General features: G+C 41.1%; 3 protein-coding genes across 5 annotated transcripts; 2 read left to right on the top strand and 1 right to left on the bottom strand.

The window, feature by feature from the left end:
- The first annotated feature begins 17,895 nt into the window (after positions 1-17,895).
- LOC142380395 (uncharacterized) lies at positions 17,896-26,603 on the top strand. 2 transcript variants are annotated; one of them, XM_075466224.1, is made up of 12 exons: positions 17,896-18,499; positions 19,257-19,399; positions 19,495-19,664; positions 19,930-20,090; positions 20,276-20,416; positions 20,556-20,677; positions 20,988-21,156; positions 22,645-22,790; positions 22,893-23,017; positions 23,106-23,232; positions 23,954-24,087; positions 26,369-26,603. In XM_075466224.1, the coding sequence occupies exons 1-12, from the start codon at positions 18,075-18,077 to the stop codon at positions 26,492-26,494; spliced, it is 1,989 nt and encodes a 662-aa protein (XP_075322339.1). In that variant the 5' UTR covers positions 17,896-18,074; the 3' UTR covers positions 26,495-26,603. The 2 variants fall into 2 exon arrangements, with proteins under 2 accessions (XP_075322339.1, XP_075322337.1); XM_075466222.1 differs by having other exon boundaries at positions 22,878-23,017.
- Positions 26,604-28,797: 2,194 nt separating this feature from the next.
- Positions 28,798-53,558, bottom strand: col28a1b (collagen, type XXVIII, alpha 1b). Its single transcript, XM_075466818.1, has 35 exons — positions 53,473-53,558; positions 52,884-53,059; positions 48,647-49,227; positions 46,450-46,470; positions 46,301-46,360; positions 46,159-46,212; positions 46,036-46,080; positions 45,923-45,949; positions 45,788-45,832; positions 45,662-45,706; positions 44,666-44,719; positions 42,872-42,940; positions 42,600-42,668; positions 42,218-42,286; positions 41,407-41,475; positions 41,181-41,249; positions 39,978-40,046; positions 39,029-39,097; positions 38,286-38,357; positions 38,108-38,176; positions 37,918-37,989; positions 36,627-36,695; positions 36,480-36,548; positions 36,336-36,404; positions 36,169-36,237; positions 35,783-35,851; positions 35,605-35,673; positions 35,412-35,480; positions 35,004-35,084; positions 34,830-34,865; positions 34,577-34,613; positions 33,927-34,481; positions 31,929-32,113; positions 30,367-30,637; positions 28,798-29,388 (listed from the first exon to the last, which is right to left on the bottom strand). The coding sequence occupies exons 1-35, from the start codon at positions 53,475-53,477 to the stop codon at positions 29,219-29,221; spliced, it is 3,627 nt and encodes a 1,208-aa protein (XP_075322933.1). The 5' UTR covers positions 53,478-53,558; the 3' UTR covers positions 28,798-29,218.
- A 2,481-nt stretch (positions 53,559-56,039) lies between these two features.
- On the top strand, positions 56,040-70,639 carry mios (missing oocyte, meiosis regulator, homolog (Drosophila)). 2 transcript variants are annotated; one of them, XM_075466218.1, is made up of 12 exons: positions 56,040-56,130; positions 57,819-58,685; positions 58,783-59,272; positions 60,317-60,415; positions 60,527-60,781; positions 63,801-63,970; positions 64,523-64,588; positions 64,690-64,848; positions 66,411-66,563; positions 67,250-67,454; positions 67,678-67,807; positions 69,116-70,639. In XM_075466218.1, the coding sequence occupies exons 2-12, from the start codon at positions 57,867-57,869 to the stop codon at positions 69,204-69,206; spliced, it is 2,637 nt and encodes an 878-aa protein (XP_075322333.1). In that variant the 5' UTR covers positions 56,040-56,130; positions 57,819-57,866; the 3' UTR covers positions 69,207-70,639. The 2 variants fall into 2 exon arrangements, with proteins under 2 accessions (XP_075322333.1, XP_075322332.1); XM_075466217.1 differs by having other exon boundaries at positions 63,801-63,985.
- The last annotated feature ends 418 nt before the right edge of the window (positions 70,640-71,057 follow it).

Genomic DNA, 71,057 nt, shown 5'->3' with positions numbered 1-71,057 from the left:
AAACCCCACACCAATCCCACCCCATTCAGCACCATTAGAAACAAGGTGCACCCCGTACCCTACCAAAACAAATCCGCACATTCAGTGCTTGTGTGGAGGAACACTCGAACCAACCGCCCGGGCCCCCGTCGAACCACTGATATGAAAAGTAAACTCAAAAAGCGCTTTTTATCATAAAACAACTAAAAGCAGCACATGACCCAGTAATGCAGAACAGGATAATAAACAAAAATATCAATTTAAAAAAAGATCAATAAATAAATAACCTGCTGCGTATGAAGTAGGGCCTAGGAAACTCCCACCTAGGAGCCCCAAAAGAAAGTAACGAAACCATAACGTTCAGGCAAATACTGAACAACTTAAGTGAAGCCGGAGTCCATACCAGGGCTTTATAACTGTATAAACAAAAACAGTTGCTGCATATCTGTGCATTCCCATATTCAAATAAATTGAAATAAAATCAAGGTCTGGAAAACTTGTCTCATCAGTCCGTATATATATATATACATATATATATATATACAAGGAAAATAAAACAAATAAAACATCCATGCTGATCATCTCACTTTCAAAAGTTCGTTCAAGTAAATATTGTCCCGTAAACGTCCAGACACGTTTAGCCGTGGCAATATTACTCACTCAGCCCTCGGATACTGCGATGACATTCTTCTTGATGTAGCTCATGGCTTTACCAGCATCCCTGAACTCCTTTTCCTCTCCGTTAAACGTGATGCGGAGACGGGCTGGAAACAGGATACCATACCGGACCCCCTGCCGGTTACGAGGAAGCTTCCTGACCTCATTGAACGCCGCCCTGGCCTTAGCGACACTTGTAGTATAATCAGGAAAAATAGCAATTGTTTCACCATTGAACCGGAGCGGGGCTCGTGAACGCGCCCGGCTCAATACTTCCACGCAGTCCTGGTAGTAGTGGAGCTTGGCTATGATGGCGTGTGGTTTCCCATCATTTCTAACAGGACCCAGACTTCTGTGAGAGCGGTCCACAAGCACATCTCTATCCATCTGCAGCGCATCTCTCAGTAGATTTGAGACCGATGTTGTCGAGCTTGATCCATTTGTCTCTGCCACTCCCAGGATCCTGATGTTACATCTCCTCAGTCTTCCCTCCATGTCCTCACACTTATTTTTGAGTCCAGCCACCTCCGCTGCCAGGTCACCCACCGTAGTCTGCAAGACTGCCACCTCGTCTGACCATGTCATCAGCCCACCTTCCACTTCTTTAATTGTAGCTTTCATCTGGTCGATTTCAGAGCGAATTGCAGCCGTGTTGTTCTTTATTTCTGCTTTCACCGCTTGCAACTCATTCTTAAGATAGTCAAAATCCTCAGCGAGTGCACTTTTCAGTTCGCTTTTTATCACTGCTGCAATATCCGACCTTAATGAGCGCAGGATATCTGTCTTCAGGGTTTCAGCATCTATCTCTCGGCTAGTTAGCTCAGGTGGGGAGACGGCAGAACTCGTGGACGAGGCGGTGTTGGGCCTAGATTTGGTTGAGTCGGTAAATTTATATTTACGCAGATTCGCCGCCATCTGCACGCATACACATAAACACACAACTTGAGGAGTGTGTTAGAAGCAGGTTTGTCCGTATTTCTTTATATAAAACGCTTATTAACTTAAAATAAAACAGAAGTTCAACGAGAGCCCAAACAAACACGACCTACTCCATTGTCCGCTCGACAGCGCCCCCTCTTAATTAATTTCTTTCATTTGTTTGTGTTTTTATCTGTGTAATTTGTAACTGTGTTTTGTATTTGCTGCCGCCTATCTTGGCCAGGTCTCCCTTGAAAAAGAGTTTCTTAATCTCAATGGGATCTTCCTTTGTTCCAGTGCTGTATGCACTGTGTGAACTCTGAAGGTAACAAAGAATTGTGAGTGAAGGCTTTGACTGCTCTGTCTGGGTGACATATATAAATAAATATGTTGGCAGCAGATCAAAGATGGATCTGTCAATGCAAAAGTCGGCCCATGGATAATGATGACCAGTCAACTAGAGCGTACAAAGTGCGATGGTGATAAAATGTTAAAGGAACACAAGCACTTTGTTTGATCGTTCACAAGCTCTTCAAGATGCAAGATGCAGAGTTTTGAAATAAGTTATTTTGTAGAGTTGGATCACCAAAATATGGAAAGATAAAACAATATATGTGACTGGTTCAGCTAAAATATCTACAGCCAGGCATAGAAAGTAAGGTGGGAAGTTGTCTGGGCAAACAGATTATTATTATTTTTTTATTAGAATAAAAGGTGTGGGAACTGGAGACATTTCCCGTCAAACTGCCTAACGGAAAGCTGGAGGCAACAGAATGCCTGTTCAGACAGTTAAGCAATTCAGTTTCTGTGGAACACAGATGGAGTTGACATTTAACGGCTGAGAGTGGGAGTTTCCTGAAATTGGATGCTTTTGGTTTGCCAAAAGCTTCTAGTGTCATTTAAACATTGCATGGTATGAGATAAACAATATACAAGTTTGGATCTTTCTAAATGGAGGCAGACATTTAATCTGAGCTGCAGGAAGTAACATCATCTATAAACAAAATAAAAGCCCAGTTAAAATGATAAAGATAGGCAAACTGGATACCAGATAGCTGTAAAAGCATGCAATCAAGCATTTCCATTAATTCTTTTTAACAAAAAGGTAACTGTGAGTGTTTGTATTGTAGTAAAGGGTCCCAGTAGATGCTGTCTGAGTAGAGTTTTGTTGTCCCGGAGCCCTACAGCTGAATGTAAAGCATCAGTTTGATTAATATAATAATTCTCAAGAATAGCAGCTCATCAGTTTCGTGTCCGAACGATAAAAGGTCCATCCATCCATTTTCTATACTCGCTTAATCCAACTGTCGGTCTGCGGGGGGGCTGGAGCCTATCCCAGCGGTGAGAGGCGGGGTACATCTGGACAGGTCGCCAGTCCATCTCAGGGCCACACAGAGACAAACAAAGACACACACTCACACTCTTTCCTAAGGACAATTTCTTTAGAGACACCAATTAAAGCAATACTATGTAACATTTCTACCTTAAAATAACAGCTTGAAAAAAATTCTGCGGCTAGAATGAGTTTTAATATTACGATTGGCCTGTCTCCTATGCCCTTCGGGGTTCTGAGTTTTTTCTTTGTATGGTGGAATAGAATAGACCTAAACAGATATTTGGACTGCAATCAATTTAATTTGAGCTGTGCCTTGATCTATTACTTATTTTTCAGCCACAGGCGCCGCCACAGGCGCTGCCACCAGGAAATAAACAGTCTTGTTTAAACTGGTGGAAATATTTCTTATCACCACTATGCCATTGGGTTCATAGGTGTGGTCAGGTGCTTCTTGTCTTTAAAAAGGCCGACTCAGCTGTGATAGCTGCACTGATCAAGACACCTCAAGATCTCCTCTGACTGTCAAGTTCAGGCTCGCTGAGGCGCAGATTTTTCTCCCTCGACACCTTCGGATGAAGGTAATGTAACAAGTTTTAAATGTGTGTGTGTGTGTATCTTACTGACACAAAGATGGTTTTCAAGTAGTCAAGTAGTAGTGTCAGCTTTAAAATTCCATGGGTCACACTAAGTGTCACCTCAGTTTTTCGTTATTATAGTGCTATTGAAATGTTATGAAAGATCAGCAATTTACAAGAAAAAAATCCCTGCACCTGAATGTGCAACTTTTCGCAACAAAATTTGATATGGATTACCAGTGCACACCAGTAACCACTCCGGTGAGTTGATGATTTTGAAAACGGACGTTTATGGTGCTTTTACGGACCTTTTTGGACATGCACATGACTTGCCATTCTGAAGCAGGTTGAGAAGAATCAAAATTAGGCAAATACCGGAGACAGCAGTAAACATCAAAAAAGCGGTGAGGGGGGGTTCTAAAACATTGCAGACGACTCAGAAAAGAGGCTTAATGTTGAAAATACCTACCGCAGTTATCCTTTAAGAGTAACCTGACCAAGTTTGAAGCTGGTAGCATTAAATCTGTAGGAGGAGTACGATCAAACACGAAGTGTTGAAAAACAAAGATGTTTCCAACCACCAGCAGGTGGCGCTATAGGTGGATGTCACTATGATAATATGTGCGCGTTCAGGCTGGGTCCAGCATTCACCGTATGAAGTTTGGGACAGATTGGATAATGTATGTGGGAGTTATAAGCAACTTAATTTTTTTTGGCGAGTGATGGCAAGTCATCAAACTTTGAGGCGTCCCCACGGCCACGCCCTTTAAGTTTTGAAAAAGTTTCTCCATGACTTTTCCCCCCATGTCTTATGAGTAACCTGGCCAAGTTTGAAGCTTGTAGCATTAAATCTGTAGGATGAGTTCGATCATATGCAAGGCGTGGAATTGGGCAAAAAAGGCACGAAAATGCACTTTCCATCCATAATGGCCACCTTCCTGTAGATGGCACCATGGTGGCAAGAGACTTTTTGTGCGTCTGGGCATGTTGAATGAGTGTACCGAATTTCATGGTCCCAGGCAAAAATAACCCCAATGTGGGGACCATTTTTAAGTATCGTAGGGGGCGTAACTGAGCCATTTTACTCCGACCACACATGATACCCTTTAGATACGTACGAGGTCATCAGAGTGGACGTGCGTGCCAAGTTTCATGACCTTGCAATGATGATAAGGCTTTCAAACGACAAAAGTCATCACACGATTTTCACCGCCTGGCCACGGCCACACCCTTAGAGGTTTGAAAAAGTTTCTGCATGAATTTTTCCACCCATGTCTTAAGAGTAACCTGGCCAAGTTTGAAGCTTGTAGCATTAAATCTGTAGGATGAGTTCGATCATGTGCAATGCGTGGAATTGGGCAAAAATGGCACGAAAATGCACTTTCCATCCAAAATGGCCGCCTTCCTGTTGACGTGGTATCATGGCAGCACTTTTTTGTGCGTCTGGGCATGTTGAATGCGTGTACCGAATTTCGTTTTCCCAAGCTTCAAACTTGTCCAGGTTACTCTTAAAGGATAAGACCGGTTTTTTGACATTGGGCCCTTGATTTCACATTATAACATGATGTTCTACTCACCCCTGCTTGTTGTTTAACAAGCAAGTTAAAAAAATCCGGGTTACTAATTTTGAATTTTAGCCGAATGAATAAATAGGCAGCAGGTCTGTGGGCTGTCTGTGGCAGTAGCACGACGAGGACGTCAGTAACACCCACTTTACGACAAAAAAATCAAAATTACAGTAACCCGGATTTTTTTAAGTAAGCGACGCACCTCCACGTTATCAGTGCTAGTGTACAGTAATTAATAAATTATAAACAGCATAGTTTGTGCCTGTATAAACTAGCCCATAGGAAACCGTTTCATGGCCGAATATCTCAAGAGAGCAGCCAGACGCCTCGCGAATATCTTCGGAACAGCTCCAAATGACCAACAACAAGCAGGGGTGAGTAGAACATCATGTTATAATGTGAAATCAAGGGCCCAATGTCAAAAAAACGTTCTTGTCCTTTAAGACATGGAGGGAAAAAATCATGGAGAAACTTTTTCAAACCTCAAAGGCCGTGGCCAGGCGGTGAAAATTGTGTGATGGCGTTTGTGGTTTGAAAGCCTTATCATCATCGCAAGGCCATGAAACTTGGCACGCACGTCCACCCTTACGACCACGTACATTCGCAGAGGGTATCGTGTGTGTGTGCAGAGCTGCTATGATGTCCTGCGCATGCTCGGTCCTGCACAAGGCTGCTTGTAGCTTTCCAGTTTTGTTTGTAGTCTCTCTTTTGCGTTTATGTGTTGTTTATTTGCTTTAAAAACAAAACTGCTTTGACAATTTGATTCTGATTGTTTATTATTATCCCCTTAACACCTATTGTCGCATATATGCTACAAACCGTAGCCGGAGTAACGTTGACTCCAAATTGACCAGGATGCCTGTTGTCGCAAATTTGCAACATACCAAAAATTCTATTAATTTTTTGTGCAAAAGTGAAATTAATAATCTCAGCATTATTTACCATCTACTTAAAGGCAAAAATACACACAAAACATTTTTTTTATATACAGCTACATAAATTCAGGTGTTAAGGGGTTGAATGTGTATCTTTATATATAATATTTATTTATAAGTATGTATAAATGTATACACATATATAAACTGTATGTATATATTCATGTTGAATATTGTAATTGTTCCATGAACTCCTTCCACCTCCCAACATTAACGACCCTTCCTGTAGCTTGTAACTGATAACTTATTACCAAATGCAGTGATTATTACCTATCTTGACAGCCTCTGTCTGCATGCATTTGCTTTGTCAGTTAGCTGAATTGTATTCATTCATTTTTGAAAGCAAATGCTATTAAATTCAGCCAACAGTGCAACACTCTTAAATCGGGTAGGCTTAGCTGGTAATATGCTAAATGTGTGAGCCATATTTGTATTTAAAAATCTATTTTTATAATATATTTTATCTTATAATCAGTAGATTATAAAATAAATATGTGACAAATTTGTGATTAACCTCTATTGAGTACAAAGAGTCATATGATAAATTGCAATTAGAAAATGTTAAAGAATTTGATAGTCCTAATTTATTATAGATATGACTGCTGCATATCATGTATGCTTTTTCTTTGGTTTTGTCTTTCAGGAAAACACAGATTACGCATACTAATAACAAGATAACAGCTGAATAAAAAATCAAAATGGGGAATAAATTACCAAAAGAAAGTAACATGGGTAACAACCTGAGATGCTGCAAGTGTAATAAGGTCCTGCCGCCATGCCATTCCTTTGATAATATAAAACAAACTACTATTCATGGGCGATATGTACATCAGTTCAATGGAGGTCAATACTTCAGACCAGTTGGTGACAACGAATTTTATGAGTGTGAATATTGCTTTCATAAGCCAACCAGGGACCAAGAAAGGAGGAGAGAGGAGGAAAGAAAGAGGAGAGAAGAGGCGAATCGAAGGAGAGAGGAGGAGAGGAGAAGAGAAGAAGAGGAAAGAAGAAGAGAGGAAGAGAGAAAAAGACAGGAGGGGGAGAGGAAAGAGGAAGCGAGGAGAAGGGAGGAGGAGAGGAAAAGAGAAGAGGAGCGACAAAGGAGAGAGGAGGAAAGGAAAAGAGAAGAGGAACAAATGAGGAGAGAAGAAGAGGAGATGAGAAGACAAGAGGAGAGAGAAGAACAACTGAATCAAAGACTCATAGAATCGCAGCAACGAGCTAATGAGCAGCATCACAAGGAACTAGAAATGGACATTTCAGAGGAACATGAGTCCAAGCAAAAGGTTATGAAAGCTCATCTTGATGAATATGAGAACGATTATGATGGAAGAGACGAAATTCTGCAAATCCTCTCTTTGAAATGTGATTTTGACGTCTCAGATCTCGGTCTCACTGAGCTGACGTCTGACCAGCTGGGGAAGATCCTGTCAGCTCTGGACAAACTTCTGTTTGATGAATGGATTCATGCTCTTCCATCTCTCAGCACTCTGCAGCATGCTCAAGTGTACATCACCGAGCTGTGCGCCCTGTCTGTGGAGACAACCGAGGGAGTTTCCCTTGAGACCATCTGCAAACAAATACAGTCCCTGGTGGAGTCCATCAGCCAATCGGCATCTGATGTTTCTGAAAGTTTCATGCTGACTCAAGCCCTGTACCTCACCCTGATGCACTTTTTCACTGAAAGAGACGGCTCTGACGCAGATGCTGTCCTGATAGCCAAACAATGGGCTGAAGCTGAGCTCTCCACTGAGCAGCTCTTTGCTACTGAGTTCCTGAGCATCCTCGCATCATCACTGCAGAGTGCAGTTGGCAGAACATCTGTGTTCATTTTAAAGATGGAAATCCAGTGCTTGAAGCTTCTCTTGTCCAGTCTCACATATCTGAATAACAAGGAAGCCCACAAAGAATCCACTGAAATGATCCTGAAGCTTGTGCAAATAAACCAGTGGACCCCAATGGAAGCAGTGAGTCTGCTCAAAGCACTGTCACAGAAATGTGCGCAGGATAATTCAATAACTAAGATTCTTGTGTTGGTACAAGTGTACGACATTCTGCCAGACTTGACAGATGGGTCCGGACGCTCTCCCATCCAGGCTCTTGACTCTGTTGAGCCTGAGAGACTCCTTCAGGATTTCCAAATGATCCTCAGACGGAATGATGAGAGCAGTCTAGATGCAGCACTGGCAGAATTACAGATGTCACAGAATTTTGATGACTCTGTAATTGATATGATAAAAAGCATTACCACAGGTGTTTTGCAATTTTCAGAAAATGCCCCTAAAGATGCAGCACTTAAGAGAGATTACCTAAAATGTGGAGCCTTCAATGCAGATGACTTGCAGAACTGTCTGTCTCAGCTCTGCAAAGCAGTGTTTGACACAAAAGGCTGGTGGCCAACTGTGAAGCACATGTTGCAGTGGTGTGTGTTGGTGCTGAAGGAGAAAACCGGTGTGCCACACCTGGTTGGTGTAGTAGAAGACCCGTGTGCCATAGCCATGTTTTCCGCCGCACAAGTGTGCATGGGAAACAAACTGGACATTGTGTTGAGCTCTGATGATCAGTCGGAGGACCAAACTGAGGAGTGGTCTGGCTTCTACAAGACCCTTGGAATTTCTCTGAACACACGTATGAGAAAAACTGATGCTTCATTCGAGGATGTCTATGGAGCAGACATTGTGTACCTTACACTTGATGACTTTGTGTCCGACTACTTTCAGCATGGCATAAAGGTGATGGAAACAGGGATTCCTCAGCCTATTCGAGGATGCATCATTGAAGAGCAAAGTTTGAGTGCATCTTCTAATCTGGAACTTTCAGGGCTCAAGAATAATGATTTCCTGGTGTTTGCGGCGGAAGTGTTGCAAAACCTGGTGCGTAAAATCCAAAGTCAAGAAATGGAAACCAAACACAGCTGGCTGAAAGCTTTGTCTCAGGTGCTCCAAAACCTGAACAAAGACACAAACGCTGACAATAAAATGGTCACCATTTTAATGAAGATTACTGGGAAGAGACCGCCTGCTCATGAAATCTTCATTCTGACCTTCCTTGAGAATCTCCTCAGAGTTGTGACTGAAGAACCAAATGCTGAGAGAAACATTGAATCTCCAGCTTACAAATGGTGCGTGGAGATTTTATTCGCCTGTGTGGAGAAATTCCAAGATTCAACAGAAGAAACTAAAGAAATATTTCAGATGGTTTCGAACCTTAAAGCACGAGCAATGTGGTCACCACTGGAAATGTTGAACCTCCTTGGAGCATTAACTGACCATCATCACGATGAAGGATGCATTTCCATGATGAAGATTTTACATTTGATGGTAACGTACCAGGTTTCTTCCAAATGGACAGATGACACAAAGCAACCCGTCCTTGAGCTCTTAAATTCATTTACAACAGAGAATCTGATACTGCATTTGGAAAAGAACTTTGAAGAAGATGACTTCAAAGACATCGACACTCTTTTTGATGAAATACGTCAAATGAAAGACCATGATGAGGAAACACTGAGTAAAGCATACAATGTAATAACTCATGTAACAAAACTGATCGAAACTGGTGAAATTGTAAAATACAAAGATGTACAGAAAGCTCGGAGTTTGAGTCACAGCACGGACACAGAAGTCCTTCAGGAGCTCCTGGCAGTCTTGTGCAATGCTGTTCACCTGCACATTGCTGAAGGAAAGTGGTGGCCCAGAGTCACTCAGATGATAAGCTGGTGCTTAATGGCCTCGTCTGACTCTGGGAAGCTTCTGGAAATGGGCACTGGAGAGGGGAAGTCTTCTGTCATAGCAATGTTTGCAGCTCTGCGTGTGCTTCGAGGCGAAAAAGTAGACGTAGTGTCATCTTCCTCAGTGTTATGTCAAAGAGATGCAGAAGAATGCAGTAACTTCTACAAGTACTTAGGCATTACAGTTGACACAAACACAAACAAAACTGAAGATGATGACAGAAAAGAATGCTACCAAAAGGATGTGATTTATGGAACTATTGAAACCTTTGCTGCAGATCACCTTCGCCAGATATTTGAGATGAAAGATGTGAGGCCTGATCGCAACTTTCAGTGCATCATAGTTGACGAGGTGGACTCACTGCTGCTAGATCAAGGAGTGCAGGTGACCTACCTGTCCACCCCTATAGTTTCCATGCAGCACCTGAACACTGTTCTGGCCATGATTTGGGGCCATGTCTGCCAGTATGGCTTCCTGTCTTCAGGACAGCAAACATTTGTACGGGGTCCTCCTGCTTCATTCTTCAAGGCTATCTTTGACTCCATGAACACAGAAGAAAGTGAAATCAATGATCCAATGGATATTTTACAAATTGCTGAGGAAAACAACACAGTGCCAAAGGGATTTACTGAGGAAATCTACAAAAGTGACAGCAATGAAATCAAAAAGAAACTGGAAACTGTGGACCAGGATGCTGTGGTTGGTTTTTTTGAAGAAATGGAGAACTATGTCCCCTATGGTTTCACTGTTTACACTTTAAACGACGAAGGGTTGCTGTGTCTCAGGAAGCTCAGTCCTTACAATGAACACAACATTCCACAGCTGAAATTTCTTGTCTTGGAGGATGGCTTCTGCTGTGCTCTCTATGACTCAGAGGAAATTCTCATCAGTCCCATCGCAGAGTTAATCTCGTACAAAATTCAGTACACCCCATGCACAAACAATAAAGACAAAATCAACATTCCTGGATTCTTGCAGAATCTGGTAGAGAAAAAATTGTCTGTGTGGGTTCAGAATTCCTTTTTGGCCATGCAACTGAGGGAAGGCCGGGACTATGTAGTGGAAAGCAACAACATCTGTCCGGTGGACTTCAGATCTACTGGTATCATAGAACTGAACAAGAAATGGGGTGATGGTCTGCAGCAGTTTGTTGAGCTTAAACACCAAATCAAACTGGGCATAATGTCAACAGTGACAAACTACATCTCTAACATCGCCTTCTTTCAAATGTACCAGGGAAAGATTTATGGAACAACAGGGACACTTGGCAGCAAAAGAGATATGCAGTTTTTGAAGGATCTCTATCCAAATCTGTCTGCCTGCAAAATACCAACATTCAACAGGAAGAAGTTGTTTGAGGTCAAAGGTATTGTGACAAATTCCTCTGAAGAGTGGAAATCTGAAATAAAACGTGTGGTTAAGGCTCAGATTTCCCCAAATTCATACAGAGATGGACGAGCAGCCCTGGTGATCTGTGAAACAATCAACACTGCCAAAGAGATCTACGAAGAGCTGAAAAACAGTATCCCCGGGGAAATTATTCTCTACTGCCGCACTGACAACGACAGTTTGAGCAAAATAGACAGGAAGCTTCTTCCTGGTGATGTCATTGTTGCCACAAACCTTGCTGGGCGTGGCACAAACATTAAAGTGTCCAAACAAGTTAACAAAAATGGTGGATTATTTGTGATTCTTTCCTTCCTCTCTGAAAACACAAGAGTGGAACGACAGGCTTTCGGTCGAACAGCACGGAAAGGTGAACCTGGATCTGCACAAATAATCATGGCCACTGAACACATGCAGCAGGATTTCAGGACAGCGAAATGTCTGGAAGAAGCTAAGGCCACGAGGGATAGACTTGCAGCAGAAAAGATTAATCTCATGATGAACGATGTCTCTGAGATGAATCTTCGTGAGGATCTCTTTTCAGAGTACTGTGAAACTCTTCGAGATATTTACAAGAACACCGGTGGTGATGAGAGAAGGGCTGTTGTTGCCATCATGAATGAGTTCTGGGGGATCTGGATGCAAAATAAATCAGAGGAAATCGACAAGCTGAAAAGAGATGAACTGCATCAGAGTTTAAAAGCTGATTTGGAAATGGCAAGAAGTCAGTCTCAAAGTCAGACCTCACCATGTTCTAGCATTTATCACTACATCAAGTTCGGAAACATTGCAGTGGATGAAGGAAAATGGGACCTTGGTGCCAGGCTCTTTGAAAAAGCCATGAAACAAGATGAAAGTTGGGCTTCTATAGCTTTTTACAGTCACGCATACTGTACTATAAAGCAGCAGAAGGCAGATTATCTCAGCAATGCCAGAGAAGATCTACGAAAAGCACAGGAGTCTCTAAACCATCTCAGTGAGGAATCCCTGATATGTTTGAGCTTTGTAAAAATGGCCTCTGCACAATCAACCAAAGACGAAATGACCAGTCTTGAAAATCAGCTAACAACCAGGTGCACCATGCTCAGCTGCTTTGAAAAAAACATCACAGAGGCCATTCAAAAGCTGGATGAAATAAAAAAAAAAGACAGGGATGCATTGGTGATAAACTCCCCAATTTTTTCACTGGTGTCGCAGGCTGATGAAGAACTCCAAAGCGAGGCCTACAACCTCTACAATCAAGGTCTGAAATATGTATTTGCTGTGGAAGAGAAGCCTCGTTTCTCATGGGAAGGTCTCCTGGTGTTCTGTCTTGGAATTGCACAGATTGTTGGAGGAGGATTGCTCGCTGTATTCACATGTGGTGCATTAGCTCAAGTGGGCTTGGGACTTATCACTGAAGGAATTTCAGACTGCATCACTGGCATAGAGGCCATGGTGACAGGAGAGTTCAGCTGGGCAACCTGGGCTATAGACAAAGCCATCTCTATTGGTTTATCTCTCATTGGGTTTGGAGTCGGAAAGCTTGTTGCAAAGAGCTTCAAGTCTGTCAAAACGTTGATTAAAACAATAGGCAAACAAATCAAGAAGGTGCCAAAGCTTCTTTCCAAGACGGTTAAAGATAGTCTAAGTGTTGTTACAAAGACAAACTTGAAGACTTCCATAAAACTCTGTGCTGAACAAATGCTTGAAGAAGCCATTGTTTTTGGATTTGGGAAAGCAGAAAACGAATTATTGTCAAAAATACTAGAAATGATAAAAGCTGAAGTGAAGAAAGGAATTGTTAATGATGTGAAATCCAACATGGAAAAAGAGCCCTTGGCTGCATTGATAGATGAAATTATCCTCTCACAGATTGAGGATAAAGAGCAACTGGATGATCTCCTAAAGACACACAGAAAGAATGACCTGCTGAACATTTTCACAAACTTAAGCAAAACTGCAACAGCGATATTCTATGATGACCTCGACTGGCAAAACAAACTTAACTCATCCATCATCTCAGTGATGGACAGCGCTAAAGCACATGCCAAAAAAAAGGTGCTTGTGGTTCTGGAAGCCATCCAAACTGCCCACTATGCGATACTGGCAGCAGACGCCGTAGCTACAGTACTCACTCTCTCTAAACACTTCTTCTCAAAGCTTCAACAGGAGCTGAAAACCTTTAAAGAAGGAAAAGGTTTTTCAGAAAAAGTGAAAGTAAATGAGCTATCATCGTCAGACATGGAGATGCTGAAGGCATTCAAGAAAGATTTAGCTGACACCATCAGCGGTTTGATTGCTGATGCTATGGTAGAAGTGTTCAACCAGAAGTTCTCCAGTCACATTGTTACTTTAGTTAAAACACATGTGGATGGTTCCATCAGGAATCAAGTAAAAAAGATCTTAAAGACTGACAGCACAGAGGAAAAGCTCAGAGTCGGACAGGACAACGAACACATCACAAACATGTCTGTAAATCTGAACTCTAAAGTTACAGGAGAAGAAGGTAAACTCTCAATATCACATGCTGAGAAGATCAAGAACCCCAAGACTGTGGGCACCATGTTCGATATCAAAGTCCTGTCTGAAGCAACAGACACCAAGGTCGTCATCCTAAAGGAGGATAAACATGACAGATTTACCAAAATCCAGACGGTGAATCCAAGTACCGAACCTGCCAGTCAAACTGTGACACTGATCTACAGACCAAAGAGTGCCCAATACCCTGACGGCCATTATGACGTGTGCATCGATAACAAGACAGTGAGCATAAACATCAAAAATGGACTATTTCATGCTTTTGCACAAGGAATGAAACCAAAAGCCAGTAAAGAAGAGATCGCTTTGGAAGCAGATCGCCTCCGTGGTGTGGAGGCCAAGGCTCTACTCAGAGACCCTGTCCAATGGGAGTCTTTCATCAAGCGCAAAGAGTGGATAGAAGAAATCAGAGGAGGAGACTGGTACACAGCTGAGGGCACTTCAGAAAAGAGGATCATCGAAGACAACAAAACCCTGCTTAAGAAAAACGTTGTTGAAATGAAATCATGCAAAGAATGGCAGTCCTCTGCAAAAAACAGTCCAGGAATAGAGAAAGTCATCAATGCAGATCACCAGCCACCAGCCAGCAGTATTCTGCTCGCTAGAACCTTGAACCAGAAGAGCAAATTAGCAGAAGCCATGCTTGAAGGAAAAAAGTCATCTTCTCTGGATCCAAACCTGATTCCCGTGATGACGAAATCTCAAGGCCACGAACTTCCATCTTTTTATGTCCCCAAAGAAATACAATGGGAGTATTTCGGCACAAAATCACGAGCCTTCAGGGAATTATTGGCCACTGCCATAAGTCAAGATAATGTCGTGGACACCTTCAAACTGACAGTCCTCGGTGCAATGGCAACATGTCAGTTAAATATCAGCAAGAGCTTTAAAAACAACCCAATAAGTAAAACCAGACTTGCCGTTTGTGAAAAGGATTTTCAGAAGCACTGTGAAAATATGGTTAAGACGTGGTCTGAAATTCTTCACCGCAAGAGTCTCATGACAACCGCCCAACTTACCACCATTACTACCTGGATCAAGGAAAAGGGCTACAAAAATGGAATCGATCCACTCAGGAAAAAAGTCTCCAGTTTACTTCAATGAACAGGTAACATGACGATCCAAATAATTTATATTTATTGAAAAAGTGCCCATTATGAGACCAATCTTAGACTGCATATTTTACATTGTGATGAGTTCATCTGTGTTCTCTTTACAGTGTGAATAACTGAGACTGTGACCAACGATGAAAAATCTCCACCTGCCTGATCAAGAGACCTTCAAGATACCTCTTTGGACATGTATGATGATCATCATGCTTTTCCTTAAAGGTTAATTCAGAATAAGTTTGTTTTACTAGCCAAGGGGGCTCGTTAAAATTCCCAACTTCTTCCCCAGTATCACCTCAAAAGTGAATGTTTTATTTCCCGACAAAGAAATCTGACTTCTTCTCGTGAACTTTTTACCAATCAGCAGTTGAAAACCACGAGTATGGCACATGTATCAGCACAAAAAACAATGATGAAACAATGTTGATGTAAGAGACCATTTTTAATTTACGAACCATTTTAAAAGCAGCTTAAGCAACTTAAACAAAAGACTCAAGACTTTATGGAGTCCATTTGGGATGGAGGTGTTATCAACTGGCCAGCAATCATTATATTTTGCAGTTTTAAACAACTTGGACCATTCAAAATGTGCCTAAACATGGTAGTGTACCAGCTGTCCAGGGTTGGACTGCAGATGAGGGAAACGTAGGTATTTGATGATAAAGAATTGCCAGTTAGTTTGGTGTGTAGTCTGAGCTCTCGGGGTGTTTTCTGTATGCTCTCTCATACCATAATAACTTATAACTTGCCCCAAGGGTTATTGAGTTTGTTTGTAACCCTGAGCCCCAAATTTACCAATGTAAAAAATTTGAGGGGTTAATGGGAAAAAGCTTATTAGAAACTATGCTAAAGAAGCTAATTGTGTGACCCCCCATAGCTAAATGTTCACTGTTGTGAAAGTTTGAATAGGATAAAAGATGTAAGTATGAAAATGTCTGCATACAACCAAACCGTCATTCGGGGTCTTTGCCACCTTAATTTAGCTGAAAAATCCTCTTTTTTTTTTTTTTTTTTAAAGTACGACAAGAATATTGAATGAAAAAAAAAAAGTCTTTACAGATTCATACTGGATATGCATGTCGTTTGTTCACTGGATTTTTAGCTTAGTATTTGTAATTAAGGTGAAGGTTTTATTAGCTTGTTAGTTATCAGCCGTATTGACATTGTGGTGTAACCTTGTAATGATCTGTTAAAATGTTACTTTTCAATCTTTTAAAAGCATATTGACAAACATTTATTTTCTCCTTTGTATTGATCATATTAGTCACATATATATTCATATTTTTTTCTTGTTTTCTTGTTAATCATACCTAGCTTAAGATAGGAAACCTGTGATGTTAAAGACCTGAAAATATGTTTTTTGCCTGCAGGACTTCTATCTTATTACTGCATAATAAAGAATGAGGTTGAAGGTTTATTAGTTTCTTTGTTATCAGTGGTATTGACATCTTGGTGATCATTTAATGAGTCATATGTATAAAAATGCTAATTTTCAGTCTTAAAAGTAGTTAACAACTATTCATTTTCTCCTTTGTGTTGGATCAATCAGTTGGTTCTATGTTTATTTTGCTGAATTAAGAATAATGTACTTTTCTTTGATCATTCGATTGTATCAAACTTAATTTTTTTACTTTATTTGCTTTATTTGCCCATTGTTCACGGTGACAGTTATTATATGCATTTTAATGCTGAGTGAGGGTGAAATTAAATCATTTTTGGTAAAAAGTATGTTTTTTTTCTTCCCTTTGTAATTCAACATATTCTCTGGAAAGCATAACCTCTGTAAGTCTCTGACGATGAGTTTTAAACAGATGATTTTATCTTGGCTGTTTATCTTTATCTTATTTTTGCTGATGTCAGTCAAAAGCAATGTATTCTGTGATGGTAGACCTTCAAATAAATAAATAATCTCTCAGATTTTGGAGTTTTTCTTTTTGTTTATTTACTTGAGAGAGTCAGATAAATGAATAAAAACGGGAACCTATTGTTTTTAACAACATAATTGATAAACTGAATAATCCAATTTAACATTGCACCTATTTTTTTCATCTGTATCTAGGAAGTTATTCCACAAGCTTTAATTCTTAACAAGTCATCTACCACCAATGTCTCACAGCAAAATGTCTAAATGCAAAGCCCATAACAAACACACAAGTCGTACCACTGACCCACCAATGTCTCCAAATGAACATGCTGTCTTCTTGGACGGAGTGAAATTGGAGACAGTAACTGAATTCAAGTATCTCGGGGTGATACTGGACTCCAATCTTACTTTTAAGAAACACACCAAGAAGGTTACCAGCACTTTAAAATTCAATATACAACATTTTAAACAAATCTGACCTTTTATTACAAATGTAGCTGCAAAAGCCTACCTGCACTGTATGATTTTATCCCATACTGAACACTGTTTTACATCCTGGAAGTTTGCGGGTATCACCACTCTTAAACCAATTAAACAATTATACAAGAAAGCCGTAAAGGTCTACGATCGGAATTCCCAGTCTTCCCATCACTGCCCAATTCTAAAAAAGCACTACTTATTAACCTTTGAGAATCTCAGAACATTCAAAAGCACCTGTCTCATCTATAGATCTCTAAACGGGCTGGCACCACTGGGTAACTTAATTAAACAGAAAAACAGGGTGACAATGACAAGATCAGCCACCAGGGGGGACTGTGAGGTACAGTTTAGGAGAACGGCATTTGCACAGAAGGTCCTATCAGTCTTTGGTTCCTCTATATGGAACACAGTCCCGTTGGCCACAAGGGAAAATTCAACGTATGTAGTTTTTAAGAAACAACTAAAAACATGGCTTACAGATAACCAGGACTGTAAACATGAAGGGTAGTTTTAGTTTTAGTTTTATCAAGTGATATGGAATGTTTTACGGTTTGTTTTCTTGTTTCCTGTTTTTATCTTTGTCTTGTCTTGATTTTAGTGTGAACAGCAGGACTACAGATGGAAATTAGCCTTGGAGCTAAATCTGGCATATTTACATTTTATATTTATTAATATGCAGAGTCCTGTCACAAATAAACAAATAACTAACTAAAAAAAAAAATCACAAATTTGAAAAATCTGGATTAATTAGATAATTGAAGGAGACCAACCGTTAAGAGGAACCGGTTTTGCGCTTTTCTAAAATTGATGTCCCAGTCGGGCTGCCGTAGAAGGCAAGTCGGTCCGCCTCCGACTCAAATATCTAGACATGGAAATTAGCTTAATAGGAAGAAGTGTGCCAGCCTGTTTCCGTAATAATAAAAGCAAAGTTCGACCTGCTGAATGAGTTGTATAACCTCTGCACCGGTAATGCTGGGACTGTGGTGAGTTCAGGGTCTCTGGCTCTCAGCTGGAACATGGCAACGATGCCTTCAAAGTCTGCGCTTTTGTGGTTCCTGATTGTTGTGACGAATCACGTGACTGAAGCTGCAGGAAGACCCAAGTGGCGTTTAACGCTGGCCGAAGATGAGTCCCTCAGGAGCTGCTTTAGATCCGGAGCCGGGCCGGAACCGGGTGACCTCGCAGCCGCGTTTAAAGTCCCGACACTGGATGGTGAGTTCTCCTACGAGCCCAGCGCCCAGAGAGGGTCATCTCTGGTCATTCACGCCTTCACCAACAAGTCAGGGTTTCTGGAGTCCCTGTGGAGCTCGGAGTCCTCTCTGTCCAGCCTGGTTGAGGGTTTGCCGGATCGAACACAAGTGCTCTTCGTGTCTCTGGACGACTCGGCGCTCAGTGATGCTCTGTGGATGCGGGAGCAGCTGCAACGGGCCGCCGCTCGCAGGTAACCGGGGAGGAACCACTGCTTTCAGGGTTGTGTTGGGACTATGTATCCTCATAGATCCGGGTTATCAGGATAGATCAGGAATAGGTTAATATTAACATGTAATTACATTGACTCCTTACCCCTCTTCAAATAAAAACTCAAACCACATCTGTTTCAGGCTGCATTCTCCCTCTAGTCTCTTTTTAACTTGTGTTATTTTATTTATTGTGTTTTTAATGTGTTGTAGTGTCCTTGAGAGGCAAGGCAATTTTATTTATAGAGCACAATTCATACACAAGGCAATTCAAAGTGCTTCATAGCTACATCAAATCACAAGAAGGCAATAAAAACATTAGAAAAAAAGAGAAAAAAAATAACTAATAATAAAAATGACAAAAGATTAAAAAAAACATTAAAAATAATCATTAATTAATTAATTTAAAAGTGAAGAGTTCAGATAAAATACTTTCAGGTGTCATATGCACAGCTAAATAGAACATGTTTTCAGCCTGGATTTAAACATTGTCAGAGTTGAGGCCTTTCTCACATCTCCTGGAAGACTGTTCCAGATGTTAGGAGCATAAAACTGAAACGCAGCCTCACCTTGTTTAGTCCTGACTCATGGCACCAGCAGGAGACTCCTCCCTGAGGTTCTCAGTGTTGAGAAAGGCGCTTTTTAAAACTTAAATGTATTATTATTATTAAATAAACTCAATCATTCGCACTTTTGTGTCTTGAACAACTCTTTTTTTTTTAATGATGTCTGCTTTTCCAGCAACAGAAAGGAGGTTCTGACCCGTCTGCACTTCTCTCCAGTGCCAGTCTTTGCCCTGGGTAACTGGATCCCCAGTGTGCTTTACTACTGGGGCTGCATGGGACACAACTGTGGTCTCTCCCAGGCTGTTTTCACCTCTCACGGTAAGAATGTGGTTGGTTCTGTGACCGATTTCTAGAAAGTGCTGAAGGAGAGTCTGTGAGGACGGGATTCTTTAATGTCATGCTTCTCCTTGCAGGGTGGAAAATGCCCATCATTACCAAGAGACTAGATGCCAGGTATGATTGGCTCATGGAACGCTGGCAGCCTAATCAGCTGGTTGACGCAGGAGACGGGTGTCAACACTCGCCCTCAGTGGCGGGTGCAGTCGCGTGGGTGTCTGAGGGCAACTGCTCTTTCTTCACTAAGGTCTGATGATTTCATTTTCCTTCACAGCGTCTCTGTTAAGTTGCTTTATTGGCAAACAGGCGACTGTTTAACTGCACTTTTTCATGGTTGATTTCAAGCAAAAATGTCAAACATTTTCTGGTTTCCACTTCGTCCATGTTAGGATTTGTTACTTTTTCTCTCGTGCATCTCTGTATCTGATTTCTTTGGGTTTTTCTAGAAAATAGTTTATAATCATTGTAATAACTGGTAAACAGTTTGATTCCATCATATTTTTTTCCCCCAGGTACTGAACATGGCCAAATCCAATGCCTCCGGTGTCCTCGTCTATTCCCTTCCTGGTAACCCAATCCAGGATATGAACTGTGTGGGGGATGAATGTTCCACTCCGCTCAGCATCCCGGCTGCCATGGTGCATCAGGAGGTTTCCGCCTCTCAGGCGCTCCGGTAAGGCCAGCTCACCTGGAGGATTAAAAGCTTCTCTGAAGCCTGGTGGAATCCTTTCTAGTGATCCCGGTTATTTGCTTTATTTGGCTAATTAAAAACCCTCTTTTTTTGTTCTATAAAGTTTGGCATCATATGAATACGTGTGTTGCATCTCATGATGACATGAAGCTGGGTTTTTTCTGTAGGGTTGGACAGGTGGTGAATGTTTCCTTCCAGACGACCCCATCCCCGAACTTCTTCATCAGTATTGACCAACAGGGGGCGCTGGCTGAGATGGGCTGGTTCCTCTACCCCACGTTCAGCTTCATAAACTGGCAGGCCCAGTGGTAAAAAGAAAAACATCTTCATATGCTTTATTCCAGGGCTGCATTATGTTGTACTGGCGTGTACCGGCAACACCAACCCCCCACAGATCGTTTCTTTGTAGTTTGGCATTTTTCAGTGTCTGTTTGTTTCTGTCTCCAGGTTTGAATTCTTTGCCGATCTGCAGATCAAACTCCAAAGTCCTGCAAAAGTTGTTTCTGTGTTTGACAAAATCCAAATGCAGGGTGAGAAAGGAGCGGTTACCACAGTCGACCTGCCTTTAGGTAATCTAATCAACCTTATCTGTGAGACTCTGTGACCATTGTTATTCTAAACTGTTCAGTGATCCACATGATAATGTTGCTGGACTGGAGAAGACAGATTTTACGTTTAAGATGGGATGCAGTCTTCTTAGATTATGGTTTGACAAAAATACATACACTTATATGTGCAATAAAACTTTACATTTTTAGGTTTCCCAATGTCGATGCAAGCTTCAACTTTTGGCTCACATGACTGTGCCACGGTGCAGCTTGAGCAGAACACACAGCGTTTTTAATGTTTTATCCTCTTGTGCTTCACATGTGTCTGCAGGCCTGTGGGACTTTGACACCTTGGAGCTCGACGCGTCGCTGTCGTGTCCCGGCAGTAGAGACTCGTCCTGCGCTCAGTGGGATCACACGGTGCAGCTGTTTGTGTGCTGCGATCACCTCGGTCCGTACTGCAACATAGAGCTGGGCCGATGGATCACCGCTTTCCGCAGGTAACACCTTGATGTAAAACACTCTAATGGCAACGGTACAAGTGGCTGCTAATGAGAATGACCTTTCATAAGAATAATCAGCTTTCTTTATGGAATGAACACAAGATATTTAAAAAAAAAAAAAGGTGTTATTTTTCTTTGGGTGTATTTAAGATACCGGTAAACACAAGAAACTTGCGCTAAAGAAAAAAAACAACAAAAGGGACCAGACTCAGTGAATTATTCTCTATAATCCCTACATAGATCAGTGACTAGTGCTGACCAACATGTCTCAACTTTATTTATAAAGCCCTTTAAAACAGCGGTGGCTGAAACAAAGTGCTGAACATGAAAAACAACACAAAGTATAAGGCATAAAACATAAGAACAATGTAAATACAATAACAATATTAAAATAACTAAAACAATAAAAAACAGTCTCATGCTGGGTTAAAAGCCAGGGAATAAAAATGGGTTTTAAGACGAGTTTTAAAAATGGGCAGTGAAGGAGCTTGTCTGATGTGCAATGGTCGTTACACAGTTTAGGACCATCAGCGGAAAAGGCTCCATCTCCTCTGAGCTTACGTTTAGCCCTCGGTGCCTCCAGGAGCAGCTGACCTGAGGCACCGGGCAGGAGCATAAGGATGGAGCAGCTCAGAGAGGTAAGGTGGGGCAAGTCCATTTAAAGATTTAAAAACAAATAAAAGAATCTTAAAATGCACAGGCAGCCAGTTGAAGGAGGCTAAAATGGGAGTAATGTGTTCCCTCTTAGGTGTTCCAGTTAGGAGGCGAGCGGCATTATTTTGGACCAACTGGAGACGTGCGAGGGAGGACTGGCTGACTCATTGGGGTCATTAGTTGGGAACCTCTAGTCTCAGGGAGGCTAGACAATGATTACTGACATCCCAGAGTCACCCCCCTAATGCCAGCCATCACTGCTCCTCACACCACAACCATCTTTTTTTTTTTTCCACAACCACAAGCTACCCCAGCCTCTCACCAACTGCACACCAGTCACAGTGGGGTGGGGATACAAACCCTGGTTCGGGTAGGGGGGTAATGAGAATATAGGGGGTGCCAGAGGTGGAGGCAGTACAAGACACACTAGCAGATTCAGCAGACAAACTCACCTAAACAGTCTTATAATCACTAAAAATGCCAGCAAAAACAAATCCATGCAAGCCAATTCACCTAAAATGGCTGCCTGGTTTCAAAAGGCTCACATGGGCCACACCCTCCACTGAAATATCTTGAATTTTCTTCTTTGCTTCTTCCAAGAGTCTGTTTTCCCTAAGTGCTCCCCCTGCCGGGCCCCCAGCTGCTATTGCTTCTTCTAATCCAAATCCACTGACTGGACTTTACTGCCTCATCTGACACTTCCTTCACTATTTCCCTCACACTCTGTCCACTTACACCCAGCTCCCTCAACAATGAGACCACAGACTTTGCAACAAATCCTCTACATCCTTTGTTTGGGTGTGTGACGTGATTGTGTGCTGTTTTTGGCAGAGGTATTGGACGCTGGTTGACGGATGTTTCCCCTCTAATTCCCCTGCTGGACAGCAATAAATGCACATTCACTATGAAGACGGTGCCTTGGGCGATGCCTTGGATTGTCTCCCTCAACCTCAGATTCAGTGCCAGCAATCAGACAGGTAAATGCTGAGAGGGCGTGTAAGCTGGGAAGGAAGCTAACCCTTTTTTATTTGCATGTTTATTACATATCATGCCATGCTGCAAAGCTTTGTGTGTCACAGGTGACGGTGTGGAAAAGCTTCGTCCGTTTCGGGTGATGTCTCTGTACAGCGGGGGAACCTTTGACAGGAACTACAACAAGAGGTACCAGCCAATGAAATTTCCCGTCCCATCATCAACTAAGAAGGTACGAGATGCTCCGATAATCAGCAAACATTCGCATCCCGGCCCGTGGTGTGTGTGGAGAACCTCACTGACTGCGTGTCTGGTTCCAGGTGGAGCTCTACGCCGTCATCACAGGACACGGCTACGATGAGAACGGCTGCGGGGAGTTTTGCGTCACCTCCCACCACTTCCTGATCAACGCAGTTTTTAACAACACTCGCATTTTCGATTCTGCAGGTGAGGACGTGACCCCGTTTGAGAAGCATTTACTTCAGGTTGCTCACAAAATAATCGAACCTCGGGATCCATTTTTAGTAGCTGTTTGGGTGCTTTTCATCATTAACACGATCTTCTGCAGCAAATTAAGTCAACTTGTTTCTAAATTATCAGAGCTCTGAACTTTTTAAGCATCTCTCATGTGGCTACAAAGTTGATTTGAACACCTTAAGTTGTCTAAAGAAATGGAAATGATGAATGAAGCTCCACAATCGCTACTGAAACTACTTAAATCTGAGATAGTTTAGCTTTTGTGGAAATGTAGAGGGTTAACATTTAAATCATAAGAGGTTTAACCTCATGATTCACCTTCAGACACATCATTTGTAAATATTTATCAGTGGAAAATATAGTTTTTGTCAGCCAACGTGTGTGCATGTTGCATCCCTTGAAGTTTGAATTATTAAATAAATCTTTAGTTTATCAAAGTCAAAATATAATGAAAAATGTTTCTTACCAACTTAACAGCACACAGAGCCAAAGTTGTTATTTTTATAATGTCTTATAAGACATTTATCATAGAAATCTTCATAACCAGCAAAAATTCAGCCATATATATATTTAGTTAAAGGTTTTCCTTGATTAACCAAACACTGATGTGGAGGATCTTGCTTGGAGTCACTGATTTAATGGCCCTTTCTTGCACTGATTGTTGTGTTTTGGTTGTTGCTTGGACCAATAGGAACGGCTCTGGGTTGCGCGATGCGGGTGAAAGAGGGAGCGGTACCAAACGAACACGGCACGTGGCTGTATGGCCGAGGAGGCTGGTGTGATGGACTGCAGGTCAACCCCTGGAGGACTGACGTCACCAAACAGGTTGGTCCTTCGAACGTCAAATCCAGCCACTTGAACTACACTAACCTTTTTAGCGAGAGCCGTGCTGTGAAGATATTTCAAACTCACATTAGTTTAAAAGAATAAATGTCATGTGAGATGTGTTACTCTGAAGAGTCGGGTGATGACGTCCGTCTGCTCCGTAGAACATTCACTGTTTTGTTCCCTGCCATGACTCTTATTGCTGGTTTTCAGCTTCAACTTGCTCTACTCTACCTGTTGGGAAGCAAACAACAGACACACACAGCGAGCCTTAGAAATGTTGTAAGAGGAAAACGGAACTAATGTGCAAATAAGCAACTTTTTTAAGTTGATTGCATTATATTTCGAGGGTCATTTGGACTATTTATCGCATCTTTAACACAAAACACGTAAATAAAAAGCACCACAAGCAGCTCAGTGAAGACTTAGTACTTATCTCACTCTGGATTTATGAAATGAGGACAGGATCCCACACTAGTGTAAGTATTAACTGATCGTTGTGGGTTCTACTCGTTAAATCTGGTCAATTCTCTTAATATAGTTACAGAAACTGAAACCAACTGCTGCCTCAAAACTTGGAAATCCCCAAAAATGTAAACAGCTGTTCCATTTCATGCAACAATGCATGGAAAATGACTTTATTAGCACATTTCATAAGAACTGAATTAATGTGTCACCCACATCTTCTAAATTCTTCTCCCAAGAACTTCACTCTGCCGTCAAGGTCTGAAGTAAAGCTCCACAGTAGGGGAATAAAACCATTAGATTTAAGGAGCGCTCCATTATACTGAAGTGAGTTATTGACCCCAAAGGCTCCTCGTTTAATCAGGCAGACTCCTGACTGTTTTCGGCACAAGCGCTCTCATGTGCAGCACAATTAGATTAGATTAAATTAGGTTTCCTTAGAGATTTGATGGTCAAGGGTTTGACTGCGTTTTGCTCATCATGACAGATTCTGGACTTTTGGTTGTATTTTCTCCGGTAGAATGAAAAGCTATGGACTTTAGTATTTACTCAATCTTAATCCTTTTTAAAAAAAATTATTAGTGTTTCTAGACAGTTTTGCCTGTTCTTCATTCTGAAATGTATTGAAGTTGGGTGTTGAGCAGTGCTTTTTCAAGACGTTCGGAGCTGACAAAATCTACACAATCCAATCCACAATGGCTCGATACACATTAAATGTTAGTTTATTTCATTTATCACAGGCAGACTAAGCAACATATTTAAAGGGCTCCATCTCAGTTGTGTCTAAAGTGTTGTATTTATCTACAGAGACACAGACACCTACCTGTGTCTTCCATGTTAGTACTTTTATTTTTAAGTTCATTGATGTTTTTGGGTTGCAACCTATGGACTTTAAAAGCATACCAGGGAAAAAGGACTGCAAATATCTTAACCTGATAGAAATACTGTGGCGGGACCTTAAGAGAGCTGTGTGCAAACAGCAGAACACTGACATCATACAGACAAACAGTTGCTCCAACTCACCAGAAAAGTGGTTTTACAAACTGTTGAACCATGGAGTGCACTTAGTTTTTGGATTAGTAACACTATGTTATGTGTCATGTGTTGAATTGAACTCATTTTGATACTTGTTAAGGAGCAGATTTTTATTTATTTTATTTTATTTTTTTCCCTTGTCCTGTCCAGCATTATGGCAGCAGAATTGTGATCTGAATACCGTTAATGCTAAACACATTTGCTATACCAAGGGAAGCTTTATGAATGTAAAGCTCCCCTTGATGTCCATCAACTCCTCATTTTTATATATTTTTGTTACAATATTTAACATGACATGATAATAGTGCCGAACCGGACCGGGGGACAGAGAGAGAAGCGAAGAAGAGAAAAAAAGAACAGAAACATGAAGAGACAAACATAAAAAACAACGAAAAATCTGACAACCAGCTGCTACACCTGTAAAAACAAAACTGAAGACGATTCACGGCCTTTGTGGGGAATCCAAACTTAGAAGCACCAGGAGCACCTGTAAGCAGACAAGCAGAGAACAAACACACAGACAAAAAAACAAAAAAAAACTCTCTTAGGTTCTGATATTTAAAGTGGGTGTACATATTTTACGGCCCTGTGATAGGCCGGCGACCTGTCCAGGGTGTCCCCCGCCTCTCGCCCAATGATTTCCCCCTTCTTCTTCTTTTCTAACAGCATTTAAAACTGTGTGTTTTGCCTTTGCAGAACCAAGCGAAACTGAAACATTCATTTGTTGACATCACATGAGTTTTATTAATTCAGTGTTTGGTTTGTCTCTGTCATCTTGCAGCTGGACTTGAGCGGGCTGGAATCCAACACTGTTGTCTACTTTGGCTTATTCGACGGGAAGGATCCTAATCCAGCTCAGCAGCCAGGAAACATCATCATGTCTTCTTTTCTAGTCTTCTACAAGTGACGCCACTGTTTTTAAAAACTCGTTTTCAAAATGTTGATCGGAATAAATAAATTAATGTTACCCTGAATGTACAATCAAAGATTAAATTTCTATTTTCCCATTGCTTTTATTTTTGAGTGCGTCTTTCACATTATTTCATTCATTTTTGTCGCAGAATAGTGATAAACAGTTTAATTTCTCTCAAGAAGTTGCCCCAAACTCAACAAGAAAAAGCTTTACAGCTTAATAGGCACTCCATGAGATTTTTTTTTTTTTTTTTTTGCGTCTCAAGCTGAAGATGCATTGTTCTGAGAGCAGCCTCTCCTCCATAATTGCATGTAATCACGTCCAATTGAAACCTTTGGGCTGAAGGAGATGTTTCTCAGTGAGTCATCTCCCTGGTGGGCTTCAGATGGGAGGTGGATCTTCTAAACTTCAGGAGGAGGGAGGACGGGCCAGGACACGCCCAGTGCCCTGCAGAGCACCTGTGAGCTGGTGTGGACAAACTTCCCACCTTCTGGTTCATAACTCATCGTCTCTCTGGAACTTCTAACCGTCCACAGGGGAAATGTTTTTTTCTTTTTGATCCGGGCACTGACAACAGGCACAAACCAGCTGCAGCTGCCAAGTTATGCTCTCTGTGAAACCCACAAAGTCCCAAACACACTCGGAGATGTTTTCGGAGGGCTTTTCAATCTGCATTTTTAGTGTTAGACCTGAAAATTCATAGTCGTAAGGTTTGATGACAGTCTGAGCAATGCTTCCAGAAATGTGCTCTCCTACAGCTTTTCTCTCTCTCTGTTGACCTGTAAAATATTCTTGACTTTGACATATTATTGAGACTCCCCAAAGAATTGAAGACAGAAGCTTTGCAACTTGAAGCAGTCTCCCAACCTCCTGAGTTATGTTGTTTCACATTTGATTCTTCTTTTTAGATATTATACTTTGAAATACATTGTCAATCACGAGTTTAAATCCCCAGTCTTCATATATCAAGCATCCCCTTAATGCTGTATCTAGAAAGGTTGTCATCCTTTGTCTTCCAAAGCTAAGAATCAAGTCCATCCCCTCTGAAACTCTAAGTCACTCTCCAGCAGCCTGAGCTATCTTCCCACAGAGACCAACAATCTATTGAGTTCATTTCTTTCCCAACTATTATGGTACTGAGCTTTAAATTTTGTTCAGATGATTGAGGATGGACCCCCAAGACTTCAAAACATCTGACAAGCAACCTAACACCTGGAGCAAACAGGGCAGATATAACTCTTCAATGTTTCCTAAAGTTCATAAAAGCTTCCAAGGTTCACATCAGTGCCCTTAAAGGCTTCAGAGAAACACTAACCCCTTACGCCACAGAGCCAGAGACAATGAAGGAGATGGTTTAACATCTTTTTTTTCTCTTTTAACGCGGTGCTGATCTTCAAAGTTCACTGAGCTGCACGTGGATTGAATTTATGCCTGAGAATCAACTGAAGAGCACAGTTTCATACGATATCTTTGGATTTCTTCAAGACTCCCATTCAAAAACCGAATCAATGAAATACAAAGTTCAAACCTTTCATCCAATTATATTCACTTCAAGCTCTACAAAGACCAACACAGGGATGCCCGACTGCCAACCTGGAGGCTTTAAAACCAGAGCCAGCTGAGTGGTAACTTCTATTTCTGATCATATCTGGAAAGAGGACTTCAGTGTTTTCAGCAGTTTTGTGACTCTTCTGTGCGATGGGAGAATGCAGACCGGCCTTCTATCCCCTCACATGCCATGGTTGCCGACGCACCTTTTATTCTTCCTTGAAGCCCTTTAGACAAACATGTTGAGCGTGTCACATTTATCTTTATTTCAAATTCTATTCCTTGTTGGTGTCTTTTTTTGCTCCAACATTACAGCTTGTTGGATATCCAGGTGCATTACTAATCCATAAATATGAAATAGTCCACAATTGTGCATTTACAGATGTGCTTCTACATAAACATTATTGTTTAGGTGTGCATTACATTTAGTTCCTGTACCTGTAGATGTGTGGAAACAGAGAAATAAAGCTTGTAGAAGTATAAAAATCCTGTAACCAACAGAAATGGAGCCAAAAACCTGAAATGATCTCAGTAATAGAGGCAATCAACCACTCTTTTATGACTGTGACAATTGAGTTGAGATAATGAGATCAGCAGGGAATATATTTCAAACTAAAGTGAATATTTTCCAACACAACCCCCCCTTGTGTGTGAACATGGAAGAATGTGTGAGCACCCCATGCAGCTCCCCATGTCACAGGAAGAAAACTGTCTTATGTTACATTTATTCAGAAGATACAAAGGTTCACAGTGACAGGATACAGTGAGAGCATTTCTTTAAAATGCCCTTAAAATGTAATGTTTAATTGCTTTGGTTAGTGATTTGTTAGTGTTACAAAGTTTGTCTCATTTTCAACAGCAACTTAAAAGTAACATGCAAATATTTTCTCTCCATCAGCTCTTTTATGATCACACAGTAAACAGATCTCACTTGGAAACAGGACAAAAAACACATTTAATAACTAGCTTTTAACCATTTAAAACTGGAAAATCCACCTGGTTTAATTCTTGATGTTCATTAATCTCATCACTGACAACGTAACAAATAAAGGAACACTAAGGCACTGAAGATGAGGTGAACTTTGTGGCACAGTCACATGTAAAATTAAACACTAAAATGTTGCATGAACATCCACTTGTTTAACATTTATGTTCATGACTAAAGGAATGTTAGACTTTTTCGCAGGTTTCTCTACAGCTCCTCTCAGTCTCAAACTGGTTTTTGTTTCCTTGACAGCCTCCAAACCAGAACTGAGCGCAGGCGTTAGCTGTGGTATCGTAGTACCACTTCACCACGTAGTCCCGACATGGTCCTGGATCCAGAATCTGGTCGCAACCCTCTGCTGGACACAACAGAAAACAAGCGAATAAGACGAATACCAGAATTACTAACACTGAGAGTTACAGGCATTTTATCGGACCACAGTCATTGTTCCATCATACATGCAAGGGAGTGGAATCAAGTTAATGCAACACATGACATTGTGCTGCTTCTCACTTTCTCTCTGGGACATCATCGTACGTGTCAGAATAACAGAATTCACTGCACAGACGTTGTCTTTAAGGTGATTCTGTCAGAAAATCAGGATTTTATTGGAGCAGAGTGACTGCGAGTTGACGCCGTCTAGATGCTTGACCAGGACCTTAATTAGATTGATTGATCTTGATTAAGACACCATCCACAGCTGCACTTCCTCTGTGGGTCACACAATCTGAGGGTTTGTGCTGTTCCAGCAGAATCTTGGAACAAAGCTAACTCTGCTTGTGGATGCCAAATGAATGAAGATTCTGCAACTGTACTGTTCTTTCCTCACCTTAAATGTGTTTAGGGATAGATTTTAGTGATGGTTAAGGAAAGATAAGAGGTGGATTAGTAGTTTCACGTACAACAGTTGTGGTTCACAAAGAAAAAGCAGAATACTCCTATTCATACTCATTTATTATGCTATTCTGTTATAGATTTATTCATTTCTGAGGGACTCCAATTATTTTATATCATAGAAACCATGTGGATACATGTAAAGCTTCATATAAACTCCGATACTCATGTCCTGACGTAATAAGTTCAAAATGCACGCAATAAAGGACTTTTCTGCACAGAATACCACAATCTAACTGCAAACAAGACTATTTACTCTCTTGCTAAAAGTTAATGAAGCCGTCCGGTGCTTCTAGCCAAGGAATTGTCCCACAATTAGTCACCCCCTGAAGTAACAACTCAACTTTACTTGAAGAGGAAACTGAAGAAGGTATAAGTGACAGAAAAAATCCTGCTAAATGCCTTTAAATTTAAACCTAAAAGGTGTGTCTGGAGTTACCTGATGTGTGGGTATCTGAGTGTAGCAGCGGAGGAGTTTGTGGAGACGGTGCGGGCACCCCCTTCTTAGACGGTGCCCCCAGCTTGATGGCTCCATTCATATGATGTGGGGGGTTGTTCATCTCAAACTGTGGGAGGAACTCTGTTACAGGTCTGAAGGGTTCCCTGTCGAAGAAGGGAAACCTCTGAATTTCTGAGGTCCTGTCGTTGTCTGTCTTGGGCCTCTGTGGAGTGACCGACTCCCTGTCGGAGTGGGACGCTGAGGAGCCAGGCTGCGACAGTCGAGGAAAGGTTTTAATTGACCTCATTTATCTACCGTACAAATGTCACAAAGATATATCTGAGCAAGCTTTGATATTGTCTGTAGACAGTTTCCCCCACTCTTAAATCCAGCATTCTGACAGCTGTGTGATGTTCGAGGGCTTTCTTGCATGCACAGCCTAACCGGGACTCTATTTCTTTCTTTTAAGCCTTTCCTTGGTGGATTTTACTGGAATGTTTTAGGTCGTTGCCATGACGGACATTTTGCTGAAAGTTTTGGCATTTTCTTCCAGCACCCTATGACATGAAAAATTCGCAGTGAATTAAATGTCGGTGAGCTGACTCTGCTGCTGTAAAGCAGCAGCAAACATGCTATTCACACCCCAAAACGTCACAGGTTATTTGAGGTTCTTTTGCTCTAATACTATCTTTGCTGTACACTAAACATGTCCTGTTGTATTGTCCAAAAATTAATTAAACTTTAGATTAATCTGTCCAAAGCAAATTGTTTCAGAAGTCCTGATCTTTTTGTAGATGTTCAATCTATACTTGCAGACCTCCCATGGAAATCAAATGTGTGCAGTCTCTTTCTGATGATTGATACATTTTGACATCGGACGCGTGAGATCTTCTTGTAGGTCAATGATAACATTTTAAGATTTTTTTCCTGGAGACTTTCTTAAAATCCTTTTGTGTTCCACTCTTGAGCTAAACTTGCTAGGATAGCCTGACCCGACCAAGTTCTGACTGTAAATGATTTTCTGGGCCATTTCTTACAGTTCTCAGAAATTTCAGAAACCAAAGAATACATTTATCAATAAAGTAATTGCAACATTAACTAGTAGTGACGGTTAATCAGCTGCAGGCTGTCACAAAACAGTTAATCCAATAACAATAAAAACATTCTTTTATGAATGTTATCTTACTCTGTAGTAGTGAAAGCACCCTAACCCTTAAACAGCAGGTAAAACCGATCCAATAATAGCTCAGACATTTTCATAGTGACAACAAAAGTCAGTTTTATGATGATGCTAGATAAACAAAATGTGGACAAAAGTCATTAAAACTCAAGTCAAGGTGTTATTAAAATGTATGCTAATATATCTGATAAATGTTGAGCTATTTCACTGGATAACTGGATAAACTTTGACCTGCTGTTTGAGTGTTCTTTGGGGATCATTAATATCTGTCAGGTTTTCCATCCAGTAGTTTAAAACTTCAATACGATGTATACAGTTTCCAATCGGTTATCATAGCACAGCAAAGAATGACATGGAAAAAGCACTGCATTGTTTTCCTTACCACTTTCTGAACCCTTCGGAAGTCTCCATTGAAAGTGTTCGTGTCTGTTTCTTTCCTGTACGGTGGTTTTCGAACTATACTGGAGACCTCTGGGATCCCTGGAAGAAGTAAGGTGCTCGGGATGGGGCCGAACAAATGGCTTTTTCCTTCTTCAAAGATACAACTTAGCAGGTTTTTCTCCAGAGCTGCAGAACCAGAAGATAATAACATTGATACCAAAGATCCACCGTGTTTTATACAGCTCAACAGTTTCACAAGGGGACGCTCTCTGAGCCTGAATAAAGCACTTTCTCTTTACTGACTCCCAAAGAAAGCTGTAGATTTGAGCTGCCTTGCTCAAGAGCTTCCTGGATGTGGATGTTTATATAGAAAATGAGATTGCGACATGCCTGTTTTTCCAGTTGATAACCAGTGTGTAGTCCACTCCATTTAAAGCTTCAGTGGGATCCTCTGCACTCTGGTGCCACCATGTGTCAGCAGATAAAATGTTACAGATTTAATTGGTGAGTATAAGTAAGAAAAGTTGTCTAAAATCTAAAAACAGAACTTTTATCTGTAATTTGTCATTTTTTCCAGTCCAAAGAAATGCCTCTTCTGTGTTTTCAATGACACATTTAATTTAATTTAGATAGTATATGAAGAAATCTAGAGTCATTAGAGTCATCAATCAGTTAAAAATCTATGCTTCTTAAAGCAAGTTTGTTAAGAACGTTGGGCTTTTAACATCTATCGAGCAGAAAATTGTGAAAAGATTCAAGGAGTCTTGGGAAACCTCAGTGCTGAAGGGCCCACAGTGAAAAGCTGGTGAGCCCTCATGAAAACGATGGCCAGCATCGTACGTTTGAAAAGCATTTTCACCCAGCAATGTCCACGTCGTGAAAGCAGCCAGGAACACGGCCGGGCTCTCTGGACACGAGCTCAGATGGACAGAAAGACCAAAGAACACGTGTTCTGTGGTCAGATGAGTCCACGTTTCAGCTGCTTTTGGGAAAGAAAACCTGACGTCTGCTTCGACAAAGATGAGAAAGAGCATCCAGGCTGCTGAGAAAGATGCAAAAGCCAGCATCTGTGATGGTATGGGGGTGCATCGGTGTCTATGGCATGGATCACTTCATATGCAAAGGTACCATTGATGGAGAGGAGGATGTTGGAGTTTTGGAGAGACATATGCTAAAGACATAGAACGTCATTTCCTTGGAAGATTGAGCTTATTTCAGCAGGACAATGCCTTTCATCCTGTTCTCACCCAAACTGTGAATGTTCTGCAGATGTACCGTGTTTAGTATTTCACATTGAAATGTGTTGGAGTGGAAGTATGAAAGAGCAGATATTTAACATAGACCTACACTAATTATGTACTCAAACTGTTCACCATGCTGCCTTCTGGTAGGCGGTACAGAAGCATCCGGTCTTGCACCCACAGAATGGAGAACAGTTTCTATCCTAAGGCCATCAGGCTTCTAAATGGACTATAATGCACTCTCATCACATACACACTCGACATTTTATACTTTACACATGCCTACCTCCACTGCTGTTTGCACTGCAACTTGCAATATTGCACAATATTGTATTTTTTATTTTACCTTATGTTCTAGGTTAGTATAGGTCTTAGATTAGCATAGGCTATTATGTGTTTTATATGTCCACTATAGCTCTTGTAATTAGCATAAAATGTATATTGTTGTATCCACATTGCCTATTTATTGTTACTGTTTTTGTTAGAGTACTTATGTCATGACATGTTACGGCATGTTATGTCTTGTTATGGTAGCTGCTGTACGGTGTCCTGTCCTAAGAATTTCAGTGCCCAGTTCGACTCTTTTGTTCTGTGTATCTGACAATAAAAAGACTTGACTTGAGGTGTATACCTGAATACATTTGGGTATGTTGTGTATTCCCAGAATTTTCATATCGGACAATCTACAGAACTCACCTTCTTTGTACAAAATAAGTACAACATTTTCCATCAATACCACCTGATCATCAGGCTGTCACCTTGAAATGTTTTGAAGTCATCGATGAGGTACACGTGTTCGCTGTCCGGATCAGTGGCTATGAAGCTGAGCTCCTTCTTGAACTCCACAGACCTAGGATCGCTCTCGTTTACCACCCCGATCACAAACATCTCGATGTTGCTTTCTTGAGCTTCTTCCACCGCGCTATCAAGGCTGATGGAGTCCCTCTCGTCAGCTTGTCCGTCTGTGATGATGATAGCTACCTTCCTCACACCTGCTCGTGCCAGCTTGAACATCTGGTTGGCCCTATGGATCGCACTGCCGGTGTAGGTACCCTCGCCTATGTAGTTCATGGAGCGGACTTTAGATTTGATCTCATCCTGTGTGGCTTCTTGCTTCAGGTTGACCACCACCTCGTCTATGTGGCTGTAGAGGACCACGCCGATGCGCGTGGCGTTCCTACTGATTGAGGTACGATCGACCAGGGCGTTCACAAAGTCTTTGATGATGTTGAAGTTATCGGGGCCAACACTCTCTGAGCTGTCAATCACAAAGACGAGCTCTAAGGGTGTTTGGTGGCACTTCACCCCACAACCTGATGAAACAGAGCAGAGACACAGGCGGGAGGATGGAGAACATTTATATTCAGAAGAGCGAGTATCGGTCATTCTCTTCAGGCTGTATACTTACGGCATATGTCTCTAACTATTTGGATGATCTCATCCCTCTGTGAGAGAATGGAAAACATGATATGTGGTTAATCACTGATTTAAGTCATTTTTCATACTTTGCTAAAGTGTTTTTTTGCTTTAAGTTTATTTTCCCAAGAAGAAGTCCATTTGTTTTATCAAAGCAAATTCAGAAACATTCAAATTAAAAATGTCTGAATTTTATTGTTATTGTTAGAAAATGTTTTCCCGTGCGAGTGTGTCGTTATACTTACCGTAAGTCCAGGCTCTCCTTTCTCTCCCCCTCTGCCCTGTCATTGGAAACAGGTCACATGACACCATAATTAGCTTCAAAAGACTTTAACTCTTCAGTTAAATTGAAATTACAGTATGACACCTTAAATCATCAAACCATCAGCAGCAAGTCAATAAAAACAAATAGCATGTACCACAGGTCCGATGCCTCCAGGCAGTCCAGACTCCCCCCTGTCTCCCTTTTTGCCTGTTTCACCTCTCAACCCTCGATCGCCCTGCAGGAATGAAAGAAGCAGCTCTTCAGTCTATGTGAACAAGTGAGTCTGTTATACTGCAACAGTCTTGTCACTAAAATGTCCAAAAGGTCGCACACAGTTTAATACGACTGAGGTCTGCGCAGAGGCAACACCAGCTTCTTGTTGCACCACAAACCAGTTTACTGAAGTCGAGTTGAACTAAACTTGAGCTAATTTGAGCTCAGATAAACGTTGTTGGCCCTGCGATAAACATAATGCCAACTAGGATGAGCTCCAGCACCCCTGCAACCCTGAAAAGGATTTAGGAAGTATGGAAAATGGATGGATAATAGTTCATGACCTTACCTTATCTCCCTGCAAACCTTGTCCTGGAGGACCTCTGGGTCCGGGAATCCCCTGAAATCCAGGATCCCCCTGGAGACATTCAGCACAGTTTATGTTAAGTTATAACCTTATGATTATAGTATCCTTAGGAAACTGCTGACTAATGGTGGAGTTACAGCTCAAACTAAATAAAGATGACGTGGGACAGCGGTACCTTTTGTCCTTGAATTCCTTCTCCAGTTAAACCTGAAGGACCACGTGGGCCCACCTGACCAACCGAACCCTGCAGGAAAAGCAAACTTTTTACCTTTTGAAAGACTGAAAACCATCTTCCAGCTGTGCATTTAAAGGTGCAGAAATAAAACAAGAAGCACTGTTTTTGAAGTCATTACCTTTGGACCAATCAGACCAATTCCTGGTGGCCCAGCAGGTCCAGCAGGTCCAGGCAAGCCTCTGTCCCCCTGAGACAGAATGGTGTCACAGTTATCAAACATTTATAGACATGGTGCTCTCACTGAGGCTAAACTGCAGTCATTACAAAAGGACACAATGACATCTTATGTGGTCTATTGTCATGTCATACATCCGTAGTTCTTCATATCACAAGAAAAATGAAGAATTTCTCTCATATTTCCAAATGTTTTTGAGTAAAACTGATTTTTTTTCTAAAATGGTCGTGTGTTATCTGTGCATGATCTCCTAAAATATAAACATAAAATTTAAAAAAAGGGAACTTCTGAGGAAGAGACGAGTACTATCACTTCATTTATGTCCTTACTTTTGGTCCCGGTAAACTGATGCCATCTGCTCCAGTCTCTCCTGTCTGACCAGGAGGCCCCGGAAGTCCCTAAGACACAGTTAAAAATGACACATCATGTAGAGCTGAGTGTGATGACCAAAACCATTGAAGCAATAAATAAGTCTGTCACATAGTTGGATACTAACCGGCGCCCCGGGAAACCCTTCACCTTTCAGTCCAGGTGGCCCCATAAGCCCTGGTGGCCCCCTGTCGCCCTACAAAGCAGACAGTGCTTGTATTTACTTCCTTTAGTCTAAAAAGATCAGTAAAGGTGAATAAACTGACCTCACCTTGGATCCAGTTAAACCGATTCCTGTCTCTCCCACAACTCCAGGAGGACCCCGTGGGCCCACTTCTCCCTGACAGAAATGAAAAATGGAAAATGTTTTTTGTTGGTGAACGTTACGGCATGTTCGGCTGGCACAACATCAGCTTACCTTGGCACCAGGAATCCCCCTTCCCACAGGCCCGGTTGTTCCTGGAGGCCCAATCATTCCTGGTTCCCCCTGGGACAGGTAGCATCCATCAGAGTTACATTTAATAACGTAAACAGGCGGGATTCAGACATTTGGAGTTTCAATGTAAAAGGAATTTTAGGTTTAAAACAATATCATTTAAAAGTTTTCATCAGGCATACAGACGACTCCAGATATAATGCAGGATTTATGCAGAAAATGACCTCCTTCCTCCCTTTTGTTTTTCTGTTTTCAATCCTCTTTGTCTTCTCTCATCCCCCCTTCGTTCTTTACCCTAGTTTTTCAGTTTATTTGCACCTTTTCATCTTTAACTAAGCGATTCAACAACTGTTAGTGTCTCCTTACTTGTTTAAGGTGGTTCATTTTTATGAAGATGGACATGAAACATTTCTCTGGTAGAAAATGATCAGCCAACCAGACCACATTCCCTCCATGGAATTCACTTTAATGCTTTTGGGCCAACATTATATTGTGAGCCTCATAAAGACTAATGGTCTTTCATTAATTTTGCCTTTCGGCTGCTCAGCACAGACAATGCTCTTATTTATTGCTTCTCTTAATTGAAATAAGCTCCATACTAACTGTTTGCTAGGTGTTTTTATTGGACTGGGAAGCTACTAATGAATTCCCCACAGATATAAATAAATTTTTTTGATTCTGAAACTGGTTGCAGCTTCTCAGATATGGATGGTAAACTGAATATTTTTGAGTTTTGATCTTCTAGTCTGACAAAGAAAGCTGTTTTCAGACTTTATTGTTGATTTGACAGGCAGCTGACACTTTCAGAACACTCACAGGTACTGACCATTATCCCCAGACTGGTTTGGGCTGAGATACTTTGGTTTCAATTCAATTCAGTTTTATTGCTATAGCGCCAAATTACAACAACTTAAGGCACCTAAATAATATAGTCAAATTCAAGCCAATTGGAGTTTAATTCATTGTAATCATAATTGATTAATAGAAATGAATAGTTTCCAGCCCTGCATCACACCATTGTGCTTTACGCTTTCTTGATGTGTTTGGCTGACATAAAGATTTGTTTTTATGACAGTGGTGTTACATCCCACAGCTGTAGGAGGAGCCAAAGAGCAATAAACTGGCAAATTCTCTGGTGTTGCTTGAAAGGAAAAGTCTTCTGGACATTTTCTGCACCACATCATTGACAGACAGTAAAGGCAACATTTGAAGTTTGCTGTAACAATCACTAAGACATCTTAATGTGTAATGTTTCTGCCATCCATGTACCTACCTTTGGCCCCATTGGCCCCATAGGACCAGCTTGACCCAGCTGGCCTCTGCTTCCCCTGTCCCCTTTGTCTCCCTGCCAAAGCAACACAAAACGGAGTCAGCTCTGCAGTTGGCTTTTAGATGATGATTTCTTAAGTTGCCTGAAAAATCCAATAACGCAGTTTTAATAAAAATCTTTACATGAGTGTTACCTTCTCTCCAGGAGCGCCTTTACCAGGAGCCCCATCAGGTCCTCTGGGCCCTGGCAATCCGATGTCACCCTGCCGTGGTTTGAAAAGAGGTCAGAGAAGGAGAAAGAGGATAGAAAGACTGAAACTGGTATGATAATATCTAAAAATCTAAAAAGGTGAAAACTGGCTTCAATGCTACCTTTTGTCCTGAACTTCCATCCTCTCCTGGCTGACCTGATATTCCTGGTAAGCCGTTAGCTCCAGGGTCTCCCTAAAAAGAGGAAAATGAAACAAAACTCAAAAAGTTCACAACTTCACTTAAGTATGGTAGGACTTTTGAAACTCTAAGGAACCATGATGGATAAGTGGGAGTTTTTATGGATGATGTTTGTAGTTTGTGTCAGACACAGAAAACCAACAACCAACAACTGACAGACTACCAGCAGAGTACAAGTTTTTTTCTGTTTAAGCTAGGAATTACATTCAAAATGACAGTTACACTGTTTCTCGCAGACTAATTCGCTTCTAGCATTTATTTCTAAAGAGGGCAAAAGAGTTTCCTTAAAAAAAGGGCTTCAACCCCGAAGGACTTCCTGAATGTTTATTTTCAGGTATATAAAGTTCCCGGAACCTCTGGTTGAAAAGCACCCTTACAGTCAGCCTGGCTGTTGAATATTAGCTTATTCCTCATATAATCTTTTACTTTCCACATGAATAAATAAATAAAAAGTAAGACTTGAACAGCACCTTTTTATAATAGTCAAAGTTCTTACAGGAAGAGATAAGATGAGCTCGGTCAGATGGATGTCCACAAGAACAATGAAGGATAGAGCTCAATATTTCTCACTTATCTGTACTTTAACCATGAAGCAAGTAAAAAGAGGATATCATCTTATCACAGCAAATGGAAATAATACAAATATCAGCTGATAGTCTACTTACTTTGGGTCCTGGCTGTCCCACACCTCTTTCACCAGGCAGTCCAGGCTCACCTGTGAAGCCCTTATTCCCCTGAGGACAACATTCACACAGTCAGTGGGGTCTTAGTGTAACTTTATAGAGTAGAACTGATGGTACAACTTACATTACTTGTCTGTGCCACAGAATTTGTTTGTTCCGATCAAAGGTGCAAATCTTTAAGAGACAAGTCACAATAATATGGTGTAGGTTTAAAATGTGTCGGCCAGTTGAACATTTGTTTGCTAATATCATCTTCTGTGGATTGTTACAGTTTAGTTTGTGAGTATTCACGGAAACTGGGCAGTAGAGAGACTCACAAACTGGGGATTTGAAAAATAGGAAAAAATATTAAGAATGCATTTTAGATAAATGTAAGTGGTCGAATTTAAAGTTTGCATACAAAAAACTGTAATTCTCATCATTCCTCTTGTTCATCTCAGAAATGAACCTTATCTTAACTTCAACTGAGTGTAAAATAATTGTCTCATGTTATAAGCCATGGCTGCACGGTGGCTAGCACGGGTTCTCTGGATACTCCTGCTTCCTCCCACTGCCCGAAAACATGTTCATTGGTGACGCTGAATTGAAACTAGGAGTGAGCTTTGTGGACATGGTTGTTTGTCCCATTTGTCCCATTTGTCCCTGTGTGGCCCTGTGATGCACTGGCGACCTGTTCAGGGTGTACCCTGCCTCTCGCCCAATGACAGCTGGGATAGCTGACCCTGACATTGGATTGAGTGGGTACAAATAATGGATAGCTGGATTTGATTGACAGCTCCATCTCACCCAAAATCATGTCTGACAAACAGTTTAGATGCACCGAGATGGCGTATCACCTGACTGCCCATCACAATCAGCATCTTTCTGTTTATGAAATGTATGTTTAACGTAGAATGCACAAAACGGGCCTCCTCCAAGTGTCGTACTGCACCTTAGGTCCTACTACTCCTAAACCTGCAGCTCCTCTGGGTCCTGTTGGTCCTATTGGGCCCCTGTCTCCCTGAAAAATGGAAGAGGAAATTAGGAACAAATCAACACCGAGAAGGAAAAGAGAAGTGAGCAGGTGGCAGTTCCTGGTAACTTTTATGCTCATTCTTTCCCAGCGTAATCCCAGTGACACAGTACAACAACAATCACAATATTCACGGCTTCGACTGTGGAATATTTTGTACATTTTCCCTGAGATAGTTGTTCTGTTGTAACATTCACATCACCTCAGGCTCATGGGTTTGGAAATCACAATAAGATATGGTGTGACGCACACCGTATGCACGCCAATTTATCCAAGTTTCAGCCCTCGTGCATTCCTCGAGATCAGTGCCGATAAGACATAAAAAAATAAGATAAATAATGTGAAAGTAATATGTGGTCTACCTTTAAATCTATCAAGCACAGATTCAGGATTCCATCTTCATTCTTCATCAATCTGAGGTTTTAAGCTTGTTTACAGTGCTTCTGTTTGACAGCGTTGATCATATCTATTTAAAAACTTCTCAGATGTTAACTTTGAATATATCATGTGCTTTAAAAACATGTCAACATCCTGCTTTATTTACAGATGAACCCATATCTACAAACCTGTATTGTTTCCAGGTTTCTTTAACTTTAAAGGCAGAGTGTGTTCAGTTCAGGGACATGTAGCAGCTAAAAAAATGCTAATTTAAACCTGATGGAGATAGATGTCTGGATCTTAGATCTACATGGACATGAAATCTATAAAAGATATACAGTTTTTTTTAGATATCTGGGGTGGGGGCTGAATATGTAGTAATAAGCCAAAACCACCTGTAAATATTCTTTATTGGTAGACAAAGAAGTACACCTTGGGGAGTATTTCATAGTAGATAGAGCGAGACTGTACAGTTATGCTGTGTTTACATAGAATTTACATAAAGAATATAAAAGCAGTAGCAGCCCTTATGGTTGGTGTGTATGTTAGCAGATGTAAGAAGTAGCACCAGTTGTGTGGAGTTAAAAAAAAACACAAAAGAACTCTTATTTTATACTGCATTCAATTTATGTGAAATTCCAATTTTTATTATAAGGTCTGTGATTAAACCAGTGCAACATCCTGGAGGGACTGGAAATAAAATATCATGTTTGTAATGTGTGCGTATAGTTTTTATGACACTACCTTTTCTCCTTGAATTCCTATCCCAGGAGGACCGACTGGACCTTGAATCCCAGGCGGCCCAGGATCACCCTGAGGAAGGATGCAAGACACAAAAGGATTAAATAGCCAGCTCTGACATGAATAAAAAGCTTCAATACACAAAAATTATGCAGAATCTTCATGGTTTGCAACTGTTTCCTGAGTTGACAACACATCAAAGTTTGATATAAGCTTAATGTGAGTTCACCTTGTCGCCTTTGATCCCCAAACCAGTCAGCCCACGTCTTCCCTGCGGACCGTCAAATCCTCGATCCCCCTAAAACAAAGATGACAGCTCGAGCACATCTTTGTTCTCAAAGCAGTGATCTTTATTTAATCTTACGTGTAGTTGGTTACACGCATACACGTTTTCTGGCTCTTACTGTTATGAAACCATTTTTTCAGTCTGCACTGTGGTATAGCTGGTGGTTAACTGCATCACCAATCCAAGTGAAATGCTAATTTACCTGCATCATACCTCAATAGAAAGTGATGAATAGTTAAAAATCAGCAGTAACATAGAGCTTTTTAATAACATAAGCATGATATATCAGTACTGTATAATGGCCGCTGTTTTTGTAAGTGTGACAGTGAAATAATGAGCCTTTATCTGATAGTTTCTTCTGCATTTAACACAACTTTTAGCTGTTTTGTGGTCCCCCTCACCCACCAGCTCTGGGTCGTTTTTATATATCCAGTTGATCTGTTTTTAATGGGCATATCTTCTTCCTGACTGGGAATTGTACTCGATTTATTTTGCCTTAAAACCTGGTTATCTTAAGCAGAAACATCTACATATGGTTTACTGGTTTGTGTGTATAGGTGGTATGTGTACACTTTTTTAGCATTTGTATCCATTGCATGTTTAATCCTGCTTTCAGTTTTCATAGTTTTTATTGTTCAATTTCTGCTGAAATTAAATGAATCTGTTCAAGTTTTGTCAATGATCCCTTCTCTATATTTTTTTTATTTAGTGTACCATATTCAATGTTCTATACACGATCAAAGATATTACTCACTTTGGGTCCTGGGAACCCTTCTCCGGGGGCTCCAGCCTTTCCTTGAGTTCCAGGGGGCCCTGGTGGTCCCTGAAAAAGACACAACTCTGAATGAAAATACGTGCAGACATGAGCGGATGCTGACATACAACAGAGAACTAGATGAGTGAAGGCTGAAGGAGCTGTAAGGCCCGTAGAAAACAACACAATGTGCAAAGTCCCGGAGCATCATGGCGTCAGTGCTCTGTCTGAAAGTGGGGAAGTGAGACTTTATAAGGAGGCGACAGAAAGGTCATCTTCAACCCCTGATGCCACTTTCTATAAACTCTCTCACTGCTGTTAAGGAAAGAAAATCTGTTTTAGTCTATTTTTATGCATTTACACCAATTATCTTCATACTCACTGCCTGTCCTGGTTCTCCGATCCCAACAGGACCTGTGGGACCTGGTCTTCCTTGGAGGCCTTTTTCACCCTGCAGACAGCCGAAAGCGTCAAAACACCTTCCAGTGAAAAGTCTAAAATTATCTTCACCTTAACAGCAAGGAGAACTCAGTTGAAAGAGATGATTTTATTGGGTCTTTCTCGAAGCTAGAATTGTTTTGTGGCTCTTAAAACAAGCAGTTTGCATGCCTCACCTGCAATGCTTTTACATTAAGGATGATATAAAGAACTCACCTTTGCTCCCGGGAATCCAATCCCAAAGTCTCCTGGTGGTCCAGGTGCACCGTTGGGCCCTCTGTCTCCCTGTCATAAGTGAACAGAAGTTTGTCATGTGATCGCAGTTCAACACAGCTGGGGGGGACCTGACAGGAATGACACATGGCATCCAGCTTTATGTGGCTATCCTATGTGTGAGTCCAATTTTCTCCTTTTAAATAAGTCTAGAAAGATTAACGTCATTCTTCATCACTTAAGATGTCTTGAGAAAGACAGAGGCAGTGAGCGCTGTAGGCAGAGAGAGGGACTACCTTAACCTACTTCTGCCTTTTTATGTGCTTAAAACTCCCCTCTCGCCTGCCTCCGAAGGGCCGGTTGCCCTGGAATCCTTTGGAACCAGTTTGAGAGATACGACCCTCATTGCTCTGATTAGCCACACTGTTGCCTTCACCTCCCGCATCGACTTTATCAATCTGGATTTGGAATTTGGACAGGATTTTAGCTTAGTCAATTTTGACTTTGGGACATGCAACTCATATCTTGTTCCTGTACACTATTCCTGCCGCTTGGTCACGGCGTTCCATGTCACACCGCGGTGAGGTCAAGTGGGTTTTTTGTCTCGTCTCCATGTCATGTCTCGTCATTTCTTGTTTAATTTGAAAGATTAATTCTCCCTCTCGTTTCAGGTCACTTGCCCTTCCTCTCGTGTTCCAGTCTGATTGTCATGTGAATGATTCCACCTGTTATCTATTCCCATAGCTAAGTCTCGTTCCATGTCACCGTATTGGTTGAATCCTCGTTAAGAGAGTTTTGTGTTCTGGTTAACTTTAATATTATAGCCTTGCTAAATTCTCATTTCATAGCATTCTTGTTTTTCCTCCCAGTGGAGTGAGTTTTTGTTTATAAATATTTCATAGTATAGTGCCTCCGATTTTTTGGAGTGATTTTTGGTTAAAGCTAAATTTTGATAATCCTTTTATTTTTTTCATCCTTATAGTGGAGTGATTTTTATTTCGATCATTTCCATAGTTATTCTTCTCTAACTTTGGGAGAAGTATATATTTATACGTAACTTCCACAGCCTGCTTTTGTTTCTCTCTTGATGAGAACTTGTGAACTGCTGCTCCTCATTAAAAGCTTTTTGGATATATCATCTCCTGCTCCTGCGTCCTCCGTTCTCTGGGCCTGACATTCCTTGCATGCTGTGCCTGCTTTGTGGGCCTCTTTGTGCAGCCTGCACCTGTCTGGTGTGGTATACCCTGACCCGTATTGTTCTGATGCTCAGTGCCTGTTCTTGTGCTGCCATGTTTAGAGCATCCATTCTGTCATTCAGATCAAGCTTTTCTAGCCACTGATGGGATGTCTTGAGATCAGCCACTTTCTCAAGCTGTCTGTGGTACATGTAATACAAGGACTTATCCTTCCACGATGTTTCTACCTCTACCTCACCGGGTTTCTGCTGCTTGAGGCATTCACTTAGCAGTTCATCACTTGGGGGCATCTTCCTTCCTTTCTTTTTTTTTTTTTTTAATGTATGTCCTGGATGGTAGCTCTGGCACTCATATAAATAGGTTTATATGGTTAGAAGTATGAGTGAGTTTACCTACGAAGGATTTCTCAGCCTGTGAATTGCATGTCTTTGGATAATGATGCACACTGATGTCTGCTGAAGTCTATTTTTTGACACTATCAAAGTTGTGAATTTACACATTTTCCAAATAAACAAACTGTGATTGCTGGAAACTAGCAGAACAGGAAAAAAAACTGGAATGACTGTAATTGGAAGCATCTTTAAGTCTTTAATGGACTTACTTTGGTTCCTGCAGGGCCCTCAGGGCCTATGTCTCCTATTGGTCCTATTGCACCCTGCGAAACAAATGCAGCACACAAACACACATTTTTTCTTGTATAACAAAAAGTTCGACAGCACAAAGCAACTACGTGTCAGAAGTGAAGCCTTCATGTTGTATGACCACAGAAATAACAACAGGATTAACATCAACGTTCATAGCTTTCATTCCATTGGATTCTCAGGCCTCAAAAGATAACAAGGTTAAATTGACACTGTGCCAGTAGCACAGAGGCGGAAGAGTGATAGCCGGGTTCATGCACTAATCTCACCACAAAAAGTCAGTTCCTGCAAAAGAATAATATCCTGCAAGCCTGGATTCACAGCTTTGGTGCCAGGATTACTCATAATCCAATATTCACATTCCATGAGTGCAGGGATGAATAAAATCAAATTTCAGTCCCATTTTTTTTATATTGGAGCGAGGACAGACTGTCTGATGTTGATAAATCTTGATGTCTATACATTACTGTGACTGGCATGCAGCAGACTGTACACAAAGAGTGTGACAGATGAGAGGTGAATGCCGATGTTACATTCTGAAAATCCTCAATCCTCAACGTGACAACGTTCCAATTCATTCTTAAGAATACTTTTGGGTTTAATTGAAATGTGATCGAAATACTTTCTTGAAACAAGACAAAAATTACGCATTCCCGCTCTAATCAGCTATGTTGGGTAGAGCTGCCACAGGTGGCAGCATATACTACAACGCCAGAAGAAGTTGTCCAAACAGAAACCAACCTAGAGGGGAAAAACAACTCTGGTAAACGTCTGAAAGAAAAAAATGGAGCGAGCTCTTCTTCAGGAGTTACTTTAATATCTCAGAATATCTGGGATATGATGTCTTGACTGGGAAGATGCCTTGACACAAAAATGTAATCGCACTGGGTGAATAATGCTCAAAAAAGTTTAAACTAACATTTGTAATTGCCACTGTACAATTAAATGAAGACTACCTGTTCTCCTTTTGGTCCTGATAAGCCTGGAGGTCCCTCAGGTCCCTGCAAAACGGCACTTAATTCATCAGAAGGACACAGCGTGCATGACATTGACAGACATATTTAAGTCAGTAATGAGCATACAGTGTCACCCTTTTGTCCAGGAGGGCCACACTCTCCTCTCTCCCCCTGCGAGGCCAAACACATCTGGTTATTGTCTGCAGATGTTTGTTAAAACAGCCAATAGTTACTGAAGTTGAATGCGGTACACCGACTCACCTTGTTGCCTTTATAACCCGGACGACCCTGGAAGTTTTAAAGTCAGTGTTTAATCTAGTGAACTGGATGTTACTTAGTAGCTGTGTGAGAAAAGAGGAAAAGGTTTTTTTAACCTGTGGACCGTCACTTCCAGGTCGACCATCCATGCCGGACTCGCCCTTTAAACAGATTTACACTGAGCTTTATAAAACTGGACATTAAAACATCTGAGAAAGACTTTTTGTGTTTTCACTAACCCTTCCCCCCTTTAAACCAGGTGGCCCTCTGTCCCCTGCGTCTCCTTTCCTGCCCTGGACACAAAGCAAACATTAAAAAAAATGAAGCCCAGACAAAACGATTATCCCACAAAGATGAAATGATTTGTGCTCAAAAACTCACAGGAGTTCCTGAAAGGCCTTTGTCTCCTTTTTCACACAAACACACCTTGGCCTGCGGACACTAACAGTGGGGAAATTAAAAGGTCAGTGCAAGCATTTACAGTAATTATTCAGAGAACTAAAATAGTGAATTGCTTTTTAAAAACTTACCCCTTCAAGTGCAACTGCACCCTGGATGCGAAGAAATGACACAAAAACAGTTCAGTTACATGTTCACTGCAGCGTCATTCACCAACAGAGAAAACAACGCATCGTTTTGCTACACTTTGCGTGGTATTCGTGGTATTGGGCAAAAAAATATGTCCCTTTTGACCCCTACTATGCAGTTTATCTATCTCCCCCGAATCCAACTAGTACTGAGACTGTCCTCCAAATAAATGGCTCAAAGTGTCATCTGTTCACGTTTGAGGATTAAGTGACCTCTTGTAGTTGTGTGAGCAGCAGCATGTGAAGTTTTTAAGCATCACGTGCGCTAATGTGATGGTGTTGTAGTTGGAAGAAGTTGTTGTAGCCCAGACAAAAAAGAATTTTCTGACCCAGAGCAAATAGTTGCGATTTGTCGCTGTAACCAAGTAGTTGAATTACCAACACAGATCCAGGAATTGTCAAAAGTGTCACTTGTAAAGTGTAGACTTGTTTATTTGTCACCCAGGCAACCAGGAAAATGGCCTGTGCTAACATGGCTTTGTAAGAATAATGGGATTTAGCTCTGAAATGTTTTTTTGTCTTCTTACCCCTTAACAGGTAGTTTGGATTTTCTAACCCTAACTAAGTAAAATTATTGCCTGAAGTCAACCAGTAATTGGCAAAACAGTTGCAGTGTCATTCATTGGTTGAAAGGGCTACACGTAATCACGCCAAGCGACCCCCATCAACCCCCATCAACCCCTCCTGCCTCCTTGTGAGGACTTTGTGACTTGTTAACAGAAAGATTTGGGAATGTGTTCAAACTATGTGGTCATTGTGTTTTAAAATGTGCGACATTTATAGGGGTGCTAGTTTAGAGGATGCTCCTATATGATTCATTGATGAAGGAAAAAAACTTTAAATTTGAAAGGATTTGGTAAGCTTGATTAAATCATCATCACTGTCCTCTCTTCCTCACTGTCTTTACCTCTCTTCTTGTCCAATCCCCCCTCTTCCCCTCTGTCCAATTCAGTCAGAGGTATCTTCCTATTAAATGAGGATTTTTCCTTTCCAGTCACAAAGTGCTTGCTCATTAGAGAGAACTGCTGGGCAGCACAACTCTAAAAGCAGTTCTATAGGTGGGGTATGGCCCAACTTTGATGTGTTTTTAATCTATTTTAATGTCAATCCGGATCCAGATGTGCATCCAGGAGTTTTCTGATTCATCCAGAGGTATGCAGTCTCACACTGCCCTTGTTTGTGAAGCAAAAATGGAGAAAATAAATCACTGATGCCAGCTTTTCCAGTGTGAAATAAATCAATGTTATATGACCGTAGGAGGTTTCTGTGTTCTCTGATTCCTCAGTTCTTCATAGATAAGTGTTATTCAGGCTCCAATGCAGTTCTTCATTGGAGCTGGGGGAGGACAGGGTGGCCGACTCAGACCCGGAGAAACTGTCCTCCTCCCTAAATCACACCCATTAGTCATTTCTTAAACAGCCAACGATACCAACCGACTTTACTCATTTCTAAGTAAAGTTGGTGCCTAAATTCAACCAGGAAGTGACAAAAGTGTTTTAGTAAAATGCTGTTGTATTTTTGAACAAACGCAACCCCAGAATGAAAAATAGTTGTTGTATCAATCCTATTGGTTAAAATAGCTGAAAACGCAGAAATGTATCACACCATCCACTCACTCAGACCTCCTTAAGATGACTCTGACTTCTTTAAGGAAACACTTAACGATCACATTTACTCTGATGTGGAAATTCTCATTAGTCATACTTGGCGTGTTCCACCCGTAGGTGTGGTAGTTTAGAGGACGCCCCTTTAGGTCGTACCTAAGGGTATGCAGAAACAAGCTATTCATTTGGATTGTTGGACACAAAACATAGCAAGTACTTGTTTGTTGTAAAATTGACTATTGCACCTTTAACTACTTTTTCTGAGATTAAGTTTTTGTGATAGTAACACTTTGCTTTAAGTGTAAGGTTTGATGAGACATTAGGATCAGTTTTACTGTTTTTGTGGTGTCTTTGAAGTGCCTCGAGATGACATTTTTTTCTGATTTGGACTGTTTTACCTTAGGCTTCATGGAGGGAATGAGATGCAAATTCTTTTGACTTTCTGCAACACACAGAGGCTTTAATACATGTAGACACAAGCCCCATTACTAAACCTTTCCCCCCACAGCAAAGAGAAAAAAGAAAATCACATTTACCATCTCTCTGAGCAGCTTCTCCTCCAGTTGAGGGTCCCGAAGACTTTGGACAAACTGCTGAGCAGGTGTGCTGGCGATGGCTCGGAGTTTGGCGATATTCTGGCGCTGCTGGGCGATATCTGACAAACCAATGGCAAAAAACTTGATACCGTGGTGTTTGGCCTCTGCAGCCGCCGCTAACAAATCAGGATTACGTGGATGATCGATTCCATCAGTCATCAGCACTGCAATCCTGACGCTGTCCTTGGGCGTCTCCTTCACCAGCAGCTGTGTGGCGTTGGTGATGGCGTAGGTGGTGTAGGTGCCGTGGCCGATGAAGTTCATCGTGCTGATTTTACTGTGGAATGAATCAAGGTCCTTCCAGTCTGTAAATCTGTGCTCTATGGACACGGAGCTGCTGAACTGGAGTGCAGCCATTCGCACCTTCAGCGCCCAGTCCACCTGCCGCATGGAGTCCACCTGCAGCATTGAGAGCCGGGTGCTAAAGCTCAAGACAAAGGCCTTCTGCTGCTGGAACAGGGCTAATTTTGCGCTCTCAGAGCTGTCCAGAATGAAGGCCACTTCCAGTGAGCATGTCAGACCTGCGTGGCAAGGAAATGATAAAAAGTGAAGGAGTCGTACCAATGCACGGGTTAATGAAAAGTAAAAATTCCTTTTTTTATTGTGAATGTAACAGCCCCTTGTCTTTTTAATGTTATCTCAGTGGGAAGCAAACACTTTCAGATCCTTCAAAAAGAGGCTTTGACGGCTTTATCGCATCTCACTTCTTTTTAATGACCATCGGACCAAAGTTGTTTTCGGTCACTCTGTGGAAACTCTCATCCTAACACATCACAGAGCATTCAAAAGATCCAAAACACCTGAGAGAAGTCAAACTAAGGTGAATTTGGTAACTTCACACGTGGCTGCTGAATTATTTGGCAAAACAAAGTTGCAGTTTTTTTGTATGCAAAGGCTAATGTGACCGTAATGTTCAAATCAGCTGCTTACTATTCGGCGCTTTCTTCTCTACAATATCTGCAAATGTTTTAAGACTAGAGGTTATAAATGCTCAAGGGAACACTTTTTAACTGGCCTTTTATAAAAAGACAAGTTGACACTGTTTGTGAAATTAAATGACAGCGACATGTTTTGGTCAAAGTTCTACCTTTTCTTTTACACCTCTGTTCTTAGAAACTGGTTTTACGTGAGCTTCAAAACTCCTCTCTGACCCATCTCCTGCAGGGTTTGCCTTTTTTTTTTTAGATCTATTTTACAGTTTTGCATTACCATGCATTAGTGGATTTGGACAGTTTGTAAATTACACTCAATAAGCCCTGAACCATGTTATTACTGTATGACAGAGTTTACACCAGCTTACACAGAAAACTGAGCTCAAACTACCACCCACCAAACTGATAGAACAATCATTGCCTGAGAGTTTTAATACTTCAAGTTCTTGCATTTTCCTTCTCTGCGTCTGCATTTCAGTCAGGGAACATTTGTTGTGAGTAGGGATGCAGCGAGCCGCTTTTTTCACCTCCGATAACGATACCGATACCGATATCTGAGGTTTAGTATTGGTCGGTACAGATTCGATTCCGATCCAGAAAAACAGCGCAGAACTATGGTAACAAATGGTAAGTTTCATTGTGTGGAAAAGACTGGGATCATTCTTTTGTGAAAGGCAACATCAGACTTGACTTAAACATTTCTTTCCTATTTTTTTAAAAACATATAAACAGATGAACAAAACAAATGAACTGAATTACTTATTTATTTAATAACTGTGCACCAGTAAAACAATCTTAACCATACAAATATAACAATTGCAACTGGTTCAGTTAGTGCAATTAGGGATTCAAAACAAAATATTAAATAATAAAGGAGCTGAAATTGAGAAAAAATAAATAAATTCAAATTCAATAAGTTCAAAATAAATAGCAATCAGCTCTTTATATAGTTGAGTGCAAATTGGAATTAAACATCCATTAAAAAGCATCTGAACAAAACAATAGCTTCTCTCGCTTGGTAAAAAGTAGAAAAAAAAAATCAGAGGTTGTCCCAACTTAAAATGTTTTTTCACCACTAGAGGGGGTGTAATGCTGGACAGGACAATAGAAAAAAAAAATCACAGATACCCGATCTCGAATTTTCTTCGTTATCGGTACCGATATCCGATCCAAATATCGGATCGGTGCATCCCTAGTTGTCAGTCTTGCATTTAACTTCCCCCAGCTTATCTAAACACAGCACTCCAGATATGAACACTGAAGGAATCTTTTTATTCTTCCAGTCACAATAAATCCTGGTTTGTTCACGTTTTTAGAGGCTAACAAAAAGAACTGTCTCTACTATGGGCAGAGTTTGATGGACTTTTACAAGTCTGTGTTTGTAAAGGTGTTGCCCTCACTGACGCTTCATTCGTTGACTTTAATTTCCAAACTCCAGCTGGGAGAAAAAAAATGAAAGAAAACGCCACCAAGAAGTTAGAGTTCACAGTTGAGATATAAAACATTGGAGTGGTAGAGCATTGTAAGCTGATGTCTTTTTTAAGTGAACTACATAAAAACGGATGAAAATTAGCTGCTAAGAGCAAAGCAAAACATGAAAAAGCAAAAGTTTACACTTCATGTCGCATAATTTAAACTGAAAGTCGGTGGAAATAGAGATGTGGAGGTTGAATCATTTTACTCTGAGTTGGTGCTCACTGAACCAGATATTTTTACGCCAAGGCAGGCCCAAACAAAGGGACAGGGTGGTGTTTTTTTTAGAATATTTGACTTGGTTGTAAGTTCAGATACTCCCAAGCATCAAAAAAGGGATGTTTTCATAAAAATATCTTCAAAGTGAATCTAAATCAGAGTTTTACATAAGACCTAGAAAGAGTTACTTTTTGTCAAATAAAGCTTGTACATGTATTTGTATATCTTAGTTTATTTGTCAATGACAGATTAGGCAGAAAGTAAGTTAAAGAGTCATTCCACACATTTGGTAAATAGACTCTGATAGAATTACCTATTTTTTTTCTCACCTGTAGGTTTAAGGTTAATCTTTATTCACAATGTTTACTGATCAATGATCAGCCACAACACTGAAACCAATATCAAGATCATTGAACAACATTAATTATAACTATCACACCTTTTCATGGCAACAAGCGAACAGTCAGTCTTTGAATGAATGTGATAGAAGGAGGAAAAAAGACTTTGACAAGAGCCAAAGATTTATGGCCAGATGACTGAATGTGAACATCTCCACAACAAAAGTGGTCCAGGAAAGGACAACCAGTTTTATGGGGACCCGGGCGCACCGATGTTTGTGGGGAACAAAGGCTGACCTCAGGATTCTGAAACTACAGAGAGGTGTCAGACCATGCTGTGCATTTTATTTCTATTTTTTCATCTAATTTGTTTTCCTTTGATTTGGCAGGCACATCCCACTGAGATACAAGGTCTCTTCTACTGAGGAAAGCTGGCCAAAAAGGCAGCATAAAAGAAAAGGTTTGCAGTAATCACCTAATCGGCTCATAAGAGTCAGAGCAAAGAATACAGGTGGCTTATGGGAGGAATGCAAGCAGACAGAGGCAGTATGATTCTCAGGGCAATGCTCTGCTGGGTCACCTTGGGTCCTGGCATTCATGTAAAGGTTTGATTCTTACCCAAGAAAATGTTACACGCCACATGCAAAAGTTCACGGCATCAGTGTTCTTTGTTGGAAAATGTGCCCTGCCACAATGCAGAAACTGCTCACAGTAGTTGGAACAAGATGACAAAGACTTCATAGTGTTGACTTGAGCTTAAAGGTTCCCAGATCTCAAACATGTGAGGGATGTGCTGGAACAACAAGTCTAATCCATGGAGGCCCTATCTCACAATTTATGGGACAAAAAGGATTTGCTGCAAATGTCTTGTTGCCTAATGCCATGGGACAGGTTCAGAGTCCTGCAATCCATGCCCTCGAGGGGTGAGGGCTGTCACTGGGGGACCTACACAGTATTAGGCGTGGGGTTTAAAAAGCTTCAGCTTAAAAACACAACAAATAGCATGAGCTTGATTCAGGGGGTTCAGTCGCTGGAACAAAAAAACAGCAAAGAAAAAGGCAATAAAAATACACCAAAGGAAATCACCTGCAATATGTTTGAGCTACAGGAACATAAAGTTTGTCAACCTAATTTCTTTAATGGCCTGAATTTTAGCTCATTGTTGTCTGATGGTGGAGTTTGTTACACTCACAGCATCCAGTGATTAACCCTTACCATCAGCTTGTGGATGCTTCTCATAAGTAAGACCGTTTCCTCCGTCGTCATGCAATCTGTAGTTGTTCTTGCGTGACGCCTTTCTTCTCTGTCCTGTGGCCTCGTGTACGAGAGCCAACAGCAGAAGGCAGAACCCGAGTCTTCTGCTCAGGTTTCTCCTCAGCAACATTTCCATCCTACCGACAGCAGTGGAAGCAGATGGAGAGCTTATCACCAGAAATCAGATTTAATTCTTTAAGCGACATTAAACTAAATCAAAAGAACAAAACACTCTGTTCCATAACTATTCTTTAACCAAACTCGAACAGGAAACTTGGATATGTGCAACTGCAGAATCACAATAGTGACAGAAATGGCAATGCCATCATTACAGGGGCTAAATGATCAAAATGAATGCAAAACCAGCATAATATGCATGAGCAGATGCCAAATTTCAAACACTGGTAATTTAGTTCTGCCTTATAACGACTACTAGTACTACTTTGCCTGTCATTAAAGTTGTAATTCAACTTAGGACATTACAAGCAGATAAATAAGTGGGCTACCAACAGTTACAAGCCTGCAAAAAGAGTGAAAATCCATCTTTTACCTCATCGAGCTGCAGCCAGTGCTTCCAGTCCTTTCAGTTCAGGCTCTTTTGGAGGCATTTCGCAGCCGCCGCCGGATTGTGTCTCTATAAACCAGAGTGAGATAAACTCAGAGGCATCGGATGAGCTGATGCGCGGGCATGGCGCCAGGGTTGAGTTTTTTGACGAGCCAGACTTTAGGTGGACCTTGTTACCACTACACTGGGGCAGCTCTCACAGATAATAATGACAGTATTATAAAGAGAAATGATTCCTGAACTTTGCTGTGGTTTTAGCATCCACCCATCCACTGAAAACACTTGGATTCCGAGAATGTGAGGAAATCCAATCTTATATTTGTTTTTTATGTAAACGTGTGTGCGCGTGCGCGCCAGAGACAGAGAGATGCGACTGTCCTTTTAGTTGAGCGTCTCCCCAAAGACGGTCTTCGCGTTCAAAGAGAAAATAAAACATGCAGAAAGGTTTAGTGGTTCGCAGGGTTTCCCCACTTTGAATATCAAATATATTCCAGAGCAGCATGTGGAGCTGGGCCAGAGAGGGACTTATTTATCATGTCCAAGACCAGCCCCCTCCTTATCAATGTGGAGGAAACTGCATAAATGTATTAAACGGTCAGTTCTAATTAGTTTTTGCTGTTTCACTGTAGTCCAAACCCAGTGGCGCTTTCTGCAACTTTATAAGTATCTTTTTCCTGTTTATTCCACATATGCACGAAGTACTTTCTATGGGAGGTAAAGATTTAACCTTAAACCATCATTTAGAAACTCGTTATCAATTGAAGTGGCATATGTAAAATGTTTCAATAAAGCCGATTGGGTGATCTTAAAGTAACCTGACAAACCTCTAATGTTCTTCTAATATAGGAACTCAATTCCAAAACATTTGGGATGCTGTGTGAGATGTAAATAAAAATAGAGTGCAATGATTTAGAAATATCAAATAGATATCTCATTCACAATAGAAAACAGAAAGTGAGACATTTTACTATTTCATGAAACATATTAGCTCCCATTGAATGTGTTGGCAGCAACGTGTCTTAGAAAAGTTGGGATGGGGGGCAACAAAAGGCTGGAAAAGTAAGTGAACAGCTGGAGGAACATTTTGCATCTAAAGCTGCATTTTGACAGCAGGAACCAGAGTCTTTAAGAAGACTGGCCTCTGTTTGGACTGCAGGACACAGGGGCTAAAAGGAGTAAGGCAACTAGTCTCCTCCGTTCCCAGACGTTAACAGACTGTTGTGAAAAGAAGAGAGGATGCGACATATTGGAGAACACGACTCAGTCCCAGCTTTATTAAAGCGTGTAGCTGCCATCACATTGAAGATGAGCTAATATTTTTCATTCAATGATAAAATTTCTGGTTTTACGTGTTCGATTGTCAATAAAATATCAGTTTGTGAGATTTTCAGATCTTTAAAGTTTTCTTTATTTACATTTTACAGTGTCTAACATTTTTTAATTAGGTTTGTAGATTCTGTTGTAACTCTAAAGTCTGTGACACTTCAAACATTTCCAGATATTTCAGGAATTCCTGCTGTATTACCTTTGTAGAGATGTTCCATCATGCAGAACTTTGTTTCATAACACAGGGATTCCTCCATTTACTTTGATTTTAATTCAATAGTATCAGACGGTATTCCTTCCCAGATAATTAATGTTTTGTCTCATCAGTTCCATTTAATTTGCTCATTTACAGCCATTTTTGCTTTTCAGGTCTGCATCACATTTCAAAGAAAATTGGGACGGGGGCAATTAAGGGCTTGCAGTGAGTTTGAAAAATAATCATGCTATTGATGTTATTTCAAACAGATGACGGTAGTCAGGATTAAGCACTAAAGCAGCATCGATGAAAGGCTGAGTCTTTCAGGAACAAAGATAGTTGGAGGATCTTCAGTTTTTTAACAGTTAATATAACAGTTAAATGTAATTGAATGGTTCAAGGAGTCAAGTGGAGTTTCAGAGTGTAAACGGCAAGGGAGGAAACCCATGTTGGACACCTATGATCTCTGGATCATTCAGACTCTGCATCAAGAACCGTGCTACAAAGCGGTAAGGTTCTTATTGTCCAATCTTTATTTTTTAAATGTGTTGCAGTAAGTGCTAAAATGAATCTCTATAAACAAATCAAATCATGACCCTGTAACATAGCGCAGATCAAAGCAATGGTCACAAATGTTAATAACTATGACAAAAAAGTGACGACTTACAAATCTGACAGGACAAATCACAGAAAACATAATTTAACCATACCCAAGCCCATTTAGTATGGTGCCACCATGTTTGAATTAAGTCATTCAAATAAATGCAATAAAATCACCATAAAAGCACTGCTGTATGCTGAAAATCCTCGTCAAGTCACAGAATCTAACACAGTAGTCAATTAAACAATCCAATCTGATTATTTTGTTCGATTGTCTTTAGTATTCTAATAGGTTTCAGTTTCAATGGGCCTTCTTTCTTTTCTATTGCCTCGGTTGTGGCGCCCTCTAGTGGTAAATTGGCTCTCAAGCCTAACCTAGCGGAACCTAAAGAAGTGGGCACTTCCAAGAATACGGACATGTTTTGGTGTAACACACAACATCCGTGTGGGGCTCCAAGTTGTCCTTATACGACATGTGTATGTCAAAACGTTACTCAGATGCCCGTTTGAACCTGCTTTGTGTAAGTACAATCTTATCGTTAAAATTGCCATATGCCAGCAAATGTTTTCGACTTTTGGATAAATAGGTGAAGGATTAACGCTTTTATCGCGCTCTGCACACGTTAGCGTTAGCTAAGTTAAGCTAGCATGTCAACAAACTTTAAACTTTGCTTTAACTACTGTGACACTGAGCATTTATTCAATTTTCGCAACATTTTGGCACTCGTCGTTCCTTTACTACCTACTAATGTGATACTGACTAGCTAATTTGCACCGCGTGGATAACTTCTCAGTTTTAAATCAGCCGCAGAAATGGACAGATTTACATGAATAGTTCTGCTAATTCACACGATGACATCAACGTGTTTATGAGTTTTCACTGCTGCAAAGTGCTGAGGTGGGTAATGAAGTCCCGGTCACAACTGTGAGTACAGAATGTATGATAAGTTTTAAGGGTAAATTCAAATGAACCGATTGAATGCAGTGTGAGTATTTTGATAAAATGTAAGTTGAAAGCCACCAAAACAATTATTTCATGTAAGGTATACAAATGCAGACACGAAATGTACACTGGACAAAATTATTTAACGGGTCTAAACTAGTGATTTAACCTAAATAAAACAAATACCACTGATGCTTGCAAGGTAGGTGTGGATTTAAGGAAAAAAAATATTAAGTGTGTTAAATTAGTTGCAGTTATGAGAAAGACACAACGCAAAACATTTGAAGAGCTTCAGGCAGATGTGGAGCTTTCTGGAGTGATCCACACACTGTAAACAGAATGACGTTGGTGTCCATGAATGAATGCCAGAAAGAGTCAAAGAAGAATGCAAAATTGAATAGATAAGCTACAGTTTAAAAAGATTATATGTGATGAGCAAAATATACCAAAGCAGAGATGTTTAGAAACAAGCTGCATCAGTTTAAAAAATGGAGCCCTGAAGGAATAAATCAGCCTGCCTTCTGTCAAACATGGACGAGGTTCTATCGCTCTGCGGGGCTGCTTATCTGGCTCCGGTGCAAGAGGACTGATAAAAACCAGAAACTTAACGAGCCACTATTTGGTGGAAATATGTTAAACAATAACAGACCAATGTCCAATGTCTTTGGACCTCAGGAAAGCCTCCTTGAAATTCTTTGAAGGGATCTTTAAATTGCTGCTGCTGCAAAAAGGACGCCTGTAAACTTAAAGGAGAAGTTTTTTTTTTTTTTTAAAACCTGGACGTTATTTCTGGCGTATTTTAAACGGCGGAAAGTACTTTAGGTGGTGCTACATTTAAAATGCTTGAATGCAAAACATTCAAGTGTTTAAGTGTACAGATGTCCTCTTTGGCAGCAGCAAACTGCAGCTGTTAGAGTCTTAATTGTCCTGCAGTTGTATATTAGGGAAGTTTAAAAGTCTCAAACCTTTTCTGGCTGCTGATGTTCAACAACTCTGTATTTTTTTATTTAAATATTCGGATTTGACAGAATTTTCTTAGTTTTCTTTAGATGTAAAGGGTTAAAAAAATTCTGTCGAGTGTACAATTTGATTGTCTTTTGTTGAGTAACTTTAGATATTATTCTAGAATATTCTTGATTTACACAGTTAGTTCATTTGCATCTATTTCAGAAGGTGTTTTTGTGTGTTTAGAAGTCTCTTTATATGTGTGCTGTCACTAGAATTCATCAATGTGCTTATTTCTGCGATGATCTGTTATGTTTCCAGACTGTAGACGGCAAATTTCTTTGAAACCCTTCTTGCTGCATCTAAATCATGAGTGGCTCAAAGCCGGACATCCTTTGGTCTCCTCACCACCCGGACCGCTATGTCATCTGTGACTCTGAACTGGGACTGTACAGTATCGGACCGGTGGGCAGTGCAGAAGCAAAGCCTGGCACTCTGTCACTCTCTGAAGAAACTGCTGCTACTTTACTCGCCATTAACTCTGACACTCCTTACATGAAATGTGTGGCCTGGTACCCAAAGCATGAGCCTGAGTGTTTACTCGCTGTGGGCCAAGCAAACGGCAGAGTTGTGCTCACCAGCTTGGGCCAGAGCCACAACTCCACATGTAAAGAGCTGGTGGGGAAAGAGTTTGTGCCCAAACACGCTCGTCAATGCAACACTTTGGCCTGGAACCCTGTGGACAGTAACTTACTGGCTGCTGGCTTGGACAAGCACAGGGCAGATTTCTCTGTCCTTATATGGGACATTAGCAGTAAGTTTGCCCCAGAGACCAGTGTGGCAGCTGAGAAAATCCGTCTCTCGTCTCTAGATTTGGACTCAAGCTCTGTAGTGACCAAGCCATTGTATGAGTTAGGGCAGAACGATGCTTGCCTGTCCCTGTGCTGGCTGCTTCGTGACCCAAAGCTTCTGTTGGCTGGAATGCACAGGAACCTTGCAATATTCGATCTGAGAAACACAAGCCAGAAAACATTTGTCAACACCAAGGCCATCCAGGGGGTGACGGTAGACCCACACTTTCACGACCGTGTGGCCTCTTTCTTTGAGGGGCAAGTAGCCATTTGGGACCTAAGGAAGTTTGAGAAGCCTGTGCTCACGCTCACAGAGCAGCCCAAACCGCTCACAAAGGTATGGTGGGGCTTCCTTTTCTCCTTCATTTTTTGTTGCCTCATGCAGTAGATCTTGTACGGTTTATGCAGTGATGCTTTGCCCTGCTCATTTTCAGGTGGCGTGGTGTCCAACTCGTACCGGCCTGCTGGCCACGCTGACACGTGACAGCAATATCATCCGCCTGTACGACATGCAACATGCCCCTACGCCCATCGGTGATGAGACGGAGCCCACCATCATCGAGCGAAGTGTGCAGCCCTGTGAAAGCCAGATTGGCAGCTTTGCTTGGCACCCCTCCTCTCAGAACCGCATGGTGGTGGTGTCTGCGGCCAACCGCGTCATGACAGACTTCACGGTGTTTGAGCGAATCTCCCTGGCCTGGAGCTCCACCACCTCGCTCATGTGGGCGTGCGGTAGACATTTATACGAATGCGTCGAGGATTCAGCTGAAGGAGCGGAGAGCGTGATTGAGAAAGATATAGCCACTAAGATGAAGCAAAGGGCTCAGTCCAGGTACGGACACGATACCGTCCAGGTTTGGAGGAACCACCTGCTGGCGGGAGGGAACGACCCTGAGCTCAAGTCCTTGTGGTATGATCTGTTCTATATCCTTTTTCAGGGTGAAGTCGCACAGGTGCATGTGAAGAAGGGTTGTGGTGCTTTTTAATAATCACCTAAGTATTTGTCATGTAAAACATTAGAAAACTGCAAAATTTCCATCAGAGTTTTCTAGAGTCAGTGAAAAAGGTGTTTTAAAAGCTTGTTTTAAACATCCCATCATTTCCTCTTTCTATTTCTGCATGCAGAATTACTTCAGGGATAAATCTGTCACTTCATTTTCTTTTGAAGGTTTTCTTCGTATCACTTGATCAAATTAATCTCGCAGCTCGGCCAATTCAACGGTTTGAATGATAAAAAGGTCCCTAAGAAATAATCTGAGGAGTTTGACTCTGATGGGGGCTCATGGCTGCATAGTCTCCTCCTTCTCTGCCAATCCAACGTGGACACATCACAATTTTGCATGAAGGCTCCACACATGCCGTCGGTGTAATGTTATGATACATGTAGTATTTCCAGTTTAGCCTTTATCTAAACCACCTGCTGATATTACAGCTTTCAACAAACTAGCACTCTTAGCAGCCAGGGTTAAATGTTTCTCCTCAATATCTCAACATGGATCATTGTAAGGAACACAAATGTAACTGATAAGAAGATGTGCTACCAAGCACTCTTCTTTGCTTTGCCCTTAGAGGCCCATAATTTTGAACATTCATTTTAGTTAGACTTGCTTCCAAAGACATTATGTTGTAGTTATTGTTTTTCATGTTAACTTTTTGAAATATTTAGTTTAGGAAAAACAGATAAAAAGCTGGCAAAGAGTTATTTTTAGTGGAGACACGAATGTATTTTTTGTAACATTAAGAGAAAAAGTAGATTTTGTGAATCAATTTGAAGTTTAGTTTCTATAGTACAAATGTACTCATTTCCCCTTTTTCTGTACTCTTCTGGTTAAAACTAACAACTTTCATATATGTTGAATCATGCATGTGTTGTACCATTATTATTTAGTCTTTTATTACATCTTTATACTAGTTTATTATTTAGTTTTTTTATTGCAAAATCTGTTACAATTCCTATGAAAGTATCACTTATGAAGCAGTGTGCAGAGGATATGGAGCTGAAACTGCAGGGGAACAAACAGTCTTTGGTTTATTCTGGTATCAAGAACATTGTCAAGACCAGCTCAGGTAAGAAAATACACCACCGAACCTTTGTTAAACAGTATTTGCAAACAATCCTCAGGCATTACAGAAACTTGCTCATTGAGTTTTCTGTCCTTGTCTTGCTGGTGCATGAAGGGACGACGGAAAGTCGCAGATGCTGGACTGGCTCGGACCGGCAGACAGACGTTCCGCGCTTACACAGCGAGGAACGCTGCCTCGCCCTGCGGCTCTGCGGCTGGATCAGCCGGGGTCCCGACATAGACGTGGAGATCTTCCTGCGATCGCTGGAGCAGGAACATGAGTGGGAGCGGGCGGCTGCCATCGCTCTGTTCAACCTGGACATCCGCCGTGCAATCCAGATCCTCAACAAGGGAGCCACCACCGAGAAGGGTGAGTGCGGGAGCATGTGAACGGCTGTCGGATCAGTAAGCACTCTCTCTCTGGCTTTGCACTTTGAACTATTGTTTCACCTTTCAAAAGCAAATATCAACCTTAACCTAAAGTCCCAAATTTCCAATGAAGGAGAAAACGAAGAATTCGCAGGTGAATTTGGTTGGAACAAAGTAAAGTCCCGCTATATGTGGCATAAATGGCTTCTGCAGTTAAAGTAGAGTTTCTACCAGCCATGAAGCCCTGCAACATAAGGACCAATGTTTTGATATGTGTTGTGAGCAAAAACATGTTGTGTGATTATGGAATGCAATCTGATAGCGTAAGTTATGTTAAACACAAAGCAAGAGCCTTAAACCAAATGTAATCAAGTTCTTGAGAGGAGAAAATGTGGCATTTGAGAAACACGCGTTCCACAACAGTGAAGTGCTTTTCACACCGAGGTTTAGTGAAAGGTGTTGTTTGCACACATGTGACTAAGAAAAAATCCCACCAATGTGGGTCAAACATTCTTCTGTTGTGTGCTCTAATGAATGTTTCCTGAGCATGAGTGATGGAGTCATTCATTAGATAAGATGTGTCAACATTTCCTTTTTTTCCAAATGCTAAAATATTTTGAGGTAGTGGATGAATTTAGTGTGACATTTTCCCAGCCTCGTGCAGTGGCCTACGGTATCGTGCAGAAGTCTTGGGCCACCCCTCATTTCTTTATACGTTACTTCCAAGCAGCCAGACTTTCTTCTAATCTTTCAAAGTGCTCTTGAGCAAAAGTTCTAAGATCTCAAACTGTTCTTTGAACATTAGCTTCTTTTTTTCACTCATTTTCAGTCCATTCATTGTACCTGACTATTTTCAGAGGAAAGTGTGTTTTCTTTTTTCTTTCTTTCAGCACTGACTTATGAATCATTCAAGCATAAAACATGCACCTAACTCCAGGGATGAACCAGTGTTGTGTCTAAACATGACAAACAACTTTGCAAAGAATAATATTTTCCACACTGTTCTTGAAGAAATGAGGGGTGGTCCAAGATTTTTGCATAGTGCTGTATGGTCATAACACCTAATTTTCAACAAACCCTCTTTGTAATTTGCATGACCCTCCTTTATTATTGTTTGTGTAGCCTTTTTTGTCTGATGTGATCTAACTTTAGCGCCAAAGAAATGGTACCTAATCACCAAATCCACACACTGCAGTATATATACATTTTCAGCCCATCTGTCACTGCGTCCTGGCAACCTTCAGTGTGATTCATGAGGCGTGTGTGCAGCTGCTCTCTGCTTCAGCAGACCAGATGAATGCTAAATGAATTAGCTCACTAAGTAAAGCATTAGCTTGAAAGAATTAGCTGTTGTTGCTTGCACCGCTTCAGCCCGTATGCCTGAAAAGACACAATCGAGTGCTATACTTTTAAATGGCATGTCAGTTTTGTACACGTAATCTGTTTTAGATTATGTAATTTTGCTACTTTAGATGTGGAGGTTTGAACAGCTCAAAACTCACCAAATGGCTATTAACAATCACACCTAAATAAGCTATTTTAGCTGTTTGATCATTGGAAAACGGTCTTGACTGCAGGACAGTACAGCTATAGTAAAAATCTGTCTACACACATCATGAATGGCTTTTCAGCCACAATAAGGGACAACTACAGAAGAAGAAACCCATACCTCATTCCCAGACCTGCATGTTGCAATGCAGTAGCTAAGTTATGAATCATTTTAATATGAAACATTTTACAGTGTCAAACAGTCCCAGCCTCTATGAAAACGTTGTTTATTTGATCTTAAAATAAGCTTAAAATCTTTTTTTTTTTGAATGCTATTCTTTGATAAATGCTACTGCGGCACAGTTATGATCAGAGATATATGGCATTGTTTGTAATGGTTTCCTCTCCCAAAAAGAACCAGGAGAAACTCATCCATGCATTCATCTCCAGTAGACTCGATTACTGTAATGCTCTATTAACTGAACTTCCCAAAAAGAGCATTAAACATCTGCAGCTCCTCCAGAACGCTGCTGCTGGAGTTTTAACCAGAACTAAGAGATCTGAACACATCACACCAGTTTTAAAATCTTTACACTGGCTTCCAGTCAGTCACAGAATAGATTTTAAAAGTCTGCTGATGGTTTACAAATCCCAGAATGGTTTAGGCCCAAAATACATCTGTGATATGTTCAGAGAATATAAAGCCAGCAGAGCTCTTAGATCCAAGGACTCAGGTCAGCTGGTCCAGTCCAGAGTCCAGACTAAACATGGAGAAGCAGCATTTAGCTGTTATGCTGTAAACAAACAGACATTTTTAAATCCAGGTTTAAAAACATTTCTTTTCTCATGTGTCTATGCATGAAATCTGCACGATATCTTTGAACTTATCTGGACTGCTGTTTTTAAATTCATTTAAATTATTTTATTTGTTTCTCTTTATATTCTTTTATGTATTTTTAATGCTTCTTCCACTCCCTGCTGCAATGCTTTTATTTTATGTAAAGCACTTTGTATTGTTTGTACATGAAATGTGCTATACAAATAAATTTGATTTGATTTGATAATCATCATATACAAGTCATAAAGTTGCAAAGAGCCTTAAAGTGCAATGCCACTGTTGGCCCCTAGGCTTGGGCACCAATAGACAAATTAAAGTAATTAGATTTTTCCTGCAAGTCATGATGGTGTTGTTAGTGAGATTCTACTCATTAGTTGGCTTTTGGTCATTTTTCACCCCCCGCTCCAACCTCATGTTGAACTACGGTTGCCCAAAACAGATCCGTAAGTTGGCCAGCTGCTGAACTGAAGGCTTTAAAATGGCAGCTCACAAACCAGTGGGTTTTTACCATATTGCCTACGTCCATTTGCTATATGCAGCCTTTAGAAACAACCATAACCCAAAGGCCTTCAGTGTAACCCCCGCACTGTGGAGCTTATTTATATTTTCAGATGTGTTTCTCCTGAACATGATTCTGCACTTACAGTAAAGACAGTTGTCCTTAAATAAATCTCTGGCCTCTTCTTACTCACAGGTGACCTGAACTTGAATGTGGTTGCCATGGCTCTGTCAGGCTACACGGACGAAAAGTCCTCCCTGTGGAGGGAGATGTGCAGCTCTCTGAGGCTCCAGCTGAAGAATCCCTACCTCTGCATCATGTTTGCCTTCCTCACCAGTGAGCCCGGAGCCTACGATGGCGTGCTGGTATTGGATCACTTTGTATGATGGACTTTTTGCTCGTTAGTGAACAGAAAAAAATAAATCATTTATCAGGGCACCTTTTGTTGAGATTTCATGAAAAAGGTTTATGTATTCTCAACTCAGTGATGTATTGGCAGGTAATAATTCAGGTGTAGAGGAAGAGGCGTGTTTTACATTTCTGTCATCAGTGTTAAGCCATAAAACACTTGTGGGGAAAGGAACCTTTGCCCAGAACAGAGTGTTTTGTTTCTGCTTTTTTCCTCTTTCAGTTGCATCAGATTCTGGCACGTTATGTCTTCTGATGAAACTCAATAATAGGAAGATCTTGTTATTCGTTTTCCAGCCATCTTGGTTTTTGAGAACTGATGAGGTGGCACAGATGTTGGCTTTACTGTCTCAGATTAGAGCGCCACTGCAGTGCCATTTAGCAGGCTCACAGTCTGTGGAATGAATTTAAAAAAAGCACATCAAAAACGAAGCATTTCCCCCAACTTTGTGTGAAAACAACGTCCTCTTGTCCTTTTTAATAAATATGAAACTTTGATTTTGTTTCAGTATGAGAGCAGCGTTGCTGTACGGGACCGGGTTGCCTTTGCCTGCATGTTTCTCAGCGATGCTCAGGTAACTGCAAAGTAAACCTCAAAGTACTTTGTATGCACTTGATAGAGCTGCATCTGAGTCAGTTTTGGTTAAGTGGGTTTCTCTTGGGTATTTTCTCGCAGCTCCCACGTTACATCGACAAACTGACCAATGAGATGAAAGAGGCTGGCAACCTGGAGGGCATCCTGCTTACGGGGCTGACTAAGGATGGTGTGGATCTTATGGAGAGTTACGTAGACCGAACTGGAGATGTCCAGACTGCCAGTTTCTGCATGCTTAAGGTACAAATTATGCAAAAGTATACTTTCTTTACACTTAAAGCACATTCACACCTAATGGGATTAAAAAGCAGTGGACTCATAGCTTGCATATGACACTGGGCCACAGACTTTTAAATCTGTAGAAGGGAGTCTTATGCTTGAAGCATCTACCTAAATGAGCTACATTAAAAACAAATACTGTTGGGGAAAAAATTATAAATCTGGTTCACAGCTTCAACTTAATTGGCACCTGTTGTAAGATACAAAGCAAAGCAAAGCATGTGTCTCTGAAAAGTAACACTTAAGTCATTAAAGTGGTTGAGCAGGTCTGTTACTTTACGAGAATCCTCCTGGTTTAATGTTTTCTTGTTCTGACCTGCCTCTGAGAAGAAAACTGCTATTTAGCAAAGGTATCCACAACCATGCAGTATGTCAAATACCATGCGTAGATGTATGTGCAGTCATGTGAAAAACAAAGGAGACACCTTACGTATCAGGACATAAGGAATATCTGGTTCTTACCAGATCCTCGAGTTAGATAAATACAACCTCAGATCAACTGTAACGCTTAACATATTATGCTTTGTCATCATTTGTTTAAGAAAAACTCTTGAAAAAAAAGCAAAACAAGTGTGTGAAACAGCTAAGTATACCCTGCTGTCATAAGAATTAAGAGGGTAATTAGCAGCCAGGTTCTGCTAATCAAATTTACTTGATTAATTGATCACGAGTAAGTGTGAGCAGCTTTTATAAAGTAAGTTTGCTGGTTTTGAGCTTTCAGATGCATGTTAACACCCTATATAAAGAAGGAAATATACCAGCAATGATCTTAGAAAAGCATTTGTTGCTGCCCATCAATCTGGAACGGGTTATAAGGCCATTTCCAAACTATTTAGAGTCCATAATTCTACAGAGAGAAAGATTATTCACAAGTTGAAAACATTAAAGACAGCTGCCAATCTTCCCAGGAGTGGAGGTCCCAGCAAGTTCACCCCCAGGCCAAAAACCCAGGAGCTCCATCTCAGACTCTGCAGGCCTCAGTTAGCATGTTAAATGTTTAAGTTCATGACAGCACAGTTAGAAAAAGACAAGTATGGTTTGTTTGGAAGGTTTGCAGGTGAAAGCCTCTTCTCTCTAAAAAGAACATGGCAGCACAGCTTAGGTTTGCAAAGCTGCATCTGAACAAACCACAAGACTTCTGAAACAATGTCCTTTGGACAGAGCAGACCAAAGTGGAGATGTTTGCTCATAATGCACAGCAGCACGTTTGGATACAACCAGTGCTTCTGATAAAATCCCACAAATCTCTATGAACTAAAGCAGCTTTGTACAGATAAGAATTACATCTTGGTTTGGTTTGTGTTAATTAAATGAAATGATGTAATTTTATGTGTTGTCGTCTTCTGATGTTTTTTACCTTAAGAACTAGTAAATGCCAGATGTTTTACTTAATATAGAGGTCTTTTTCACATGACTATATCTGGGGAATGAGTGTTGAAAGGATTGAACAGACTTCCTGTGCTGAACCCACACTGAAATAAAAAGGTGAAATGAGCCTTTACGTATATAATCTCTCCCAACAGGGTTCCCCGGGTGAAGTGCTGAAAGACCCTCGAGTCCAATGTTGGATAGAAAACTACCGCAATTTGCTGGATGCGTGGAGATTCTGGCACAAACGGGCCGAGTTTGATATCCTCAGAGGCAAGCTGGACCCCAGCTCCAAACCACTGGCACAGGTAGTTCAAGTTGGGAGAGCAGGTGGAGCTGAAATGATCCTTACGTGTGAAGATGTTGTGTTTCATTTACAGAAAATAACTTAAAAGTCGGACTCTGGATAATTGTTCCTTTGTGTTCCTCTCCAGGGCTAACGATCAATAACTAAATATGAGTTAAAATGATGGTTGACACTTGCAGCCATGCATACTTGTATTAGCAGTTTAGTTTAACATGTTTAGTTCTTTGCTGCACATGAACTCTCATAACCAAACAATGCTTGCGCTGCTTGTTACAGCTCAGGCAGGTTTGTGCCAGGCAGCCTGACGAGTGTCGGCGAACTTCATATCTCTCACAGCTCTGCTCTCCAGCTGCTCTCATAAAACCTGTAGTGTTGTTTTGTTTCCCCTTTTTGTATTTTTGTGAGACATCTCTTCCAAACATCATTTTTAATAAGGCTTTATACTAAAAAAAAAAAGGATTTTATGTGTGTAAGCTGGTACGTACGTAGAACTTGGGCATACCTGTTGCTTTGCTGACATTCCTGTAATCACCGTTAAACATGTTGGGGTTATTCCTGTATTATCTGATACTTATCTCCCTCTCTCTTGAAAAATTAAATCCCGACAGCTGGTGAGCATGTGCTTGTTCGTTTTTCCCTCGTGCTCGCAGGTTCTTATCTAGTGACCTTTGTGTTTGCTCTCGGCAGGTGTTCGTGAGCTGCAACTTCTGTGGGAAGTCCATCTCCTACAGCTGCTCGGCGATGCCTCACCAGGGCCGTGGCTTCAGCCAATATGGCGTCAGCGGCTCACCTACCAAGTCAAAAGTCACGAGTTGCCCTGGCTGCAGGAAACCACTGCCACGGTGTGCCCTCTGCCTTATGAATATGGGCACACCTGTTTCCAATTGCCCAGGTAAAAAGGATTATGTAGACAGATCTGAAGCAGAGATCTACAGTAACATGCATGCACTGCAGAGCAGCTATAAACCTGAGCATTTCCAGTATATATGTACTTTAGTGTTTAAAGGCGGTTTGCACCTGAACATTTACTGTCCCCTTATTGCTGTGATGCCCCTCATAGCAACACTGACAGTCAAATTGAATGGATATTGACTCATGGATAAATCTTTTGGCAGGAACTGGAAAGTCAGATGAGAAAGTGGACTTGACAAGGGAGAACAAACTAGCTAAGTTCAACAACTGGTTCACCTGGTGTCACAACTGTCGACACGGTGGCCACGCAGGTCACATGCTCAGCTGGTTCAGGTAGGACGAGTAGACGTGTGTAATTCATTTTCAGGCAACGTGGTCACAGCAGAAGTTTATGTTTCATGTTTGATTCTGTAGCAGAAACAGAAAAAGTAAAAACACAAATTCATTTAAATTATCAAACAAAATGGAATTTGTTTTTCATATGAAGCCTTAACAGATAGTGACAAAAATATCTGAAATATTTCAAATATTTGGCATAAAATGTAGGAAAAATGGTTTTACGTCTGCAGAGTACAAAGTTCTTCTCCTCTCTCTTTTAGTATTTTAACATAGGAAATGATTTTTATTGATTTTATAAAAAAAAAACTCTTCCTCTTTTTTTATCTGTTGCTTGTAGATAAATCTCAATTGACCTTTAAGGTTTGCTCAAGTTGGGATAGTTGCACCTTGCTGTTCCATCTGTAAAGTGCAGAGTGACATTTTATCTTTGTGTGGAAAGGTCTGTTGATCATTATACAATCAGGCTCCCATCGTATTATATTTTACTCCCATTTCTGGTGTAAAAGGAGTATAAAAATAAGATATTTGAAAAAAGAATGATCCACACTGCTCTTTTTTAAAATAAATAAATAAATAAATAAATTCTCTGAAAATGACAAGTTTAAACATCAAGTAAGGCTATCTGGGTTTTTGTGGCCAAATTAACTTTCTAAAACGCCAAATTAGGAAAAAAAACGTTAACGTTACGTTAACCTTCTCCGTAGCTTGCGTCGACTCCTGGGTTTTGAGTTATCTTGGATGGTGGAAACACAGTGGAAACGTGTTTTTGTGGTTGGACCAGTCAGGAGCAAAGCAGAAAAGGAGTGTCCACACTTTTGTTTGGAACAAGTCCAAAAGCCAGACTTCGATGGCATGGGATTGTAGCCGTGCATTTTATTAACAAAAAATGTAAAAGCTAATTCTGCAACACAACACCGGCATGGCTGAGGAGAAACAGAGTATGGCCTGCAGTCCTGATTTAAGACCTGTTTGCAGGAAGAATTGGACAAAATAACACCTGAAACTTTTTCAAAACTTGGTATCATCAATGTCTTAAATGCCTTAAATGCTGTGAAAAGGAATGACATCATTACAAAATGTTAAAAGCTTTACATTTAGCTTTTTTGGGAATGTGTTGCAGGTCTAAAATAAAATTAAGTTGATTTGACAAACATGAAATATCTTGGGTCAATACTGTCTACAATGAAATAGAATTTATTTATCAAGCTGCCAAATAGTTTTTTCTAATCTGGGATAGTTTTTTTTCAATCTTTTTATTGTTAACTTTTATTTCTCAAACTGACGCTCATATGTCTGTTGCAGGGACCACACAGAGTGCCCAGTGTCTGCTTGTACGTGTAAATGCATGCAGCTGGACACCACAGGAAACCTGGTGCCCTCAGACAGCAGCTAAACAGGAGACGCTTGTTGGAAACTGAAGCCAAACACCAGCCTGAAGCCAAGCAGTGCAGGTTCACTTCTGTGCTCGCCACACCGACAACAGGGCAGGGGTGCCGGCGGTGTCCATCTCTGAAGTTGCTGCTGGAACGGAAAAAACAATACTATTGAATAATAGTCTAGCGAATGTCATGTAATAACAGAGCTCTATTTGAAGAAGGGAAGTAGTGTGGGTTACTGATGTGACTAATTGAATTAATAGCAGAAAGGGAGCAAATGCTAACTCTGTGCTCTATGAATGAAAATTACACTCAGGAGACATATAAGAGGCTCATCTGTAATCAGCCTCTTCCAATCTAACCTGAATCAGGATTCTGGTTTTACAGTGATCTGTTTAATTTAAAAGAAGAAGAAAAAAAAAAAATCAAATGTCCACTCACGCAACACGTAAACGTGTGATCACAGATGCCAATATGTCTGAAGTATATTTTTTTGGCTTGTTCTTTAATAGCTATTTAATGTCTTATGTTTGTCTAATGAAAAGATCTTTACATACCTCATAAAAGCATTGTTCAGGGTGGGAGACGACACCCGGGTGACAGCACTGCCAGTCTCTTCGTGATCCCCTCTGCCACTCTTCATCTGGCATTAAGCGGGAGGGGCTTCCAGCCTGAGGGACAGTTTTGGGAAAAAAGGATAAGGAATTAGAGAAGCGAGGGGTGGTGGGGAGGAGGAGGCGGCGAGTGGGAGGGTGCGACTGTATTCACCAGCCAACTCCAGGCCTGTGGTCAATGAAAGAAGCTCCCCAGAAAACAGCAGCTGCTCGGCACTCTGACAAGACCCTCCAGATTGTTCCCCTCATAAAGAACCTCAGCTGCCGGAACACTATTGACTCAAAGACAGGGCGAGAGAACAGACAGCCTGAGCCCTGTATACCCCCCTCCCTCCTACGCCCTCCACATATACACACTATGCCCTCTCTTTATCTCCTTGAAATTTCCAAATTGCTCCCAAAAACTATGCATGCCGCACATCAATCCAAGGATGGGCGCCATCTGTGGGGGGAACGCCTTGTATAAACCACATTGTAAATTGGTTTTGTCTTTCTTTGCCTCCCTCCCCGCACAGTAACTATCCCGGGGACGCATTGTAAGTGAGAGGCCGCCTGCACCAGAGCTGGCTAAATCACTTAGTCATGGAATAAGGAGGTGGAGGTGAGGAGGAGTGTGGTGGGGGGGCGGGCACAGGAGCTACTGTATGCAGCATTCACCAAGATCTCTTCCCTGTGTGGGAGGTTTTATAGGCTTCCATGTCCTTTTGTGAACCGGTTTGGAGTAGGGCTGACAAATTGGCGAGCCGTGTAGCGTCTCGAAAAACAGAGTGGCTGGAATTTTATCCTTTCAGTGTTTTTTGTGTTTGCCTTTTAAATAAATCCCTTCTGACAAATTGGAGCACTGCTGAATGGGGGTGTTTTCAATAAGTTTACATGGTTAGTTTTTACATTATGTTCCATAGACACAGATGCCGTGGGTTTTTTCGGTCATGTGCTTATATGATTTGTGCATATTCGACCCATGGGAACTCTCACAGAATCACAAACCATTAGTACAGAGGAAAAAATAGAACCTGGACGTCAGAACTACTCAAGCAGTTAAACTCTGTATAAGCTCAAAATGAAGGTTCTTCTTGACAATAGCTGCCAAAACGACAATCCCATTACAAGGCAGTTGCTATTTCCCAAACTTTCAACTCTATACTGTAATCTTCCAAAGTAGATCTGGTTTTCCTGGTTGTCATGGAATAGTCATCTACACTGGATTGGAGGTTGAGGTTGAAATTTTCTCTTGCCATTGGAAAACAGCCGTTA

The sequence above is a fragment of the Odontesthes bonariensis genome, chromosome 5 (genome assembly GCF_027942865.1).
Source record: "Odontesthes bonariensis isolate fOdoBon6 chromosome 5, fOdoBon6.hap1, whole genome shotgun sequence".
In the NCBI taxonomy this organism is placed as follows: domain Eukaryota; kingdom Metazoa; phylum Chordata; class Actinopteri; order Atheriniformes; family Atherinopsidae; genus Odontesthes; species Odontesthes bonariensis.
Note: the sequence above shows the minus strand (reverse complement) of the source record. Positions and strands in the feature narration are given on the sequence as shown.

Excerpts from the sequence above, each read along its gene's own strand:
- mios (XM_075466217.1), top strand. The coding sequence starts at position 57,867 with ATGAGTGGCTCAAAGCCGGACATCCTTTGGTCTCCTCACCACCCGGAC. Across the intron at positions 58,686-58,782 it reads AGCCCAAACCGCTCACAAAG|GTGGCGTGGTGTCCAACTCG; the intron begins GTATGGTGGGGC and ends GCTCATTTTCAG. Across the intron at positions 60,416-60,526 it reads CATTGTCAAGACCAGCTCAG|GGACGACGGAAAGTCGCAGA; the intron begins GTAAGAAAATAC and ends TGGTGCATGAAG.
- col28a1b (XM_075466818.1), bottom strand. Across the intron at positions 36,549-36,626 it reads GGGGGATTCCTGGTGCCAAG|GGAGAAGTGGGCCCACGGGG; the intron begins GTAAGCTGATGT and ends CATTTCTGTCAG. Across the intron at positions 32,114-33,926 it reads TGACTTCAAAACATTTCAAG|CTCTGGAGAAAAACCTGCTA; the intron begins GTGACAGCCTGA and ends CTGGTTCTGCAG.
- LOC142380395 (XM_075466222.1), top strand. The coding sequence starts at position 18,075 with ATGGCAACGATGCCTTCAAAGTCTGCGCTTTTGTGGTTCCTGATTGTT. Across the intron at positions 23,233-23,953 it reads TCGCATTTTCGATTCTGCAG|GAACGGCTCTGGGTTGCGCG; the intron begins GTGAGGACGTGA and ends TTGGACCAATAG. Across the intron at positions 24,088-26,368 it reads GGACTGACGTCACCAAACAG|CTGGACTTGAGCGGGCTGGA; the intron begins GTTGGTCCTTCG and ends GTCATCTTGCAG.